The following is a 72,089-nucleotide window of genomic DNA, read 5'->3' as shown; positions in this document are numbered from 1 at the left end:
CCTTCTACAAGTATTCCTACCAAAATATCATATTTTCAGTTTCATATTTCCCCCAGAGAAAGGATTGATTTGAAAGTTCAGGGACTGGGTTGCTTAACTTATGGTATTGTATCCAGATTTCTACTGAATTGTAGAATGGGACCCAAATTATTTTCTGTCGCCACCAAAGCGTAACCTATTCTTTACTATTTGCTAACTCTCATGGAATAATCAAGGCAAAGGTACAAATCTGTTTTTGAAAAAGTTGGAGAAATGAACCTACTCATTTGCTCAATATTAAAAGTAATCCCAGCTCTTCTCAGCACCCTGCACAATTTTTTTTGTTTTTTTTTTGTAAAGACATTTAAAATACTATGTTTACTTTATATTTGCAGTGTTGTACGCGTGTTGGTCCCAGCGCATGTGAGAGACAAGGTAGGTGAGTTAATATCTTTTATTGGACCAGCTTCTGTTGGTGAAAGAGACAAGATTTCGAGCCACACAGAGCTCTTCTTCAGATCTAGGAAAGGCAGAGTATCTCTGCTCTGATTATCTAGTAAATCAAATTTGTTTTTCAGTTCCAAAAAAAAAAAAAAATTCAGCAATATATCTTGTCTCTTTCCCAACAGAGGTTGTTGTAATAAAAGTTTGCTTTATGATGTTTTTGATACCATACAGACAGGTCTATGGCATTCTGGATTTTTTTTTTAAATTTCATTAGTATTGTAATGGAAGTTTACTGAAAATGCAAGTCAGATGCAGTTGGGTTAGTCTGAATACTCTCCCACATTCTTACCAGTACTTAATTCCAATTTGTTATTGCGATACAACTGATTCTGAGTAGAGGATTTGTTATCTTCTGCATCATCAAACAGATCTTCATTTGACAATATACCTAGATATAGCTTATCCTTTTCATAACCAGCTTGAGCTGGCAGTTGGCTAACATGATCCTAGGGTAAAATAATATATTAAAAACTTACATTTATACTTGTGACCTCCAGAAAAAAAATTGTTAAAAATTCTACTAATTTTATCAACTTAAGAACATCTTATGCGATATATCATTTACTGTTATGGTTTGTAACACCCTGAATATCAAGTTTCCCTCTGAGTCCTAGAAGGTAAGTAATTCTATTGCCAGAATGGTGATAACATATCTTTACACATTGCCTCTTTCATGCATTTACAGCTGTTGATTTAAATCCATTATTATAAGACTATTTTTAATGGAGAAATCCTTGTTCGCTGAAACATCAATCCTATCCTATATCCCCGATTCACAACTATTCTCCCGTTAAAGTCAATGGGACTACATGCAATAATAAAGATTTCAGGGTCTGACTCTGTATTTTCTCTGCATCTTAAAGAGATATCCCAATTCTACCCTATTAATACCTTCCCTGCATTTACAGACTTGGAAACTAGGGTTTGGATTATTCATGTTAATAAACTATTATGCTATCAAAAATTATGTGGAAAGGTGACAAGTACAGGGATGTGTCAATTGATGGAGCTCACTGAAAGGAACTGCCCCACCCCAATGAATCATGATATTCTTCAAATTCTATTTTATCTGGTGGTTTATTTCCCTTTTATTGTTTCTGTCTTTGGGAAATTATCCTTCTCCTGTTATGATTATAAGTGCTAAACATCTTATCTCCTTATATTGTCTCACCAGCTCTCCCAGTATGGCCTGAGGTGGCCACCGTGTGCAGATGACCCCCAGCTTTTACATACAGCTTCTTTATGTTAGACATCAACAGCACTATCTATGATAGTCTCATAGATACTGAATAATTGGTAGGAGAGGATCAAGCCTTGTGGATGGTGCAAGTGAGGGCTCTGGAGAATAAAGAGCAGTTATCCATAATGACCCTGTTTGGTTTGGTTTGGTCTGAGAGGAAGAACTTGAGCCAGGACTCCATTCACTCCTGCAGCCTCTAGAAGGTAGAACAGGTGTATTTGGTGATCAACAGTATCAAATGCCAGCAGGATGCCCAAGGCCTATTTAGTCAGGACTAGTTAAGGGTTCAGGATTGGTAAATACTGGCTCAGGAGCTGAACAGCAACATTTACAAACATACTTTAAAGATTAACATAGCATACTTGCCTTGACAAAAGCAACTTTTAAAAATATTCCAGTGGAATGATCTTGGAATCATTTATTTGATTTATTACAGATCTTGTGTCTTATTGTTCATGTAAGTTACTTTCTTATTTATTATAGATGTCATAGCAAATCCCAAAATGCATAGCTGCTTATAAAAATGGATGGAACAAGGTTCCTATATCAGATGCCTGAACAGAGTCCAGTATAGTGTCATTTTAAAAAAAAAAAGTCCTGAATAATTATTATGGATCAGTGAACCTGTCAGTTTTGAAACTCTTAAACAATTTCCAGGCTAAAAATGGGAGTTACTTGAGGGAGAAAATGCTGACAAAACCAAACTACTTTGGGTTTTTTCCCCCCGAAGTTACAAGAATTTGTGTATAATAATGTAATATTTGCTAAAATGGTGATAATCCCTTTTAATTGAATAAATTTGCTGAAGAGCTTCATCGATGTAATGGTTTTATGAGTCATTTAATAGAAAAGATTGAGCTCTTTAAGAGGATCCAGCTGTAACTTGCCCTGAGCATTGTATGAATTCTTCTGCAGAGCTGAAGACTTTTTTTTGTACGTGTGGTTGAAAGTGATACCCAGTAGTTTCTTGTTTATCAGTGGGAGAACTTGTTTAAACACATTCAGGACTTTGCTGCTGTTTTTTATTGAACCGAATCCATCTGTTTCCCTTATTTAGAATGCTTTAAGACAAATACAGTCAACTTTGTGAAATTGTGCATTTAAGATTCATATTTAAATTAAGAAACAATATAATTGTAGTGTGTGATGATGCTTTCCAAGCCACAAAGAATGGCGAGGCTACAGTAGATCTGCACAGTATTTTTGGCAAAGCAGCAGGGTCTTTCATAATAAAGTAAATGACTTTTCTCCTTTACCAAGAAAATTGAAGTAAAATTAGTTTTTGGCAAATTAGTCATCCAATTTTACACAAAAGTCAACCAAATAAACTGCATTTGACCTCATATTGTAGCATTGTGGAAGTCACCATCTCACACTACTGCAGATTGTTTTACTAGTTCCATTTATCTGAAGGTATAGGAGTTAGATCTTGGAAAAATACTTAAAACAGCTGTGATGCTGTTTGTTTTAGACTCCAAGAATTTAATAAGTTAAGTCTCTTATGCCTTAGTCCCTCTCTGACTGATTATTTCTAGATCCAGAGCTGTTGCCTATAGGTTTAACCCAGGCAAACTAAACAAAACACTATGTGGTGCCATGTTGCTGCAAAAGCCACATGGTAAGTCAATTACCTTCACTGAAATTATGCATTTACTATATTGTTTCTTGCACAACAGAATTTTCTGTTTGACAGGATGGGCATACAAACACATTAGCATAAAACTGCTATGTGTGTCAGAATTACTTGTCTGAAGAATTATTCCTGTTTGAAGAAGCTGAAAAATCAAATTGTTCTGTCATTTATACCCATGCAAACATAAAGAAGCTGTATGGATGTAACTGCATATAGGATTTGGTCCACTGTAGGTTTCACACAAAATCTGACTTACCTTCAATTGCTATAATCAGGTGGATTCTAACTGTGGATCCGGATGTGGCTTTGTTTTTGAAAAGCTACTTTGCTAAGACCCTCCCCTTCGTTTCACCAATGATGGGACCAAACTTCTTGTACTCCTGATACCATTTTAAATGGCAGAGATATTTGTAAAAGTGTGTGACTTAAAAGCGCCTTGACATTCTGGAGAGGATATTTTAGGTGATATATTTTTTAAATAGACTGTGCTTAAGATGAATCTGGCACAAACAGTGGTTAAGTAATACTATGCTGAATTTAAGGGAGAAGTTATTAAGATACATGCTTGGGAGTGTGCAAATATATCTGGAAAATGCATCTGGTGTGCAATTAAGGAAAACAATGTGGATGGGCAATATATTATTTTATTTAATTTATTAATATTCTTAAACTATTTTTTCCAGCTTACCAGAGCACATGTTCCACGATAATTTGAATCCAAATCAAAATTTTAGGAGCACCAAAAAGAGCATTTGACAAATTATTTTAGTAAATGGAAAAAAAGGTAATGTTCAGAAATATTAACTAAAACTGCAGATCTTCTTCCAACTTCCACATAAACATATTTTTAGGTTGAGAACAAACCAAGAAATTTCAGCCTTAATTGTCACTTTTCAGTAGGGAAGTTGTAATATTCTACAAAAAGAAAAAGTGTAATTGTAATTGGTGATAGTGATAAGATTAGAAATAAATAGAAAATGACTAAGTAGACAAAATTTACAATTATGCCTTTTCACCTAGGATGGAAGTCACTTTGACATGGATCCCCTGGCTCCTGTCTCTCACAGTTGTGTTCTGAATCTGTTCAGTGGCACCCAAAGGGAAGTTAGCAGGGTGGGTAAATAGCTTGCATCTTTTAAATAAGGATAAGGAGCAGGGTAAGCATTAGAACAGGAGATAACCTGATGCCACTGACACCTTTTCAGAATCCTAGGCTATGGGCAAACATTTTAAAATTGATCAATGGGAGAGATCAACATGTCTACTTCATAGAGACTGTAGAGTCATATTCAATCTTTATTAATTACTGCTTTGTAGACATGTGGGGTCAGCTTCTATGTTGCCATACACCTATACTATATGTAGTCATTTAAATCAGTTCTAAGTGCATATAATGACTATTATTCTGCTTTAGTAGCATTTTACACCCACTTTGAGCTAGTGTAAATTACTATACAAGTTGCAGGGACATGAAGATCTGGCCTAGGTTTGAAAGATCAGAATTATGTGAGGTCCACAACTTTATATTTGGTGAAGGACCAATATCAAATAAACTATAGTATGACTTCCTGAAAATTTAAAGGAGTCTGAGTTTTGCTGCTCATGAAAGGTCATCTAAGAGCAATGGCTAGAAATATACATAATGTTGGCAGGCTTTGGGCAGGTTTTCTCCAAAAAGCAGTAGACAAAACTCCTGGACTATGTGTAAGCATCATGTTGAGAAACACAGACTAGATATGTATGCTTTATGCCTCTGAAAAGCTGGGTGTTTTGTTTTCCCAATTGTTTAATTAAATATCCAACAGTTTGAGAGATATTCACTACTAAAAACATATTGTATTTGCACTAAGTGGAATAGAAAAGCAAGATAATTAGCAGAATGATGTGATTTTAAGATCTGAAATCTCAATATGCATGAGCTAAATAGCAAAGCTTTGTCAAATATTTATGGAACAAGTAAACTTTAAGCACTAGTCCTGCTCCAGCAATCAAAAAGAGTGATGAAACCCTGGGATTCTTTCTGAAAAATTATAATTCTATTCCTTAGTATGTTTTTATTCTCCATATAAGGCTATGTCCTTTTTAAATGATTTAAGGCAAAAAATGTGGTTTGATAACTGGAGTTTTGGATACTTGAACTTGGCAGTGTTAATGTATTAATAGCATCACCTTTACAGCTGTGAACCTGTGAGTGGCAACTATTCTGTTGTGGTATTAACTAAGGGAAGCAAATGTTAGGAGCTAGGATTCACGATGTGATGGAGAGACTGCCGAGACTCATCAAGACCTCGGATTGCTACCCCTTCCTGCTTCTCCACATGGCCACCAATGATACTGCCAAGAATGACCTTGAGCGGATCACTGCAGACTATGTAGCTCTGGGAATCAAGATAAAGGAGTTTGAGGTGCAAGTGGTCTTCTCGTCCATCCTCCCCGTGGAAGGAAAAGGCCTGGGTAGAGACAGTTGAATCATGGAAGTCAATGAATGGCTATGCAGGTGGTGTCGGAGAGAAGGCTTTGGATTCTTTGACCATGGGATGGTGTTCCAAGAAGGAGGAGTGCTAGGCAGAGACGGGCTCCACCTAACGAAGAAAGGGAAGAACATCTTCGCAAGCAGGCTGGCTAACCTAGTGAGGAGGGCTTTAAACTAGGTTCACCGGGGGAAGGAGACCAAAGCCCTGAGGTAAGTGGGGACGTGGGATACTGGGAGGAAGATGAGCAGGAGAGCATGACAGGGGAGGGCTCCTGCCTCATACTAAGAAAGCACGACAAACAGCAAGTTATCTCAAGTGCCTATACACATATGCAAGAAGCCTGGGAAACAAGCAGGGAGAACTCAAAGTCCTGGCACAGTCAAGGAATTATGATGTGATTGGAATAATAGAGACTTGGTGGGATAACTCACATGACTGGAGTACTGTTATGGATGGATATAAACTGTTCAGGAAGGACAGGCAGGGCAGAAAAGGTGGGGGAGTTGCATTGTATGTAAGAGAGCAGTATGACTGCTCAGAGCTCCAGTATGAAACTGCAGAAAAACCTGAGAGTCTCTGGATTAAGTTTAGAAGTGTGAGCAACAAGGGTGATGTCGTGGTGGGAGTCTGCTATAGACCACCGGATCAGGGGAATGAGGTGGACGAGGCTTTCTTCCGGCAACTAACTGAAGTTACTAGATCGCAGGCCCTGGTTCTCATGGGAGACTTCAATTACCCTGATATCTGCTGGGAAATCAATACAGCGGTGCACAGACAATCCAGGAAGTTTTTGGAAAGTGTAGGGGACAATTTCCTGGTGCTGGAGTAACCAATGAAGGGCAGAGCTCTTCTTGATCTGCTGCTCACAAACCGGGAAAAATTAGTAGGGGAACTAAAAGTGGATGGGAACTTGGGAGGCAGTGACCATGAGATGGTCGAGTTCAGGATTCTGACACAAGGAAGAAAGGAGAGCAGGTCCGTACCCTAGACTTCAGAAAAGCAGACTTTGACAACCTCAGGGAACTGATGGGCAGGATCTCCTGGGAGAATAACATGAAGGGGAAAGGAGTCCAGGACTGTTGGCTGTATTTTAAAGAATCCTTATTGAGGTTGCAGGAACAAACCATCCCGATATGTAGAAAGAATAGTAAATATGGCAGGCGACCAGCTTGGCTTAACAGTGAAATCCTTGCTGATCTTAAACACAAAAAAGAAGCTTACACGAAGTGGAAAATTGGAGAAATGACCAGGGAAGAGTAAAAATATTGCTTGGGCATGCAGGAGTGAAATCAGGAAGGCCAAATCACACCTGGAGTTGCAGCTAGCAAGAGATGTTAAGAGTAACAACAAGGGTTTCTTCAGGTATGTTAGCAACAAGAAGAAAGTCAAGGAAAGTGTGGGCCCCTTACTGAATGAAGGAGGCAACCTAGCGATAGAGGATGTGGAAAAAGCTAATGTACTCAATGCTTTTTTTGCCTCTGTCTTCACGAACAAGATCAGCTCCCAGACTACTGCACTGGGCAGCACAGCATGGGAAGGAGGTAACCAGACCTCTGTGGAGAAAGAAGTGGTTCAGGACTATTTAGAAAAGCTGGACGAGCACAAGTCCATGGGGCCAGATGCGCTGCATCCGAGAGTGCTAAAGGAGTTGGTGGATGTGATTGCAGAGCCATTAGCCATTATCTTTGAAAACTCATGGCGATCGGGGGAGGTCCTGGATGACTGGAAAAAGACTAATGTAGTGTCCATCTTTAAAAAAGGGAAGGAGGAGGATCCTGGGAACTACAGGCCAGTCAGCCTCACGACAGTCCCTGGAAAAATCATGGAGCAGGTCCTCAAGGAATCAATTCTGAAGCACTTAGAGGAGAGGAAAGTGATCAGGAACAGTCAGCATGGATTCACCAAGGGCAAGTCATGCCTGACTAATCTAATTGCCTTCTATGACAAGAAAACTGGCTCTGTGGATAAGGGGAAAGCAGTGGACGTGCTGTTCCTTGACTTTAGCAAAGCTTTTGACATGGTCTCCCACAGTCTTCTTGCCAGCAAGTTAAAGAAGTATGGGCTGGATGAATGGACTATAAGGTGGATTGAAAGCTAGCTAGATTGTCGGGCTCAACGGGTAGTGATCAATGGCTCCATGTCTAGTTGGCAGCCGGTATCAAGTCGAGTGCCCCAAGGGTCGGTCCTCGGGCCGGTTTTGTTCAATATCTTCGTTAATGATCTGGAGGATGGTATGGATTGCACCCTCAGCAAGTTTGCAGATGACACTAAACTGGGAGGAGAGGTAGATACGCTGGAGGGTAGCGATAGGATACAGAGGGACCTAGACAAATCAGAGGATTGGGCCAGAAGAAATCTGATGAGGTTCAACAAGTATAAGTGCAGAGTCCTGCACTTAGGAAGGAAGAATCCCATGCGCCGCTACAGAGCAGGGACCGAATGGCTCGGCAACAGTTCTGCAGAAAAGGACCTAGGGGTTACAGTGGATGAGAAGCTGGATATGAATCAACAGTGTGCCATTGTTGCGAAGAAGGCCAATAGCATTTTGGGATGTATAAGTAGGGGCATTGCCAGCAGACCGAGGGATGTGATCGTTCCCCTCTATTCGACATTGGTGAGGCCTCATCTGGAGTACTGTGTCCAGTTTTGGGCCCCACACTACCAGAAGGAGGTGGAAAAATTGGAAAACGTCCAGTGGAGGGCAACAAAAATGATTAGGGGACTGGAACACGACTTATGAGGAGAGGCTGAGGGAACTGGGATTGTTTAGATTGTGGAAGAGAAGAATGAGGGGGGATTTGATAGCTGCTTTCAACTACCTGAAAGGGGGTTCCAAAGAGGATGGATCTAGACTGTTCTCAGTGGTAGAGATGACAGAGCAAGGAGTAATGGTCTCAAGTTGCAGTGGGGGAGGTTTAGGTTGGATATTATGAAAAACTTTTTCACTAGGAGGGTGGTGAAGCAGTGGAATGGATTACCTAGGGAGGTGGTGGAATCTCCTTCCTTAAATGTTTTTAAGGTCAGGCTTGACAAAGCCCTGGCTGGGATGATTTAGTTGGGGATTGGTCCTGCTTTGAGCAGGGGGTTGGACTAGATGACCTCCCGAGGTCCCTTCCAACCCTGATATTCTATGATTCTATGTTATGGTCACAAATTATGTTATGGTTATAAGATCATCGTTATTTTGCGAAACAATTTCCGGCACAGAAAGGGATCTACCATTTTAATATCTCACCTGAAGAACAGCATCATTCCTGATCTGCATTTGTTTTTTGAACTAAATATTAGGTTCCGGTATTTTTCAGATTAAATCTCACAACTTTCTTTGTCCAGAATCAAGGAGGAAATCAGCTAAAACTATGGATGTCCTAATGTATCTTATACTGGTAATTACATGGAATTTGTTCCCTGAAAGATCTCAGGGGCAAGTAATTCATTATTTAATCGAAGTCTGCCAGTAATAAGGTCCTGGAGCTGCACCTGCTCAGTCTCCTGACAGCCTAATGAACACATCTGGGCTTCATCAGCTAACCTGCCTGAAGGAAAATCTTGCCTGATTGGATGAAGAAGCTAACAGGCTTGCTCTTAAGCCCAGCAGCAGCAGCAATAGCAATTCACTGCCTGCTCAAAAGTGTTCCCTCTCGGCTGTAATAGCTCCTGTACCTGCTTGTTCCCAGCTTTGCTTCTGTCCCACTCCTGCCTTGTTCCAGCCCTACCTCTCCCTCGCCTCACTTCGGGTAGCCCCGTTCTGACCCTGAATTCCTATTCCTAACTTGTCTTTGGCTGGCCTCTGACTTCAGCTCCGACCTTCAGCTCCAATCCTGGGCTACCAAATCCTGCTCCAAGCAATATGCATGATTGCCAATGTCCTGGTCTCTAAGTCTTTCATTTTTTTGTTTTAATTAGGATTATTTATTTTTAGGCAATTACAGATCACAACCTTGTGTACTCTCTAAGTGGGAAACTTACTGTACCAAGTCAGAGATGTTGTTTTAGTGACTTGAATGTTTTTTCTACAAATATAGCTGTTCCAAGCTCCAGCTTTGGAAGTATCTAATTTGTGTTATTGGGAAGCTCATCAAGCCATGTTTTTTCCCTTTCCTATTTTATAGGAAACATTGTCAGAACTAATTTTATACGTTGTCTAGTAGCATCTGAACAAAATTTCTTTTGTAAAGTGACTATCCAAAAAGTGTCCCTTCCCTTCCAAAATTAAAATGTCCTTCTCTCTTCTGACCTTCTAACTTCCTCCCTCCAAAGAATAATATTTCCAAGAGGGTTTTCTCCCATTTATGTATGACTTTTTGTACACCTTCAAATGTCTGACTTACATAGTGATGACAGGGAGATACACTATTTGTGAGGGGAGCTGTGGTTGGATTTTTGGGTCTTTTCTATAGAAATGGTCTCACCGTCAGGTAGATTCCAGAGCCGAGTTCAGTTCAACAGTATGCTTCGTTTAAGTACTGTTTCTCTTCATCTCCACAGAATACTTCTCTCTCTCTCTCTCTCTCTCTCCAGTAGAGCTCTGCATCCTCCCCTGTCAACATCAGCTATTTTTGCCTGGCTACACCATTTTTATTAGAAGTATAATGATGAGGTAACAAATAATAGTTTAGGACTGACCAGTTACGCACACCAAGAGGAAAGATGTGGTCCCTACTTTTCCAAGCAAATAGGGTGAAATTATTGAATTTAAACAGACACTGCCTTAGCCCTAAGTTAGATGGAAAAAAGACAAAGTCTACCCTGTCATTGGCTTATTCAAAGCTAGATAGATTTTTTTTTTCAGAAAAACTGATCGTACACTTCATCTTATTGGAAGATGCAATAGTTTGTTTTTAAATGCCATTTAGCTAAGTCACTGTCAATTAGTCAGATGTAGCAAGAACATGGATCCCTTTTTTAAGCTGCAAGACAAAGAGAGCATGGTCACGCTGACTGATACGCACTCAGCAATTCACCTGTTCAATCACTTTCTTTTTCCTGCAACGTACGCTGGAGTATTATTTTAAACTTTCACGACTCAACTCAGCTTCTAGTTGAACTATGTTTCTCATTAGTTCTACTGCTGCGGCTTCATTTGAGTTAGCCTCTCAAATCTCACCTTCTCTATCAAGACCTTCAAACAATTACCTTGTTCCTGTTCCACTTCCAGTTTTACCAGTCAGTGCAGTCACTTTGAGTCACACTTAGGCCCCAATCCAAAAGAGACCAGGAATTGAAAAAAGAATAGCCTTTAAAAATGACTACAACTAAACTTTTTCCTAAGTAGGTTTAGCCCACCAATATGCATGGGAATGGTGTGTGTTGGAATGAGTTTTTAAACATTGTCCAGAAACACTACAGAGACAGGCACTACGGAGTAACTAAAACACAATTTGCAAATACAATTCTAACACAGCTCAACTCCATCAGTGCTATTTAACTCTTTGAAATCAATTAAACTGAAACAATGGTTAAATACATTAGAACTTGATTTGAAGCCCACTTTCTATGGAACCCAACAAATCTTATGCACTAGGACAGTTATGGCTCTGCGTTTCTATACTAAAGTGATTATTCTTTAAGGTTAAAATGAAAATACTCAGTGGTATTTACCATTCAGATCAAACATCATCAGTTTTTTATTTTTATTAGACTTATTTCTCTTCTTCCTCACTCTTGTTGCTGGGTTCCTTCATTTAGCATCCCAATTTAAAGTGCACATTATTTCAGTGGATTTTATGTTGAGTTGTGATGAGATCACTTGAAAATAAGTCCCAAACTGCAACTGTCATGTGACTGGTTTAGCCAATCATAATCCATTCTTTAAAAAAATAAGTTCATGTTTTAAAAGGCTTATATAAATCTAACAAAAGACAGGCAGTAGTCCAACTAATTGTAAATGCACAATCCTGGAAACACATTAGCCCCTCTTATTCACACTCAATATGTCCTAACAAGAAACAAGAAGATTAGACCATGTCTCATAAAATGTGTCACCCACCTTTTTCCTTGATCCTTAAGAGCAACATTTAGCACCTGCTGTAATCAGATTCTTTCTATTTCTCTATATTCAAAAAACAGGACAGGAATTTGAGGCAAGCCTATTTGATGAACTAGTCCTTGAGACTCTACACAGAAATTTAGCTATATTAGTTTAACAAAGATTAACAGAAACATATAGGTGTAAGTTTATTTTTAAAAAGATCATTTTTAATTTATACATGCAAAATAAAAGTTATACCAGAATTTGCCCAGATACCAATTTATTCTTTCTAATGTTATTCTTTCTCTATATAAAGCATATGTATATTGCTGCAAACACTTATTAAAAAAAGCCCAAATAATTCTACAATACTGCCCAACACTACAGTAATTATTGAAATATTGTAAGTTGTGGTGTTTTAGACCATTACTATAGAATATTGTAGCATATTTTTATAAGGAAATGTGAAAGCTATTAAAAAAGATTAAATGAAATTTCTAAATCTAGAATGGAATCATGTATAAAGCTATTTCAGATTGTGATTACTCACAGCCTATACAAATGGAGTCATTGTGTCCATAATTCAGCTCTAAACCAAATATATAAAAAACCCTACTTGGGAAGATCAGGTTCATGTTCATTAACATATTTATTAAGTAAATTAGGATTATAAAAATATCAATATATTTAAGCCATATAACTGTTCATTATTTGCAAGTTAGTTAAATGCACAATCCTTTATAATTACAAACTTTATAATAAAGGGATAATAGAACATACTGATAACTGATCAGTCAACAGCTGTTATTAAAATAGGTTATTATGTGGTTTCTGACTGTGTTCTGGAACTAGTATATTGACATAACTGGTGCAATAAGAAGACATCTTCCTTATGCCATTGTAAGAGTCCTTTACTTAAAATTCATTAATTTTAAAACTAGACACTTTGATGGAGCCTCTAAAGGGGTCCTGAGGAGTCAATTTTCAAGGAATTCTTAATGTAAGCAGCAGATATCTGAGAAGGAAGCCCTCATCACCTAAGCATGAATCATTTACAGAAGGAGGTGGCATGACACATTTCCGCATTATCCTTGTTATAGAGTCATTGACACCTTGTGACAGACACCTATACGGGGCAACAATAGAGGCAATCTGGTCTGCCACGTGATGAATCCAACCCCAGATCTCTTGAGGCACTTTCTAACTTCCCAGTGAAACTGGTTAGTTTAATCACTAAAGATTATAAAAGTGTCCAGGTGGAGGTGACAGCTGGTTGAAGCTCTTCACTTTTGCCTGACATCTGCCTTATAGGTAACACCCTATAACTAATCCATCTGCTAAACTTCCCAGTGTTAGCTACTCCTGCTGCATTATTTTGTTTCTCCCGTTTTCAGTGTGATGCTGATCCTGCTAATAAAGGATGCCACATTCAGTTCACTCGAAGAAAGAATCTGGCACATGTCTAGCAATTGGTTCAATGGGATATTAGTGGTATTTGGATCAGATGCCTCAATGTATAGCCTAAAGACAATTCTTCTCCCTTCATCAATTTGCTTCGTTATATTCAATATTTTATTAGCTCAAAGATAAGATGCATGGTGAAAAGAGAAGACAATCACAGGAAATGGTTCTCTTTCCCTTAATTGGTTCCATTTTAAAATGTCTGGGATATAAGCATGAGTGCTATCAATAACTTTTTAAAATGGTTATTTTAAAACTAAAAGCACATCAGAACTTAGCCACAGATTGTGCTTCTGAGTATAAACCAATCGTTTTATAAAACGCACTCAGAGTATGTCTAAATGCTGTACAAAACCACTATATAAATATTGCAAATTCCAGATGCCAACCAGCCCATGCTGAATCTGTGTCCTGACCTTTATATAGCTATTGCAGACACAATGTCCTGAAGCCCCCCACTTTTCAAGTTGCATTTTATTTTGCATGGTAACACCTTAAGAACCTGCCTTGGAGAAACAGCACCATTTTAAGCTGACAGCACCGTATGGGCATCAGGACTAGGCAGATTTCCTTAATAGTTATTCTTACTCTTACCTCTCATAAAATGATGCTCATTACAGAATAATCCCAACATTTAATGTACTAGTGCAGAGCCAATGATAGCATTATTTATAGTTTTACTGAAGCACCCAAAATTACAAAAATTACAAAAAAGGGCAATAGTATACTGTTTGGTCTGTTATTAAAATACAGAAATGAGATCTTGAGCTTTGTTCTGGTGAGTACTGCAATCAACCAATTTTGGTTTACATAGTTGGAGAGGTACTGCCCCCTTCCTGTCCCTTGTAGATTATATCTAGGGATTTTAGTAGCCCTCTTAATTTATGTTGTTTTTTTTAAAAAAAATCTGTAATTCAACATTGAGGGTTTTTGGGGAGACGGGGGGGGGGGGGAAGAGAATAAAAAGATTACAACCAAATCTAATACAGAGAATCTGAAAGCTATGGAATCTATCCAGAACTATATCTAAGAATTTATATTGCCCCTATAACCACAGTTTTTGAGCACATAACAAACACTGATTTTATCTTCACAACAGTCCTGGGATGTGGGGAAATATTTTCATTTTACAGGTTGAGAGAGATTAAGGTCTAGAACATCTGTGGCATAGCTTGGGATTGAACCCATATCTGCAGTGCAGTGCTTTAAAAGACCATTTTTATTTTCTTCAGCTGCAAAGCTCCTGAGGAAGGCAAGTAGCTAGGGCAAAGGGAAAGCTAGAACCAAGGAAAAGTAGCAGAAAAGTGGGGGGAAATCTACAGTAAATTGACTAAAATTTTCCATTACCAACACTTGGCATGGATGCCTCAAAACACACAGCAGCACTTGTGAACCTCATTCTGAAGGCCATATTGAGAACTAAAAATCAGTAACTTTCTGGTGGCATAAGCTCCAGAAGGCAACATGTAGGGACTGACCTATTCAAGGGACAGGTCCACCCATTGAAAGTCAAAATCCAAACAGCTGGGCATGTATAGGAATAAATTCTCCACCTTGAGGAGTGTTGCTCTCAACTCCTCCCCAACATCAGGCAAAATTACTATTGTCCTGGGTTAGGCTCCACCCTCAGGTTGTCCCAAGGAAGAAGAGGGGCAGAACAAGAATTAGACTGGGGTGGCTTTAGTGTGGATTCATGGGTTCAATTGCACCCCCAGAAATCATGAATCCCAGGCCCTGTGTCACGGTGGCTCTGCTCCCACCCACATCACTGTGCGACGTTATCAGAGTTGTATGCTGCTTTAGATACTAGAAGGGTAAAATCTGCCAGAGGGAATTTGGGAGGTGGGGATCAGGAAATGCCCCCATATGTCCAGGAAGCAGGTACATGGGGCCAGGATGCTGGCTAAGGGCAGGGCCTTCCCTCACTCTGAGCAGCCGGATCTCGATGCTGAGCAGAACTGCCTTCCCCAGAACATTTCGGGTGGGGTCCCTCTCACTTGCTTGTGTAACTGGGACCGTCCCCGGGTGGCTGTGCAGAGTAAAGCAGGCCCTGTGCTGAGGCCTGGTGTACCCATTGAATCAGAAGGTTACATCTGCCACTGAATGAGGTCCTTTATATTGATAAAAACAGGTGAAAACATCCTCCTTATTGATGGGATTGTGGAAAATATGACTTCTTTGGAGCGCCCTAGTTGTAATCTCTCTCTGGTTGGATTCTGTTTTGAAATTGTCAGACAGGGAAAGTGATGTGGATTATATGTCTCCTATCATTATCTTCCATGGATGATTGTCAGCAGGGTAAGTGCGACCCCAGACATTAGTATCATTACTATATGTGATGTTTTTGCTGTATGATGACTGTTTCCTCTATATTAAAAGACACACACACACACACACACACACACACACACACCCCACAATGGAATAAGTCGGGTCTCTTTCAACAATTATATTCTCAAGAGGTATCTAAGAGGAAGTTTCTAAAAAGCTATGAAATACGTTTACAACTATCATTGAGAAAATATACTCCTTGTAATTCTCAAAAGCATGGTCATTATGTCCTGAAACTACACACTTGATTAGAATGCTGAAATCTTGCATATTTTGCAGACATATTAGACTACAAGACATTTACTGTAGTGCACTGTGTTTTATTAGTGTTACACATGCAATACTGAATGAAAATAAATTCAAATATTAAGATTACGTATTTTAATCAACTAAAGAGAGTTCAACACCTAGTGCATATAATATAACAAAAATGTTTCATGCAATATCTTATGTATACAGTTGTCACAGGTGCATATAGTTGTGAATCTGTAACTTTAAAAATGTACACAAGCTACCATTCATTGCATGAGACAAATCAACCCTTTTGTTTTAAGTAATGCTCCCATCTTTTACAGACCTCCTATATAACTTGGATCTTCAGCATTTTATTGTACCTAACATAATACAGGCCATCTGGAAGCTTCAAATAATAAGAGTGACTGTATCATTTGTAATACACTTAACAGCAAATATAGTGGATTTTTCAACGTACAAATTATGAAAAATAAAATAAATGCTGTCTTTGCCTTTCTCAACAGAAATAAATCTCCCAACCCTTCATAAACAGATTAAAGTGGCACCTATTGCATATTAAACACTTCCAGCAACTATATCTAGATTTGGAAGTTATAAATCCCTGAAAACAGGGATTTAGAATGAAAATACTGATAAACCTTTAAATCTAATATCAGGAACACAGAAGTGCTATAAGCCTTCACCATTTACCTCAAAAGAGAGCAAGTGGATCAAGAGGCTATAACCATTTTAAAATGCACAACTGACACCTCTAACATAACTACGGTAGTTATGGAGACACAAACAGCAACAAAGCATGAGTTTAGTTTAAAAACTTAGTGTAGGACAACTTTTTTTTGAAGCTATAGGTGTAAATAAAACTCCACTGCAGTAGTAAAAATATTAAAACAGCAGTTGTGTTTCTTTTAAGATGCACCTAGTTAAAGAAGAGACATCCTTACAGCAAAATAATGCAAGCTGGTTACTAATGAGCTCAGTTCTGTTTGGGTCCCCATTTGTAGAACCCTTTCAAATACAAGGCATCATTTTCATAGTTGGAAAATTACAACTAATTCTTGATTTACAGACAACAGCACTAGATGGAGTTATGTATAATCTATGGATAATGCTACACTCATTGGTAGGTTGCAAAACCAAGCTCAACATAAAATACAACAGCAAAAAGTAATATATAAATATTAAACAGTCTTATTGAATGGCAAGAAGTTCATTGGTTATTTACAACTCTAAAATATTGCCTTGATATTCATTCAATAAAGTAGTTAAATACATTGCTAGTACCAGAGCTGTTTCAAAGGAATATTTCAAAGTACAGTACATATACTAATGAAGCTTCATGTTAATTTTTCAGAGAAAACATCAGTAAAAGTGTGTGGATTTCTACCATTTTCATCTTTAGATTTTAGAGTACTGAAAGATGGATTATGTGTGGTAAGGTATTATAGATTCAGAAGCTGTTAGAAAATGCTTTTATAGTGTTATGCTTAAGAGTAAAATCAACAGAAATTTCCTTGCGTCTTATACATGTACGGAATGTTCTGTATGATGTGTTTTGATTTGAAAATTTTGCATGGTCCATAAAATACATTTACAGTGAAGATGTTCTTGAAAAATAGCCTGTAAAAATCCCCACAAAATGTGAATCATTTTAAAAAACCTACTTGAAGAAAAGCATGTGCATTTAATATCTTTCCAAAACTAAACCAAAAATAACTTGTACCTTAAATTACACAAACACTGTACTAATATTTTTATAGTTGTACATGCTTCATTCTGCATATTTTAGTAATTGTACCTTTTTCTAAGCTACATTTGTCTTTTTCACCCTTTTTGTGATAAACTAGGAGAAACAAAAGGTGCTTTTATTCAGTTACAGATAGATAAAGAACTAGATAGAACATTAAAAATTTCACTAAATTTCTTCACTAATGCAGTAAAATTGATCTTTTTATTACCTTTAATCTACTAATCATTTCTGCTATGCAAATATGTCAAATGATCTACTTTTAATCAATTATGCATTTTGATATTCCACATTAACATTCCAATAGAAGTGATTTCAGAGGTTCTAAATACAGTAATGTTTCATTTTAATAACTACAGATTGGCTTGCAGAAGTTTAAACTCATTGGGGAATCTTTTCCTACTGGTTTGCTTGTGAAATTCCTATTGATATGTATAAGACAGTGATGAGAGAAACCACCTTACAACGTAGGATCACATAGCGCCAGCGATTTTTTAAATTAATGTGGAGTTCAGCTTCAAATTCAATGGCACATTTCCCCAGTATTTATAGAAGTCATTAGCTTTAGACAAACTATTTGATTTTATTAGACAAAATGTTTGAGAATCTTTGTGGGAATACTGAATAATTGACATACAACCTTGTATAATTTCTAAATTAAAATCTCCTTCAAGTGCAAAAACTAACTGAACAATAAATGAATAAATGAACTGTAACTTAATATGCTATCTTTGGCACTTTGAATATATTACAATAAACTTAGTCATTTAAAGTTAAGTAGACAAAAGAACATTCATATTGGTTATGAGGTACATTACCTGATGAATCCTTGGGTGGTCTTAATAGCAACTACTTAGTAAGTCAGGCCTTAATCTGAAACATGATCTGCTAACGCAGAACACTACAACCAGGAGGAGTCTCACTGTAGTCATTGTGGCTCCGCCCAAGCATAATGGTTCATGCTAATATAGCCCAACACAGGGTCAGGACTTTCATACTTAACACTTTTTATGAACCTGGCACAATCAATCAATCAATCTTTTTTCCCATCCCAGGTACTGCCCCATGTCATTTTGGAGAATGAAAAGAAAAACAAGAAATAAAGTCAAGAAGTGAAAGAAGTTATTTACACTGTACAAAGAAATAATTTTCTTCCGAGTACAATGCAATGATGTTGTAATACAGTTACATTGTCAAGAGCTCTCTGATACCAATGGTTTATCTCATAGTGTCCAGAATCAAAACAATTCAAGATGGATTTATTCATTTGTGAAGTCTTAAACATGAAAAAAAAAGTCTTATTCTTTAAAACAACAACAAAAATCAGAAGTTATTTTTAGGCTTTTTCCCTCCTCAGAAAAGCCCACCACATGCCAGTGTCAGAAAAATAAGCAGTTTACAAGAACAAATGGAGAAAACAAAAAACAAACAATCCTGCCACCATGGACATAAAATTTTCTTTCAAAACCAAGAATTTTAACTTCTTAAATCCAATGTTATTCTCCTGCATAGGTTCTGATGCACTTCAGAATTTCACAGTAACAGACAACCCATTTAAGACTTACAAGGCAATTAAAATAAAATAATTTAGTGGATATTAGTATAGTAAAGTTTTTTTTTCCTTACACCATTGTTTCCCATTAGAAGTTGATTACTGTATTTGGTTGATGTGTGAAACAGCACACACTTTTGTACACCATGTTATATGCAAATATAAATGATTAGATGCATGCTTATTCAAATACCTTTTCCATCATCCTTAGTAAAAGCAGACCTTTAAAATGGTTGAAAAGGAATACAGACCTCCTCTTTTTAGTTTCAAGTCTTTATGAGAAATACTTCAGGCATGCCTAAGCATACACCCTTTTCCTAGCAGCCTTGGAAATCAAAGGAAAGATGCATCACATGAAAAACCCAACCTGAGATTGAGTCACTTTAGTTCTTCAGAATCATATCTCTAAGTCAGTCTTCTTATTTCTCCTTCTAAACTTTTTTTTTCTGCTGTAGGATTTGAGTGAAAAAAGTATTAACCTCTTTATCCACCACTTTCTTCAGTCCTACTTCTGACTCGATTAGCATTTTGTTTACACTATTTTAATGTATAAAAAGGCATGCAATAACTTTACAACAAAAACCCATATCGTAATTAGCTTTTAACTTACTGATTTCAAAGTTCAATGTTCATTGTACACAAAATCTAGAATTTAAGTGTGAAAATAACTGATTGAAATACATGCTATTGTTGAACTGACATGACATTTTAAAACATTCTTAAAGTGTACTGTACAGGATATGGCATTTCCTCTTTGTTTCCACTGTTTCTCTCTAATAAATGCTGAGAATTAACTATATTGAAATATCACATTGCAACAATCCATATTCACATCCGGCAAAACGTACCATACAGACTTTAGCATGACACTCGTGATGGAATGCTGTAATACCAAAAAGAGTGACTTTGCATAATAGTGCATCAATAAGTAGTAAAAGTAGACATATGGTATCAAACCGCAATAGGGCTAGGAGTAAGTTATCCTGTAAAACAACTGAACAGACATTTTCAAGGTGTATTATTTACAGTACTGCAAGTAAAATATAGCTAAATGTAATTTCCAAAAAAGAACGTGAGAAATTCATCTACTATATCTCCTATTTGTTTTTTCAAAGTTCTTTAATAAACATAGCACACTACTAGTTTCAATGGTCCCTGCTAGCATTTGGAGGACAAAACCCTGAATCTCTCAGAATGGGAAAGGAGTGGACAATAGAACAAAATTAAGAAATCAAAATGTGTAGTGCAATGTCCTTCCATTAACACATTCAATAAAAAGAACCATGAAGTGTTATTGCTTTAACTTTTGGAAAATTTGCCAGCTCTTCGAGAAGGTTCATATGGCACTCTGAGAATACTAGGTGTTTCCTCCATTACTCGTACAAGAAGATTGTCAATGTAGTCCTCAAGTTCACGGATATGGGTGTCTTTCTTCCTAAGTTGCTCTTTATGTTTCACCAGCTCCTGCAAGACCTCTTCATATGTAAGATTACGGTACCCTGCAATGGCATCAAAAGGATTTCCATCCTATAAATAAAAAAATGAAAAAACATCACAACATTTTAGGAGACATATGGGAGACAATCCAATATTGTGAATTAGTTGAGAAGTTATGAAACAGAAAGTCACTTATGTTATTGTTCTCAAGCAGGGTACACATCACATCCAGAAATAAGCTTCTCTCCATGGTAATATAATGCCCCTAAAATGATTGACCTACCAAGGAGTGGAAGAAGCAAGACAGCCTGGACTATTCAAACCTTACCACCACTATTTTGAGTCCTCTTTCTTTTATTGTTCATCTTTTGAGAGGACTACAACAAAGACTCTATCTAGCTTTTTAATGATATCAGGACTCATCTGTCTCTAATTTGCCATTCTTAGCCTTCAGTGGCTCTCCACGTCCTGGCCTCAATATCTGCTTATTGTATATTAGAACTTCTTATTTTATATTTTGGATGAAGTTAAAAAGCTGCACAAGAGCGCTAATTGCACAAGAGCACTTATCTAGAAAGGAGAACTACCAGAAGTTGAAAAAAGCATGGGCTGCACTGAATTCTAAATTAAGGAGCAAGAGAAACAGCAACATTTTCACCAATGTGTTCTAATGATTCACTATGTGTAGAAGTATTAAAAGAGATGGGTAAGTTTAATTCCCGTACTAAAAGCAATGTACGATCCAGGAAACTATAACCCTAAATGCCTTATTTTCTACTGGGGAGAGATAACATATAATTAAGAAAAGGATAATTAGCAAGAGTGAGTTTATGAAAATAATAGCACTGTTAGACGTGTATAATAATTAGCTTTATCTTGTTCAGAGACTGGGACATTTAAAGATATGAAACATTCGACTAAGTAAAATCATCTAACCTCTCAAATCCTGAACCACTGATTTGAATATAAGGTGAAGTAATTCTTGCTTAGGAGGTATTTTTTGTTTACATTTGAATCTTCTCATTAAAAATGATAAATCAGGCACAATCAGCAACCACTCTGAGCAGTAGACACATACAGAAGTAGCCTGCTTCATTCCTTTTCATTTCAGCACAGCTCAATATTTACACTTTGGCACCCATCTCATCATTAAAATATGCAGGTGGCCAAAGTTTTCAAGTAGGGCTAATTAAAAGTGATGGTGTATTGCAAATCAGTTGGAATGCTACAAGTTAACCAACCTCTCTCCATCAATTGTTTTCTATTAGTAACTCTTGGCACTATTTAACATTTTAGGATTTCTGACTGATTCTGTGAGATTTAATTTCAGCTAAACATCAGTATTTACTGACTAACAGTTAATTTGCTATTGTCAATTTACTAAAAAATCATCATAGCAGATAATTTCTTTCCCCTCATAAAAATACCTAAGTTGGTGAAACTTACAAATCATTTAGTACCACATTTCCAATAATATGTACAGAATAGAAAGCATTTCCAATTCGTAGTCATTCACGTATTTTGCACATTTTCTTCCACCCTGAGGAAGGAAGTTTTTCTGTTTACAGTACTAATACTTCATACTTATCAGAAAAAAATATCAACACTTCCATGTCTAAAAATAAAGGGCTTGCTCAATTTTATAAATTGGAAAACATCTAGATCCAGTATGCAATGATGTTTTTAACTATTAAATATTGTTTCCCAGAATGTTCTGTGTAACATGTATGTTTAAGAGGTTTTCTTACATTCCTTTTTCACCGGAACATCAAGCAGATATACAAGAAAATTTCAGCTAAAGAAAAATAAAGATTCAACTATATATCTGTTTGTTTTTAATACTTAAGGAAAGGACAATGAAACAGTATGGGGATAACTCACATTTTGGTTGTAATTTTCCATTTGAACATTTAGGCAACACAGCATGTTAAAAGATTAAGGAATAATCTAATGTTTACTTTTCAAAAAAAATTGCTAGGACATAAGTATCTTATAAAATTTAAATTTTAGCAAAAGATTTTAAATAGCAAAATATTTAAAGAAGGGTTGTCCTAGTAACCAACTTTATTGGGGTACAAACTGACATCCACAGCAACTGAAGGAGAGCTACAGAGATAAGAAAGTCTTGGCATTCTCTGATCCTATTGTTCTAATGAGGAATTTTGCTCTGGGAATATCATCTCAGCTGCTTTCACATCTTTTGTCCTACATGCTTCATCTCCCTTTCAGTTCTTAATTAGGCCTTAAAGAGCTCATGCTGCCCTTTCAATTGGCTACTGCTCCTGTTTAAACATTGCTTTCAGAGACAGGTGTTGGCACCAGAGTAGAAGATATACAAACTTAATTGCTAAACACTACATCCAAGGGAAGAAAAAAAAGTTACTTGGTAGAGGGCTATTATTGCAGAATCTAATATAAATGACTTCAAATATCTTAACAATAATCATGAACATTCAAATTTTTCAAATAGTTTCATTCAAAAACTAAGGGATATAAAGATAGTGTCTTCTCCTCTTGATTATATCTTGCATTAAATAAACACCACCTCAGAACCCTGCAACTGACATTTAGCATAGTTGGTATTCCAAAGAAACATCACAACATCAAGGATTTCTTCTATCACCTTTAAATAAAATAATTCACATCGTATTTCTTAAAAGAATTCTAACGATGCTTTTACCAACAATAAATTACATGATTTGAGGTAGTACATTTACAAGCACATAGAAACTGTAATTAAGGTTACTTTACAGACAATAGCTGCTAAGTTAAATCAATTTTTTGATGTTGCTTTTTGTCAGAGATTAAGTAACTGCTTGGTAGAATTCAGTTTACTATCTGATCAAAGGCAGTCTTCATATATTCTGACATCTGCCACCAGTTTCTTACATTATGAAAACTTGGGCATTTATTATGAAACATCAAAAGTTATCGCAAGTCATTTACATAATATAGTGAAATACAAACAGTATAAAGTCCTATTTATTTGTCTATGCAACTTATTTTTTTAAGAGGAAAAAGGAAACCCACTTTTAAAGACCTGATCTGCTCACAAAACAAATTGTAGCAAGATTATATTTTCTTTTATACAAAGAAATTACATAGTAAATGTGTAGAATTTTTTTCTTTTTTATTTCTTAGTACACACTATATTTTTTTGCTATTTCTAGGGCCAAAACAACTATTCCAAAGAATAACTTCAAGTCTCTTTATTACAAGGCCTTATTGCTGTTCTTCATTAGGTTGTTCATTTGTTATTTGTATTTCTAACCATAACATATTTACTCATTTTCCTAAACCTGCAGATGACTTGCATTTTGATTAGCCTACTAAAAACTGTCCTTCATAAAGAATAATAGACTTCACAGATGGGAAAGACCTGTTAAGATCATCTAGTCCAGGGGTTCTCAAACTTCATTGCATCATGATGCCCTTCTCACAACAAAAATTACTGGGGGACTGAAACCTGAGCCCACCCAAGCGGCAACGGGGATGGGGGGGTAAGCAAATCTAAAGCCCAAGGGCTTCAGCCCCAGGAAGGGGGCCTGTAACGTTACCCCTGCCATTCAGGGCTGAAGCTCTCGGGCTTTGGCTTTGACCCCAGGCGGTGGGGCTCAGGCTGCAGCTTCTGCAAGTCTAAGCCAGCACTGGAGACCCCATTAAAACAGGGTTGCGATCCACTTTGGGGTTCCAAACCACAGTTTGAGAACCGCTGATCTAGTTCATCCCCTGCCAATGCAGGATTGTTTGCCAGGCAACATATTCTAGTGCTTTGTCCAAACTTATTTTAAAATGGTTGAAGCAAAAGGTGTCTCACTACTTCCCTTGGGAAGATCTATTCTACACTATAACTTCAGCGGTTATTCCAAATACTCTGCAAAGTCTCTTTTCAGTTCCTTTAAATTAACCCAGTCTCCGACCAGGAAAGAGAGACTTTTGTTAAGAATTGCTGGATAAAACAAGCAGGAAAGTTTTTAAAATGTTCATATTAGAAGTTAATAAAAAACATGTTTGGTAATTTATTCTATTTCAGGCACCAAGTAGGTAGAGAACTGATAGTTCTCCATTACATTGTCACTCACCCTTGTTTTCCTGAGGTCTTCAATGCTTGCAGGATTCATAGTAAAACTACGGGAATAACAAAAAACAAAATATTACAGGTATGTACTCATCAATAAAAACACCATTTTGAAGATAACTTTGTACCGAATGTCAACATTACTAAAATAGCTTATATGAAATGTAAAAACAGTCACATAATTTCTTGACTTCAAACATTTAAGACACAAAATCAAAGATAATTTTCATAAAACAATATGTAAGCAACATTTCTAAAACTTATAAATATATTAGAGTTAAAATCATGATATTATAATTATACTGACCATTAAACACAGAAATTAAGACTTTGGGGAGATGGTTGCAAATGATAATTCAACAATTTGCTCTGCAGTAGTATGCAAAATGCATTTTTCAGAACTTTATAATTTTAGATCAAGTTAAAACTCACATTTTCATTTTTTGAAATCATGTTTTCTACTCTAAACATACATGAAATTGCTATAATTTTTCATTGAAAAATAGAATAATAGCCTTTTAAAGATTTTTGTTTTATTTTGTTTTTTTTTTGGTAAGTGAATCAACTGTTCAACCAATAGCCCTGGAAATTCAGGTTCTCTACGGATGAGACCAGGTAAACTTCAGATAATGAAAGTCACAGTCTGCACATATCACACTGTCATTATGCTTCAACTTGACCTGAAAAAGATCATCTCCAGAGGTGAGATGTTAATACAGTTTCGATGTCCACTTGGTCATACATCTCTAGACTGAAATTGTCATTACAAAGGTACCAATTAATGCCAATTTTTCTGGTGTCTTTTTACTGGAGATCGCTTTTCAGAAACTCAGTTGAAATCACTAGTTCATTTTATAGATCAAAAAACCATCTCACATTAACAATGCTTACCCTCTACCAGATCTAACATGAAACAATTTTTTTTCCTCCTTCCAGTTTTATGCTACTTGTCTAGCTTTTCTTCCCGGCTCAACACTACTGCTGCTAGTTTTATTCTGATCCAATTCTTTTTACCCATTTAGCTCCTCACCCCTCTTACTCAATTTTCCAAAATCCCCATTAGTAAACTTCCCACAGAACTTCTTGTAGCCCATTGCTTTCATTTAGCACATACCCCGAACTCCACTACTCCCTGCAGCAGTCATAAACAAGTATTTTTGGTGATCCAATAGTGCACACACACACACACACACACACACACATTTAGAATACTTTGGTTACAGTGTATTAATCAAAAATTAAATAAGTATTTTACACTGGACAGTATATACTTCATTTATCTGTTTTTAAATGGATCAGACTAAAGGAGAAGATACAAATATAAATAGCAACATGCTTTAAAAGAAGCATAAGATCAATAAATAACCACTCAAACCTATTAAATTATTCACATATAAAAACACAGCTATTTTAAAATTTTCCCAAATTAACTGAGAAAATAGACTGCTGATATGGATAATACTAAAGTTGCCATTGTCAAAGTGGCAGGCATGTATGTATATACTGTAATTTTCTGAATATATTTTCATTTTCAAAACCAATGCTTTGTGTCCTTTTATAGTTGTTACAAATGATTACTGAAATAACATTTACTCTCTGGAAAATGGGTTCAGATTCTAGATTATAATAATAAATTATCTGACAGCATTATTTTTAGTCCCTGTATTATATATCACAAAATCTACTATTTGGTAAGACTGTAAAGGTTATATATAGCCCAGGAGCACACATGTACTGAAAGTGCTGAGGCTGAAGCTTGCTGGCAGAGCTTTTGCCAAAGGGCCCTTCTCAATGCTTGCTTGCATGTAACCTGTATCAAACCATTCTGATCAATCCAAAGCCTCCTTGGCTCATGAGTAATGAATTCACCTTTAATTTTTAAAAGGAATAAGAAAAAAAAATCTCAATAGCCTAGTACTCATGAATACATTAAACAAACTGGTGCATGAAAAAGGAAAATTAAATTTGGTAATGAAACATTTCAATTTCAGGCTACTGAAAGGTTATTACAAGCATCTGAAAGAACAATTTTAAAGCTATGAAAAACACTGTACAGCATTTGTAGTTTTAATATAAAAAAATTAACCTAAAATAAGTAATGGCTATTTTGTTGCTGTCCATTCCTTCCTTTGCTAAGCCTATAAACCTTTGATCATATATGTAGTTGATATGGAAGAGTAGAATAGGCATATTTTATATACAGGCTTGGAAGGATTAGATTTTTGTTGTAAATGTCAATTTCACTACACACACACACACACACAGTGGAAGAAGTATTTTCATCTATAATGACAGAAATTCAGACAAAGTAAGAAAAAATGCTGCTTGAAAATTTAGAGTTTGATTTAAGATCTACTTTGTATATTTTAACATTTGATGTTGATGACTTGTGTTTTAATGTTATAAAGCTTTAACTTTTTGAATCTCAACATCTACTGTCATTAAATAATTGTTGTCTATTGCCCTCCCTGCATAATTTCCTGCAATGGTGAAAAATTAAATTGATAATAAAAAATGAAAAAAAAAGTTTAAAAAGTAATATACTTCCAAATTATAAAAAAAAAAATAAACATTGAATTCTCCCAAGCCTATTTATATAGCAAGTATTTTGCAGTTATACAGCAATTAAAGGCCAAATGAGCTCTAGGAATGTTTGGTCTTCGGTTTATACTGAAGCCAGTGAACCAACTGCAATATTTAGAATATTACATAAACACTGGATTACATGAACAGTCACAATTGTGAGGGAAAAGGTGTCTGAGGAATCAAGTTCTGGTTAATTTCTATTATACTGGTTTGTACAGTGATCTGAGGTGTTCTGTCCTGTTCACTAGAGAACAGTTTTGAATGAGGGGCTTCTTTCATCAGGTATTGTCTACACATCTAAAGGCAGGAACCCTCCCACAAGGTCTGCCTTTTAGTCTCACTCTGATGTGTCAAACACATGATGAACTACTCATTCATGGCTATCTTTTGTGATCTGTTCTGAGGACAAAAAAAAAAATGAGTTAAGTGAACTGGATCGAATTAGCTTGGTGAAAACCAAGAATGTCTTTATTTAATGAAGTGTGGCGTTAATCTGGGATACCTTTCTTTTGAAACTGTTTCCTCATGTCAGACAAGATATAGAATAATACAATGACTGCTCAACTGAGTTTCTGAAAGGTTAAGGAAGAAAGATCTTTTATAGCACTGAACTACTTAAATAAAAACGCTCCTGTGAAATAAGTTCTGAGATACCTACTCTTCTTTATCTGCTATTATGGAAGAGTAACAGTCACTACACAATAAATCTGTATTTTGAAATTAGAAATATAAACCACTGGGAGTACTGACTTTTTTAAAACTGAAAAACATGCACACTTATTATGACACTGCAGGCATCTTAATTCCATCTACAAAATTAGCAAGTGTTATGTTTGGTACGTAGTTAACTGCAATTGCACACAAATATGACAGCAAGATTACAAATGAAGCACACACTATTCAAGTTTTAAGACATAAGTGGGAAATATTCTCCTTCCCAATGAAGCAGGAAGAAACAGGTGCTCTGAAACCTTGTAATTTTTTTATTTTTATTTTTAAATGAGAAGGTCTAACTAACTAACTTGGGAGCTCCATGGTCTCATTGAGCCTAGCATGGTTTCCTGCCAGCTCTTCCAACCAGAGGTGAGCCTGAGCAGTTCCAGACTCTCTCAGCTGTACTCATAACTCACTAACTGAGAACCCTAGAATACCTTTAAAATTGCAAATATAGGTTTTTCTGCATGTGTCGTGTATTTGAAGTTACTGGGCTCTTTTTGTTTCTTTTGTTTCATAATGCCACACCCTTAACTTTAATTTATTATTTTATTTGATTATAATTATGTAAAAAGAAACAAAATGACACACTTTTACACTATATATAAATACAGTATTGATCATAAGTCTTTCCATCTCTTCAGCAACATTTTCTTAACTACACAAGGCCATTCTGATTTTTTAACTGCAGTCATTGATGTAACCAATGCAACATGTTTCTATACAATATGTATATCTGACTGATAAAACAAAGTATATCAGTTTTGCTATTCTTCTAATGGTAGCAGTACACAACATAGCCAAAATAGTTAAGGTCCTATCCTTATTTTTCCCAGGGTTTGATATACTGGCAGTGAAGTTTTTCTGTGGAAACATGACAAAAATATGTTCACAGCTTGGAAGCATTTTTTTCATGTTTGTTTTTAAAGTGTGGTTCCACTGTCAAAAGTGACTGTAAAAATTGGCATTGTGGTATTTTATATTTATCGTTTCTCATTTACTTCAAAACTAAATTTGCTCAATTTACTAAACAACTCTGTCAACTCCTCCTGGAAACCAAAAGTCAAATTGGTTCTTTCGGGCTCACAGGTCACCACCATCAAAACTGTGTTGTGTATATGCCCGGCTGCTATTTCACAAAATGGATTTTGTATACATTAGCTATTAGAAAGGCATGCTCACATGCAAAGTAAATATCAATTTTAACAGGATTTTGCAGCTCCACAAACAACTGTTCCAGAAGACAGGGTACCATTGTTCAGTCACCGCATGGATGATCCTAATATAAATGATTTATTAATTTTAGTAGGAATAGTATGTAAAGTGTAGTTTAAAATTGCCAATACATTCCAAAATGACTAAAACAGATATCAAAATAAGCTTCATTAAGATGACAATGGGCCCAAAGATACTTAAGAAAATGAAAGGTTTCAGAGTAGCAGCCGTGTTAGTCTGTATTCGCAAAAAGAAAAGCAGTACTTGTGGCACCTTAGAGACTAACAAAATTTATTAGAGCATAAGCTTTCGTGAGCTACAGCTCACTTCATCGGATGCATTTGGTGGAAAAACTTGCATCCGATGAAGTGAGCTGTAGCTCACGAAAGCTTATGCTCTAATAAATTTTGTTAGTCTCTAAGGTGCCACAAGTACTGCTTTTCTTTTTAAGAAAATGAAAGAGATAATTGGTAGGTCAGCTGACTTCCGCTGCTACTAAACACTGCTTATTTACTCCTTCTGCTCTTTTTTAGCACCTTGATCCATGTAGCTCCTTTAACTCCCATCCTGTGTTGTAAAATAACCTCCATGTCTTCTTTCAAATCCCTCCCGGGTAATACACTACTCCTCTGAAGTGTTTTCACTGATAATCCACCCACCAATCTGCCACAAACATTATACCCCCAATTTAAGACCTAGTCTACACTTAACAAGTTTTCTGGCAGAACTAAGTTAGTAAGGGATGATTTTTTTTAATTAGCTTAGTTATCCCAGTAAAAGTTCTACTGTAGACACAGTTATACTAGAATAAGGCACTTTATACCAGTAATGCTTATTGTGCTTCATTAACCACAATAAACTATATCACCATAAATATTTTTATACTGCTATAATGGCATCTACACTAGGATTTGTTGGTTTTTTTTAACCACTTTAAGTATGTCAGCATAGTTAAAAGTGGAAAAGCTTTTAACTGTATACAAGGCTTTAGTATTTGTCTGTCAGAATGGTGTTATTCCAATTAATTTTAATGGGATTATTTATGAGAGTAAAGTTAGGCTATGTCTACACTGCACTGTTGGTAAAACTTTTGTCGGTCGGGGTGTAAAAAAAACAAAAACAACAAAAAAAAACCCATCCCCCCCGACAAAAGTTTTATTGACAAAAAGCACTGGGGTAGACAGTGCTTTGTTGGCAAGAGACGCTCTCCTGCCGACAAAGCTACTGCCCCTCGTTGGGGGTGATTTTATTTTGTTGACAGGAGAGCTCTCTCCTACTGACAAAGAGCGGCTACACTGTGTACCCTACAGCAGCATGGTTGTAATGGCACAGCTGTGCCGCTCTAAGGTGTGCAGGGTAAACATAACCTTAGACACATACATAAGTGTCAGCAGGATTAGGATCTTAAAACGTAAGAACTTTGAGGCAGGGACCAGATTTTTCTCTATGAATGTATAATGCAAAGCATTCTGATGACACTCAAATGAGAAAAAAAATGATGAAGTGTTTTTTCCTAGCGGGGAGAGATCACAATTAATAAAAAGGGAAAAGTACAAAAGATTGTTAAAACACAGTAAGGGCTTTGCTTTTATCATCAAAGCAACAAAATATTGTGATGTTTGAAATGATGGTTGTCACTGCCCTGAGCTGTGCAAACTTTTGATGTAGAAGGAGTTTCAGACAAGTCCTACATGCCACATGTACAGTATTTAAGCACAATTGTGAGAAATAGACACTTAATCCATAGAACATTAAGGAAGCTCATCTACCTGCTAGTTCCTATTTCATCCATCACCCTAAAGGAATCAAGGCATTTCACACCCTTTCCATGACTCCAGATTGCCAGAACCACCCCCAACAACCGCACACACTGCCCACAGCATGCTCTCTTCCCAATTTTCCACTGCTAGCCATATCGTTAGACTCTACATCTACATCCCATGCTGGCTTCCATGAATGTTCCATACCTGGTCTCTCAATGCAAACATCCCTTTATCAGTTCTACTCTCCAGAAGAGGGGTCATGACTTAGCACCAGGGAAGTAAATCACATCAGCAGAACAGGCCAATGAGAAGAGTATAGACACAAAATCAGCTGCTGTGAAATGGTGTAGGAAGAAACATATTCCAATCAAGAGACCTGTCCAACATCCAAATGCCAGAAACCTATGCTCCCTCCTAAGCACAGAAAATTCTACCTCGCATAGTCCTTAGCCAATTCCCCCATGTCACTCACATGGGAATCAGCTAGCTTCCTAAGGGTTATATTATTTATATCTTATTTTATCAGGTTAAATCAGATCCTTTATTTTCCTGGAATTAATTTTTTAGAATCTAAATTTTATTAAATAGTAAAACCTGTTTGAAATTTCCTGGCTTTTATTACTTTGACTTCAACTTTAACTTATTTGAAGTCACAGCTGAAACTCCCCTTAACTCCTGTCACAATGAAAAAAAGTGACTAGAAAAAAAATGACATAAGCTAAGACAGACAGACTTACCATAGTTATGATTTTATGGGTTGTCTTGGTTTGCATCATGACCATAAAAATATATTATTTTATACTTAATTTATCATGTGTGTATGATTTTTCCACCAGTTAAATACATTTATTTAATCACAGTGATATAAAATACCTAATTTTCCTTCCAATACAGCCACCTGGAAAGAGTTAGGTAGTTTGGTGATTGTACATTACTTGAATAGTCCTTTCTAAGTTGCTCTGATCAGTTTTATGATTGAGACTTATGTTCTTGAAGATTTATGATGGTAAACAAATAAAACAGACATATTGGCTGTTTAAATACTTGGTTTCTGAATATCTAGAGATTAAAGCAATGTTTATAAAAAAACTGCTATACAACAAATTTAAAAATATTACAGCTGGAGCAGTTTACTTTGACACTGTGATGAGTATGCGGCAAACATTTCTAACATACTGTATGTAAATCATATTTCCCCTAAGGAGCAAGAGCTTTTAGATACTCATCTTTCACTATTCAGATTAGTTATACAATCACTACTGTGTATAACTTTTCAGTATAAAGTATGTATTTACATTAGTCTTTACTATTCAAAGTATTAAAATCTTCTTGGTTAATGTAATATCAACAGAGTTCAGTGAGTGCTTTCATCATGTGTTACACAGTGCCCATTTTACAGGTAATTTGTAAGTTACACCAATTCATTTTTTTACTTTACTTAACATGCGTATTTCAGTTGAAATAGATCACTCCTATCCAAAATCTTTGGACTGTGGAATGTTTCTTTACTCAGAAGTGATGCACCTTTCAGGTTTCTTTCTCTTTCTTTCTTTCTTTCAAGTAAGTTTCATGAACTTGAAATTAATTGTAAATTTATTTTCATAAAAATATATATGAATATAATCCTACCACAACATACTCTAGGGGGAAAAAAGGAATAAATGCAGATGATATAGTTAATGAAATTCAAACACTAACTTTCCTTCAAATATTACCAGCCATAGTAGGCTAGTAATGAAGACACCACTTCCTAGGGGAAATTACAGTGCAAGATGGCAGCTATGGAAGGATGGATTGGACACATTATTGCCATCTACTTCCCAATGAGATTCTGGTGAACAATGTTTTGGGATTCACTACTATATAAATTGTTCTGCCACAAAGCAATCATTCAGGGCTTTCTGGAATTTATTGCGACTCACAAGGCTGCAAAAATAATACCAGGAATTGTTGTTGTTGCCATCCTTCTATTTTGTTAACATTTCTATGAATTTGCAAGTTAAGAGTGTTAAGGAGTTAACAACAAATCTTGGATGGAAGACACTTTGTTGCATCTCATCCTCCATCTACATGTTGCGTATACAGACCCCGATTCTACAATAAGTTATTCACGAGCAGAATCCTGCATTCTTCAATCTGAGAATTCAAGGAGCCTTGTACACAGAGCTCACTGCAGAATTGGGGCCTTAGACTGTAAACCCTTCAAGGCAGGAACCTTTTCCTCATACTTGAAGAGCACTTACTATATAACTAATTTAGGGTATGTCTACAGAGGCGACGTTAAGCACTATGGCAGCAGTGCTTTAACATGGCTGTGTAGTCGCGGCTCTAGCACTAGGAGAGAGGTGGTTGTAAAACCACCTCCGCGAGAGGAATAGCTACCAGCACTGGGAGCGCGGCTCCCTGCACTGTAGGACTGTCTACACTGCCACTTTACAGCGCTGAAACTTGCATCACTCAGGGGATGGTTTTTTACACTCCCGAGCAAAGGACGTTTCAGCACTGTAAGTGTCAGGGTAGACGACGCCTTAGTACTATACCAATAAGGTTAATAATGAAACTTTACATTTACATAGAAATTTTTATGCAGAGAACCGAAAGAACTTTGCAAAACTTAGACCACATCACCCTCTCAGCAAGACTAATTAGACTAATTTTAAAGATTGGTGAACTGTGGAAAAGTGGTTGTGACTTGTCCTGAGTCACATAATAATATTCTCCACAGATCAGATAACAGAACCTAGACCCTTAGGTGCTCTAACCAATAAACCACAATTGTTCTCAGATATTGGACTTAATCTGATCCATTGTACTAAGAAACTGTCAGCTGTTACACTGAGTGTCTATCACAACTAACAGCCTGCCTATTCGTGTATAAAAGAAAAGAGTGGCTGCTCAATAGAGGCAGAGAGAAAAACAGACTGAGGTGGAAGTGAAATATAGGTCAAAAACTTTTCTTAGTAATTCAGAAAACTCCAACCAAATACTTTTTAATTTGGGATTAATATAATGTAAACTGCAACAATACTTCTTTTAAAAGTACAATTTATGTGATTTGAAATTACATTTTTTCTTTTGAAAAAGTGCAATCATGAAATATAATAATTTTAGAACACCTTACTGGAGGTCACTTTGTTATATTTATGAACAAAAGATAAAGGACATAATTCTCCACTGCTGTGTACCTTCTGTAGCCATTTACATGTATGCAAAGAAAATAAAAAGTAGGTGTAAAATGCCAAATGAGAATAGTAGTTTTACCCCCACTTTGCACATGTGTAAATTGCAAGAGAAGTTACATGGCAGTAGAGAATCAGTTCTACAGTGGGTTGAAGACAGATTCCAAGATGCATAATGGGGCTTTCTGAAAGTGCTGAGAGAAGAACAAGTGTGGTAGGCCATGCACAGGGGCCCTGCTGGGATAATGGTTTAAACTCTCTCAGGCCTGGTCTACACTAAAAAGTTAGGTCAAGCCAGCTATGTCACAGCCCTGAGCGATGTAGTTAAGCCAACCTAAAAACTTTGCAGTATACAATGCTAGGTTGAAGAAAAAATTCTTCTGCTGACCTAACTATCACCTGTTGGGAAGGTGGTTTTTCTACACCAATGGGAGAACCCCTCTCCCTTGGCATAGGTAGCATCTATACTGAAGCATTACAGTGGTGCAGCTGCACCGTTGTAGTTTTTAAGGGTAGACAAGCCCAGAGAGGCAGTTTCAAATACAAGTACCTTGAAATAAGTGAACTAGCACTTTGAATACAACCACTAGATGTAAGCACCACTATTTCCAGGTTACTATTAAACATACAAGTGCAATAACTGAATAATTGGATTCAAATGGATTAAAAGACTATTTGAACTTCAAATATAAAGATGCAGTGATTTTGTACTATATGCCAGACTGAATTTTATTACAGTTTCTATAAACAAAATTGGCTAATGTCAATAACCTTAAATAAAAAGGGAATATTTCTAACCATTTAAATATTTTTATTTTTATTAGGCATTTTTATACCAAGCTAAGAAATCTAGTTTTGAACAGATGGTACTCTAGCTGAATGATTAATGATGTTTCATCCTCAAGAGATGTACTATGCATCATTCAGGTCACTCTAGTTTAGATTGTGTAAGCACTTGAACTATAAGGCACAAATTCAGGGATCTATAACTCAGCTTCAAAAATTCACTCCAGATTGAAAATAGGTATTTAAAGTCTCAGGGTCAAGAACTATTTCTAAAGACTTCAGAACTAGTTCTATTATTAATTTATTTTACATCAGTGAGGAAAAAAAAGGGAAGTTTGTCAGTTTTAGATTCTTTGAACATTGGTTTAAATTAAAAAAAACAACTTCACTTGAATAAATGAAATTTGAGAAAATAATCTAAAGCAATTACAATTTTTAAAGACTTGAATAGCCAATGAAGACTGCTTTGACTGGAGTCTACTATATATGCGCAGGAACTGAATTTCAAAGGATTTTATATGCCTTAATATGCATTTACAAGACTGTAAAAGCTTGTAAAAATCTTGTAATTATTTAGTAACATGAACTTTAAGCACCATCTGTATTTATAAAATAGGTAGTCTAATCAGAGATATCTGATTCGTTTACTCAAGCCAAGACCAATTCAAACTGTTAATAGAATGGCCCCGTAAGAGTCCATCACTGTTCCAGTCCAGCGTAGGTAGTGACCGAATCATTGAAAAGTTGCTTTGTGGTGGCCTGGGGGTTGGTGATTTCAGCCCTGTTCAGAGTTCATTTGTGTGCAGGTTACAAAACCACAATCACAGCTGGCAGGTTTAGCTCAAATGTCAAGACAGAGACATGATGAAGATGTAACTACTCTCTCACTACAAGGGATGATCCTTCCACATCAGAGATTAAGCACATTGGCAGGGTGGGAATTCTGTACTGCTCCTGCAAGCATTGTACTTGTTCTGTGCTTCAGAAAAAAGGTTAGACTGGTGCCTTACATACTGAATTCACAGTTCATATTAAAATTCTATAATATAATATACTCATTCTATCATTTTCATAATATTTTCAATAGGTTAGGAGATCAAACTAGTTCTAATTTAACTAGAAATGTGGCAATTTAGCTATAATCTCATGAATACCAGCAGAGGAAAGTGAAGAAAATAAATAAAATGCCATCCAATTTAAAGTTAATACAGTAACAATGTATGCAACTGCTTACAGAGAAGAAATTTTACGAAGTCAGGAAAAAAATAAAAATTCAAAACAGTGTAGCTACACACCTATGTTTTATGAATGATTGACAAAAGACAAATACATTGAGAGACTTCATTACTGAAGCAGGCACAATAATGGGTTTTCTGGAAGCAGGATCTCCTAAACAAAGTATAGGAAGGAAAGCAGCTAAGAAGAGAGATGCATTGTAACTTTTAAAAGGAATAAGCAACATTGCACTCCTTTGCACCATTCCTGTAATAGGCTCTGTGCAAGAGCAGGGGTCTACTCACATGGAGCTTATTGCAGAAAGAGAGCCCCAGTGCATCATGCTCCAGGGCGAAATTGAGAAGTAACAGTGACACATACTAAACTTTAATGAAATTTTAAAGCCTGAAAATATACTGTGTGCTGCTCTTTGTCCTCAGTTGGTATGTTCTGGTCACTCTGATGCTCTCAAAATTCCTGTAATTTTTGTGCCATCTGACTCTCAATCTTTATGTTCTGTGAAATAGCATCTGAAAATGAAGAGACGGCAAGAGCTGTTTGGTGAGAATACAGTGACGAGAGGTCAGGAAGACAGGAGCAATGCAAAAATCTGTGTTATTTCAGACTTTCACAATTAGTTGAAGTATTTGTAAAGAGAAAGTTATCATCATCATTACTAACAGCAGACACCGAGGGCTGACTGTTAAGCATGATGAGATGCACAACCACTGAGATTCACTGAAGAGACAAACTGTCAAATCTAGGAACGGTTCTCAAAACAAGAAAGAGAAGCAAAACAGAAAAGGAGTACTTGTGGCACCTTAGAGACTAACAAATTTATTTGCGCATAAGCTTTCGTGAGCTCACTTCATCGGATGCAATGGAGAGTGATCACTTAACGTGAACTATTACCAGCAGGAAGGAGTGGGGGGGGGGAAAAAAGGAGGAAAACCTTTTGTGGTGATAATCAAGGTGGGCCATTTCCAGCAGTTAACAAGAATGTCTGAGGAACAGTAGGAGGTGGGGTGGGGGGGAGAAATAACATGGGGAAATAGTTTTACTTTATGTAATGACCCATCCACTCCCAGTTTCTGTTCAAGCCTAAGTTAATTGTATCCAGTTTGCAAATTAATTCCAATTCAGCAGTCTCTCCTTGGAGTCTGTTTTTGAAGTTTTTTTTGTTGAAGGATAGCCACTCCTAGGTCTGTAACCCAGGAACCTATCCTTGCAACAAAGCCCGTTGCCAGCTCTGTCCACATATCTATTCGGGGGACACCATCATAGGGCCTAATCACATCAGCCACACTATCAGAGGCTCGTTCACCTGCGCATCTACCAATGAAATATATGTTATCATGTGCCAGCAATGCCCCTCTGCCATGTACATTGGTCAAACTGGACAGTCTCTACGTAAAAGAATAAACTGACACAAATCAGACGTCAAGAATGATAACATTCAAAAACCAGTCAGAAAACACTTCAATCTCTCCGGTCACACGATTACAGACCTGAGAGTGGCTATCCTTCAACAAAAAAACTTCAAAAACAGACTCCAACGAGAGACTGCTTAATTGGAATTACTTTGCAAACTGGATACAATTAACTTAGGCTTGAATAGAAACTGGGAGTGGATGGGTCATTACATAAAGTAAAACTATTTCCCCACGTTATTTCTCCCCCCACCCTACCCCCTACTGTTCCTCAGACGTTCTTGTTAACTGCTGGAAATGGCCCACCTTGATTATCACCACAAAAGGTTTTCTTCCTCCACCCCCCCTCCTTCCTGCTGGTAATAGCTCACCTTAAGTGATCACTCTCCGTGGCATCCGATGAAGTCAGCTGTAGCTCACGAAAGCTTATGCTCAAATAAATTTGTTAGTCTCTAAGGTGCCACAAGTACTCCTTTTCTTTTTTGCGAATACAGACTAACACAGCTGCTACTCTGAAGCAAAACAGAGTAAATAAAAACCTTATTTTTTTAAATGCAACTTTTAGGTGTGTTTGAAGTAGCAAAAGAACATTTAAAAACACAGTAAGTGGTCACTATAGATTACAGGATAGAAGGAATGCAGGTTTTATTTGTATTTGTTGTTATGCTATATATTCAAATAATTTCAATTTCTATAAGAATTTTGTAAGTATTTCTTACAAACGCAATTGTATGTAAAGATGCTAATATTACAGTATTAATGTAATACACATAAGAGGTGACAAAGTTAGTATGGGAATAACACCTATATTTTAAGCACTATAAATTCTCTTTTGGAATCAACACAAAAGGTGGGTAAATGTCCACGCCCTGTATGCTATTGTGACCTTTCCACATTAACAGTCTTTGACCAAATTGATAGTATTTTTCTTCCAAAACTGTGTGGATGGCCAACAGGTTGGTACACCTATGCCCCGATATAACGCTGTCCTCGGGAGCCAAAAAATCTTACCGTGTTATAGGTGAAACCGCGTTATATCGAACTTCCTTTGATCCACCGGAGCGCACAGCCCGACCCCCCCCCCCAAGCGCTGCTTTACTGCATTACATCCAAATTCGTGTTATATCGGGTCACATTATATCGGGGTATAGGTGTATATCTAAATGCATATATGAAGAATCCCTCCTCCACTTCTATATTTACCATCCTCTTTCCTTAAAATACACAACATAAGAAGTATTTTATAAGAAACCAGAAATCAAGAAAGTAACCAAAATTTCTCTTAGTTTTTCTGAGTGGTTTGATCAGAACTCAGATATGTGAGGAGAGAAAGCTCTTCTTATTTACTATAGCGGCATTTAACTCAATCTAAGTCTGCTCAGCTTCTGGAACATCTAGTTCACAAAGTTTATTCAGTTGTTCAGCTGACTTTTTTCTAAAACAGACAATGATTATAGATAAATGGCACTTTGTAATAATTCCTCTCATGCTTCCTTAGTATGTCATTTCCCTTTTGGGGTGCTACATCCATTTGATATTCTATAATGAAATTTCAATCTTAACTAGCTCCTACACTGTTTAAGTGTAGAATTACCATTATGATGACTACCCTGTCATGGAAATATAATCTAAAGAGTTATTTTTAAATGATTCTTAGAAAGTTCATATACATCTATCACATACATCACTTTCCTAAATCTGCCATTTGATCATACTAGTAACAACCTGTCAGCTTTAACTATTGGACTATTTGTTACCCTGTGTCCAGTACCCAGCTCGTTAATTACCTAAACTCCTTCTGTAGGTCTTGTTAATTACCCATCTTCTGTCTCAGAGGACCTTGTTAATAACTTGTACAATCTCTCTAAAGAGGTCCTAACAACACATTAGAATTAAAGATGCTTTTCTTTTAGCACCTGTCAAGTGGTGTAAATTGAGAAATTTTCACATCAGTTTATTAGCTTACTGTTGTGTATTTTTAAACAAACAATTTTAGAGAAAAGATGCACAAAGGTTTGGTCATTTTATGAAGGGTTTTTATTTTTCGAAGACAAATATTTATTTATTTAGGTGTGTTCGGTATAAAGACAACATGGCGGGTGTCCACAGATTAACCTCCTGAGAGCTCTATCAATTAATGGGAGTAATTACAATAATGAATGCAATATAATATATAGGGCAAAAGTTTCAAAGCAGTGGATTAGGAGTTATGAAGACAAATCCTATTACTGTTAAAGGATGACTAGGAATACTAGCATATATTGTATGCTTAGTGACTGTTCATTGGCTGCATGGTGTAAATGCCTTGGAACTAATGGATTTTTATACATTTACAAAAAGTGCATTTTCTTTTACTGTAAGCCCATAACTTATTTCAAATATCAAGAAGTTAGCATTGAAGTCTCTAATGCTCATTTACACCAGACAATAAAAAAGAAAATAATCCTTGCCATTTACACAATACATTACATCTTCAAAGCCTTAAATCAACTCTAATATCATCCTCACAAAATTTTTAAGGGGTACAGAAGCATCATCCCCATTTTACAAATAAGGAAACTGAAGCAGAAAGTTTAAATGACTTGCCCAAGGGTAGAGAACGAGCTCTTGCCAGAGTGGAGATTATCAGAAATTACAAATTCCTATATCTCCATATTTCCAACATCTCTTACTCTTGCTGATTTTATTGTAATTCTCTAACAGAGGGTTAACCCTTATTAAGCTAACCAGACCAATGAAAATGAAATCCTGCTTTCCAAGCGCTACTGCATCCATCTAACTGTTAGGAACAAATAGATGCTGTAAGCAAACTACTCACATCTCTCTCCACTTCTGAAGTGGCAAACACAATTACTTTTTATTTTCATAATGTATTGTTTTATACTAGCAAGGATAATCAATAAGGTGGGCAACTAGTGGATTGGCTAGGTGATGAACAAAAGCCTCCTTCCAGGAACTCATTTAGCCAACAATTGTTGGCTATATCTATACTACCAGGAAATGCTATTCCTCAAATTATTATTGTTTAATCAAAAAATGTCAAACTAAATTCATTAGGATTAACTTGTGGTCTGATCTAAAGCTCACTGAAGTCAATAGAAAGACTTGCATTAACTTCAAGAGGCATGGTAGGCCCACCAAGAGTTCACATATGTGTGTGTGTGTGTGTGTGGAAGTTAGCCACCAATTACCTTTGAGTATGTGTGCTCCAGGTAACTTAGATAATAAGTCAGATCAAAAAAAAAAATGCCAGTCTTTCAGATTCACTTGACCCAGACAAAAAACTTGCATCATCCCAATCTCCAGTCAACTATAGTCAATACCAAAACCAAAGCCACCACCTCAAATCCTAAATCCCAGATTAAAAAAGGAAATACACTTCCTTCAACATTAAAAGCTTAATGGTCAGCCATCCTGACGCCTGAAAAATAGACCCTGTCCTACCAACCTACATTCACAATAGTTTTATGTTCTTCATATAGTCTCCATTTAAACTCTGTAAATGACAAAGAATTTATATTTCACCCTTGAGGTTCTACCAGATAATCTTCAGATACATGCTGCATGAGGCCAGGTATGTGGTTTCTTTGTAATTTAAGCAAGACAAGAGCATTTGTCTGTCATTTACATTACCTTGTCTTTTAAACCTCTAGTTGGGAAATTTACCCTGATATTTCTGAGTGTACTAAGATGGGGAGAACTGGAGGAAGACTTCAGACTAAAAACTGTTATTACCTAGTATCAAAAATACGCTAGGTACTTTTCTGAGGAGTAAGGAAACAAGGTCCCTTCCATAAAGAGGTTCAAATATGGAGAATGAGGAAAATAGAAATTAAGCAAAAAGCAGCTCAAAATCCAAATTCTCATTATGTTCATTTTATCCGAATATTGAACATGCATATATTAAAGCAGACTTTTTCAGCCTAATTTATGCTGTATCTATAAATGTATACATTTAGACATTTTGTACCATATCACTAATACCACATGTACACTAAACATTCTATTTTACTTACATTCCAATTAAAATTTGTAAAAAGTAAAGTTAAATTGTGAAGTTATTACATATATATGTTTCATAAGTAAAAGTTTCTAATTCAAAGGAAAATATTATTTGCACAAAATATATGTCAACACAGGGAGAACACACAAAGATTTTGATATGACTATAATATTGGAATGTGTAAAAAGTAAAATTTTTCATTTAAATCCATTACATGATGGATATTTTCTTATAATATTCATCATATAGTAAAGACGACTAACTTTTATACTTCTAGCTCTGTGGAAGTAATAGAATGAAATTTGCATTATAAATGCAGAAACCCAAGAGGCTTTGCAGTGTCTTACTAAAAGTTTATATACACATATAATCAAGATTATTTTCCTCAAAATGACTCCATTTTTAAAAAGATGCAGAATGAATGGCTAAGAATCCCTATCAAATGGGCACTGTGATGTGTAATGTGACCATAAACTAGGGGAAATTAGGAGTTATTATAGATCCGGGTTGCAAATGTCATTATAAGATTAAAATTTATCAATACTTGCACTGTGTATCTGAAATGTCGCAATACTTCTACTTAGCAAAGGAAATAACTATCTTATCTTAGATACAGAGGTGTTGTAATAATTAGTGACTTCTAAAAAGTGATCACTATTTAGATTCAGTAGTAAACAAGCCTCCATCTAAAGCCAAGACTTTAAAGACAAATCCATGCTTAAGATGTATAATGTCTTCAGAAACTCAAAACCAAACAGCACTCACAGCTCATGTTTGCAATACACAATGTAACTTCAAAAACCTTAGAAGTATACCACTGGAAAGAAAATGATCAAACTATATGAGAAATTCATCCTTTTTACTTACAAACGGATGAGCCATTATATAAACATATATAATCTTTGTGCTTTATTATATACTTAAACGCATTTTCATTTATATAACATGCTCAAGATATCAGGTCCAAATAAAGTAAAACTTACCTAGATGTAGGCAACATGCTTGTGGGCTTGAAGTTGGTTGTAAACGGATTACGTGAATCATAATCAAAACTCTCATGACTTGCACCAAATGCACTAGGGGATTTCAAGTCAGTGGAACTGTCTGATCCCCCATTGCTAAGTTTATCCAACTTCTTGCTATCTTTTTTTCCAGTCACTCTTTCAAAAAGGCTAACTTTCTCTTTTTTCTCTTTTTTAATTTCTTTTTTGATTTCAACAGGCTTGGAAAACAGACTTATGTTTTGGTCCCATGATGCAGGGCTTTCTTCAAATGGATTTTTCTGTCTTGGCAGCGTAGCGAACTTTTGGGGCAATGAAGCACTCACATTTGTAAAGGGGTCATTTTGTGCTTTAGATGCTGATTCACTTTCATCAGCTGTGTTGTCAAGCTGGTTCATTTTAGAAGTATCAGCACTTAATGTCCTCCTATGTGGAGATTTTTGACTTCCTGCAAACAATTTTGTTGTTAGTATATATAAGCAGTGAGACATTACCTCACACTTTATGACCGGTGGAGAGCTCATGTTATTAAATTCAGGTTTAGAAGTTTTGCAATTGGTTCTAATTTCAAAAGACAACTTTTACTGAATTTTTTAAAAAAGCAAAGCGGTTGTGGTCCCCAGTATGTGGTTAAGGAATTTTTAAGGAATCCATATGCTCTGCAATAAGCACTTGCTTTCTATCTCAGTGGTTCTCAAACTGCGGTCCGCGAGGGTACTCCAGGACAGTCTGTGACTCATGTCTGGGGCCACTTGCCCTGCTGATCAGCAGCATCCAGGAGGCACTGGGAGGGAGGAGGAGGAGTGGGGGCGGGGCATGCTCGAGGGAGGGAAGAGGTGGAGAAGAGGAAGGACAAAAGCAGAGAAGAGGTGGGGCAGGGCCTTGGAGGAGGAGTGGGGGCAGGGTCTGGGGCTAAGCGGGGCTTGAGCACCCCTGGGGAAAATTAGAAGCTGGCCTGGGGTCTGCAAAAATTTTTAAATCACAATAGGGGTCCTCGGGTTGCTAAAGTTTGAGAACTGTTGATATGAAAATTATGTTGTACACATGAGGTGGCTGTGACTAGTTTGAAGTTTTAGAAAATGACAAACATTGTTCTACAAGAAATTTTGCACAACTGAAAGCATTTTCAATTCTTCATCTACATTAGAGTTACTCTGGTGATAGTTACTAGACATTCTAAAAAACATGATCAGATTCATTTTTTTCTTAAATATTTCTGACCAGTTAAACCATTTTTTGTACTGGATTGCTACATAAAATGTAATGTTATTACTGAATGCTTTAAACTTAGGAAAAAATGGGCAATGAAACAAGTCACAGAAGCTAGTTATTCCCCGTTTCTTGGCAACAACATTTAAACAGGAAATACGCATCATCTACTGATCTAAACAAAAAGGCAAGACTTCTATGAATTAACCTACCATACTGAGAAATAATTTTAAACTTCGTCTAGAATTTACAGCACACACTAAACACAACAGTTACTTAAATGTTTTCACACTGATAGCAATGAGACTACAATCATAGTGGCTAAGATGAAGAAAAACACTTTTTACTTACCACTTTCATCAACAGAACTGAAAGATTCTAACTGACTTCTGAAAAAGTGCGTATGGCCAATTGTGCTGGATTTCATTTTTTCTGAAGACACATGTGATCCAGTTAAATCAGACATTGAATGAGCTGAAGATAATCGCTGAGGTCCCAAAAGGAAAGGTTTTTTTGGTTTTGATTTTATTTGTATTTCATTACTGGAGATGTCAATGTTCGTATCAGGTATGTGAGTATTCAGAATGATTGCAGAGGATGTATCCGAAAGCGTCCCATCATTCTTTCGACCCTTCATTTTGTCTTTCAGTTTAGCAAAGGGGGATTTTGTTTTGTCCTTCATTGACAGATCAAACATGCTTGCTGTCATATTATTCCTCATAAACTGAATATTGACCTTTATTTCTCCTCTGTCTTTAGTTCTTTTCCCTTGTTTGGACTCTAGGCTAAACCATCTTAAAAGAGAAAGGGAGCAAAAGAGAGAGAAAGTTGAGATATGTTTCATTATGAAGACTGGTCATAAAGCTGCATGCTATTTACAAGTTAAAATAATCTTGATATTGTAAACCGAACACCAGTACTATGGAAATTTTTACTCAAGGAATTCTTGGTTAAGATTTTCTATGTAATAAATTGACCAAATTTACATTTTTTCCAATATAAATTCTTGAAAAGGAAGCTTTAAAAATTATAGACTTGGAACGGGAGACAAGTGAAAAGTCAGACTTGGTGCAAGTGTACTAAACCCCACTGAAGTCAGTAGAGTTTCATATGCTTAACAAGGCTGAACTTGGCATCTAGCATTAAACACCCAAATAATTTTTATTTTGCCATTTAAAAGAACATTGCAAACTTTTCAAAAATAGCCTTTATTTGTAAATAATGTACTACATAAATGTATATTGTGTGCCAAGTGTTTTACCCAAAATTCATTTTTGTTTTGGTTTTGCTTAAGTTTATATGAAAGTAAATATTTTTTTTCCTCCCCTGCTGAGGTTTACATGGGTGGCACTAGCAGAGAAGTGGTCACACACTGCTTTTGGGACCTCTGGTAATTCAGGGCCAAACACCCCATCAGTTATGCAAGTTCATCTCCAACTGCCTTGAATGATAGTTGCAAGAACACAAATAGAGTAAGCAGGCCCCACTTAGGTATGAAGGGCTTGCTCCTCATCTTTGCTGGTCACCGTAGCTCTAACATCAGCATACTCTATCCCGTCCTGTCTGGTTTTGGAACCATATGGACTCCCCACCTCTTCATGGAGGAGACATAGTGAAGTCCCCATCATTTCCTGTTTCCCCTAAAACCAGCCAAGTGATGCTCCCTGGTCAAAAGGACTAAGGGCCCACCTGACCCCAAACATGCTCTACTCCTATTCTGTTTTGCTCCGTAGTCCCCAGGAGGCATCTGTTGAGTGAAGAATCCCTCTACTTTCTATATCTACTCCACCTGTACCAAGGACTCAGTGAAGGTCATTATCTCCTCCCACGTTTCTTCCATAACTACTTCCCATGTCCTGAGCAGAATTCGGGGGGCCTCCAAGACACACACAGAGTCCCCAATCCTGAAAGAGGAGGAATAGGCACAGACTGAAAACATTCCTTCATCTCTTCTTCCATTTCTCCTTGCCCTAAGAGGGTTTGAGGTTTTCTCCAGCTCCCGCTGCTCATACAGCTATATGAAAGATATCAAGGGAGTGTGGGAAATCTTCGTTCTCTAGCACCAAAGAAGAGAGAGAGGAATGAATGAGGGAAATGGACTGTCTCCATGGATCAATGAAAGGGTACAAGAAAGCAGACACCCAGATACCCACCCAGCTGCTCATTTACTTGGCTCTGGCAGGTGTCTAGGAGGTGATGTTACACCTTGGTTCCTGAAAGACCAAAACAATTTCCCTAACAAACCAATTTTACATATATATATATATGTAATTTTTTATATATAAATTGGTTTTATATATAAAAAAATAAAATGAGGGCTCATCTACACAGGCAATGTGAAAGCATGACCACGGCAGTGCTTTAATGTGGCTTGTGTAATCGCGGCTCTAAAAAAAAAACAAAACACCTCCATGAGGGGCGTGGCTCCCAGCGCTGCTGCACTGGGGAGATATTTTTTCCACACCCCATAGCGAGAAAGTTGCAGCACTGTAAAGTGCCACTGTAGACAAGCCCTGAGTTAGTCCGCAGCAACATCCAGTTAAACTGTGAAGTGTCAGCAGCTCCACAGCTCCTGCACTGTCTGGAAAAAACACATGCATATGTATTCCCACAACAGTAGATTAGCATAATGTAACAAAGTTAAAACAGGAGAGTAGGAAGTGACACTATCAACACAGATAAGAAAATGATTATGCACATAGTACTATGAAATACTCAAAGTAAATAGGCTGAAAAAGAAAAGAAAAATAGTTCAATACCCTTTCAGGTTTTTTGTTTATTTACTTAAGCCATCACTTGTTTTAAGAAAACAAAAAGGTTTCAGATCCAGAAATATGAATTCTGAGTTGAGAATGTCCTTCAAAAGGTGACCTGCCAACGAAAAAATAAAAAAGGAGAAGGGACATTGTCTTTTTTTGGCTTCTTCATGATGTATAAAGAAGGTCCAAAAGTATCAAGTCTTGTCTCCCCCCCCCCCTTTTTTTTTTTTTTTTTTTTTTTTTTACTATGTATACATTTGAAGGCCCAAATAAGAGGATTGAGAATTTTTTCATCCCTTCACAAAAGGGGTAGGAGAATTACAATTCCAATAAGGATACTGTTCCTTCTAATTGTTAGACATTTAATTTGCATATACGTTAAACAAAAAGCAAACAAAGAAGTGTAAACAGTGAAGAAAAATATTTCTTTTCAGTTAAGCCAACTTCACCCTCTTTGGTATCAGTAATGCCACAAACCTAACTAGTTCATCTGACTCTTTAACGGAAAAACAAGGTAGACAAAACCTAAAGTTCTAATGTAAACAACAGAAAACACATACACACACATATAGTTGTCCTTTGTACATCATAAAGTAGCAAAAGAAGAAGTGAAAAAAAAACTCCCTGAAGCCCTTTGAAAGGTCACCTTTAAAAGAAAGCTTGCTCAGACTCCGTATGTTCTACTGTCTGGACTTAAACAAAAACACAAACAAAGAAACAAAAAAAATCCACACACATACACCATATACAACCATTAGGTTCTATCACTGGACTTAAATTGTACATTATTAATGAAAGCAGATCCAGCTTCTCAGACAAGCAAAAGCTTAGGCAGTGAAAGCTCCCCCTTCTACACCATTTACTGGACAGGCCAAAACTTCACATGGGATTGTGGGTCTGGTTGTTGTTGGAGCACTCTGGAAGGGGAGAAGTAAAATCTGGCAAGAAAGACCAGGAAACAAAAAATTATACAAACTTTAAGTCAGTTCTTCCAAATTTAAGAAGTCTAACCTCAGCAGTGATTAAGCATTTTTCCCCCCAATAAATCTCAGACAGGAATATTGTACCTTTGACAATATTCTTGCGAGGATATTCCTGAATTTGCATATGTTTTTATTTAGGGATCAGAACATTATTGTAATTTTAAACTGACATCTGATGTTTATTAACTTGTTTTGTAAATGTCAAAACACACATTTAAGGTTTAAAAACAGAAATGTTAGTATATCTGTGTGTGGATCTTTTACTGTTTAATGTAAGCCAACTACTGAAATCATTATCACAAGTTAACTAATGCATGCATCCGAAGAAGTGTGTTTTAGCCCATAAAAGCTTATGCCCAAATAGATTTGTTAGTCTCTAAGATGCCACAAGTACTCCTCGGGGTTTTTTTTTGCTGATACAGACTAACTCTGTAAAGTTAACTAATGTGTGTCACACTCGGTATCACCTGTTATTGGCACACATACAGCAAACTATTTTGACATTCATAGAAGCCTGAAGGAGTTTCATTATAGAATATTTACAACTTGCATGTTGCCTTCAGAGTATGCGCAACTTGCATTCAAAGACTTTAAAGATCTTCACATCAAAAAACTAGTTCAGTTGCAAAAATGAAACAAAACAAAAAGTCCCTTGGAAAATAATAAAAGGACATATGGCACTTGATCCTGAACCTACTGAAGTCAACAGCAAGGGTCGCATTGATCCACTGGTACCAAGACTAGGCCAATGGAGCCTGATCCTGAACTATTTACTCACGCAAAATTCTCAATGACTTCAGTAGAGTTTTACTAGCGTGAGGACGATAGGACCTTTCTTGTTCTTGGTATAAAAACACACATTTGATTTTTATGGCGAATACAAGGTTATTTTGGTGACTTTGGAGACTGTATCTTACATTTTAGTTATAATGAAATTTCCATATGCTTCAGCTCATAAGAGAATGAGAGAAGTAGACTCAATTTCTGATTTTTTATTGAGTCAAATATGTAATTTTTTTTAATACTGATAGGAATACACCTTAGTAATAACAAATCTTGTGAAGAGTTCATTGTGAACAATCAATTCTGAAACTAAGTGAATATTTCTTATTAGAATCTGTTTTTAAAATACAAGGTTGTGTGCAGCAAACAGAGAAACAATGTACATAATAGGAAAAGGATTTGGAAAATAAAACTGTGTTTTCAGATAGCAGCATATTGGGCCTGAATTATTAAATTCCATTATACTGTTGCCAACTTTTATATTGTAGTGTATTATAAAAGGTTATAAAACTTGCTATTTTGGTTTTGCTTACAGTACTTTTAACCACAATAAATGTTGCAGTTGACAGGATGCCATGAGCTTAGAAAGCCTGCATAAACTAGGAAAATGGCCAGTAACATGCATTTACAGGGACTTTTATTTAATAACCAAGTATTACATCTATTCTTACAGAGTCTTACATAAACAGACTTCATATCAAGGCTCAACTTCAAGGAAAGTCCTACTGCCTTCTGCTTCAGATTCAAAATTTCTGCCCTCACCTTCAAAGGTTCTGAAGACGATGCCTTTGCTTATATCCTCTTATTTTTTCCTTATTCCTCTTTCCTCTCTGACTATGCCTCCCATCAAAACAATTTTTGTTTCCTTTTCTCATACATTTCTGAGAATCCCTATCATGGGCTTTTGCTCCTCCCCCACAAGCTTTTGGTTATCTTGATTTTGTAGGTGGTATTTATTATTTGTATTACTCTAATACACTCCAGCAGCCTTCTCAAAACATGAAGACTAGGAGACAGAAAGGTTGAAGACAAACTAGGAAAAATCTTATTACCTAGCAACCTAAGACAACCAACAATCCTGTCTGAACAAGCATGGTTATTTAATAACCACTAAAGAAATTATTTAAGAATCTTAAGTATCTTAAGATTCTTGGACTTAATGCAGATACGAGTGAATACCCCAAGTGTTTCCAGTCCCATCAGTCCCTTGCTTATAAGGGAACCGTTTACAAATCAAAGTGTTTCCAAATCTTGTGCATGAGGATAAAGCTACATAGGCATTATCCATGCGGTATTAAAATTTTTGCTTATATTTGAAATAAATGTTTACTGTCTCAATTCTAACTTTATCTTAGACAGGCACTGGAAAGGACATTTTAATTTATATTAAAGTGAAGGTGAAACTAAAACGTAACACCCAGTGAATCAGACATGCAAAAATCAAGGGAGTAAAAACAACACTCCCTACGACAATACTCCAAGAGAGAACAAGCAGAACACAAAGAATGTCTTAGAAAATCACAGCTGCAACAGTATTTCATTTTACTGTACTTGAGAGAATTAGACCATAGCCTGAAAACAGGGATAACCACATTTTCTTGCAAGAAAACCAAATTTGAAATCTTTGGTGCTCATGGGGAAATGATCAGCCAGGATTTAAAGTTTTCCAAGGACTGACTCGGCATTGGGAATAACTAATTTTTCCATTTAGATTAGTCCCTTCAAGATTAGGGTTTAAGTACCCGGAACATTTCTTCATACAACTTGACTAGTGTGATAATCCATAACTATCTGATCTGTGGGTAGAAAGAGGACTTTAGTGTCCTCAGGTATAAATTCAACATTTTTCACTATCACTAAATTTAATTAAAAAAAATGTAGAAGGCTGTTTTCCTGGTAAGATGATCAGACACTGTATCAACAATATAGGTTGCATCAAAAGTTGATAAATGGTAAAATTAAGGAAGGAAACAGAACACAGATTGTACTGGATAGGGAGGGAAATGATGGGGGAAATTGATTCATTATTTATTAAAGTAAGATCTAATATATCATTGAGAAAGATGTAAACCAGGACTGGAAAGCAAACATTATTTTCTGGAAACTAACTTAAGATGTGATACAGAGTATAAAAAAAAAAGAAGTATACAACAGCAATATCATGTCACCACAAAATGAATGGAAGTAGGTGTACTAGGATATCTTACTATGGGCTTGTCTATACACGAACTGGAATCAAAATAACTAAACTGGCTTTAATTCACACCATTACTTATTTCAGCAAAGACTATGCATGGACACTCTTATTTTGGAACCAAAGTAATTAAAGGTGTGAATTTAAATAGTTAGTTATTTCAGATTCAATTTGTGTGTAGACAAACCTCTAATGTGTGACTGAAATTGAAGCCTGAATGAAGTTCAATCTAGATGAGTGTGTGACAAGTAACGAGTTAAAGGTTAGACAACCTATAGATATGGCCGGAATTACATCTGCCTCCCTCATTCAGGGTGCATGCTCCCATTTGTTATTGAAGTTTTCATTCAGGGAGTATTATTGGATCTTCAGTTACTGTGAAATGATCACACAGCAATCTGGGAAAGGAGCTTTTCTCTTTATCTGACCAGAATATTATGATTGTTTCTTTCAGAGGTGGACCTTGCTACTATCAACTATGCCTTTGTAACCAAATATTGATATACTACAATGTGTTACAACTAAAATCAACCTGAACACCATGTCTAGCACAGAACGCTTTACTTATTACTAGTCATTGAGTCATTTTATAAAAGTATAGAAAAAGCACCAATCCACAAAAAGCTCTGGGCTCCTTGCCATCATAGCATATTAAGTTGGTGACACCAGTGCACTATGATCTGCACTCGTAGTCCATTTCTGGGTGGAGTGTACGATGTTGTTTTGGAAGACACCTAATTCAAGAGATTCCTCCCTCCTATGGCATACTTCCACAGCAACAGTCAGAGATGCTCAAGGTGCAGCCCCCTCAATGAAAAAGAGAGGACAATGCCAGCAAGACAGTAACCATAACTAGCCATAACTTTTGGAGAATCATTAGTTTAAAATAGTCTGAATCTGTCAATAAGACATTCAGCAAAATCATTTAAACAGGCTTTTGAGGGTACATGAGCACAATAAAGAACAGGTGTTTGTGATGAGGGGATGTATTGATTGGAATTATTTAAGTTTTGGTTGTTTTTTGGAGGGAAAGGAGGTTGGGATGAGCAGAACATGCTGGCGACTATCTTACATTACTATTTTAATTGATGGCAAAGGTCTCTGGAGCCTAGGGTGGCTCCTTTTTGTGTATTAAATAAGCAGCCAAGAGAAAAACCACATACTTTTCACTTTTGTCAACAGTACCTACAAATAATTTTTCAAGGTTAGATCACAAAATGGAGATTAAAAAAATCCTCTGCAACAAATTTCAACATGCAAGAAAAAGTATAACGAAGAAAAGCTCAAGTTGTAATACTTCAGACAAGTGTTGCATCTCAAAGCAGATCACTTCACTAGGAAAAGTAATAAAGGAATTGATAATAAATGGTTAGAAGACAACAAAATGAAGAGGCTGCAAATGAGATGAGTAACACCAGAAGTAAAAGTTAATGGAAAACCACTGTTGTATAGCACTATGAATTTAAGGTACAGCACATAGCAATAAGAGTTAAACACAGAAATGTAAACAATTACAATTAAATAATTTGCTACAACATTTTTAAAGAGTCAGTTACTGGAGATTATTGCTTTCATGCTGGTTCAGGAATTTATATCGTCTTTTATTTTATCATGTTATGCTTGTCAAGAGGCCAGAAGACTGTGGGCAGAAATGACCAATAGATAAGTACATGTATGTACAAATATGTACACATGCTTTAACACACACACAGAAATATAAACACCCAGATATTAAATACAGTCTGCAGTGGCAACAGGGATGTATTTACTTTGCAGTAACAGACAAAAAAGCTGCAATGAAAAACTTGGTTTATTTAATGGAAATATAGGCATAATTGGAGCCCTGCGCGGATACAAAAATATGGATCTGCATCCAATCCTCATCTGCCAGGATCAACCTGTGCTCCACTAGCCGTCTTCTACCTGTATCTGTACTCACATCCACAAGCCATCTCACAAGGGCTAGCGACAAGGGGTGGGGGAAAGGGAGAGAGGTCTTGCAGACAAGAGCGAGGATTGGGGGTAAGGGGCAGTGTCTTGAGGATAAGGGGCAGTGTGTAGTGGGGGCTGGGAGAAAGGGGCATCACATTGTGTGCTGCTCCCACGGGCAACAGCGCACGGCAGCAGCAAAGCATGTTGCATTCCAGTGGGGCAGAGGGTGGGGTCCCAGGGTCCTGCCAGCTCCAATCCCCAAAGCTGGGGGCAGGCCCTTCTGCCCAAGAGAAGGTGGGCCAGGCCTGGGAGCGTAGTCAGTGCTGCTGGGCCAGATCATAGTGGGGAGGCTGGTAGTGCCCAAGGGACCTGAGCTGCTGGACAGGAAGCGGCATGGCGAGTGGGTGCTAGACACCCCTGACTCCAACCTGCTGCCCAGCCCCAGCCACTGGCTGCTGGTCCTGAGCGCGCTGCGTCACCCCCTGGACTGCCTGAGCTGGAAGCTGCAGGCCAGGCGCCGCCGGTGACTAGAGCCCTGTGCGGTTGTGTGCCACTGGTGACTAGAGCCCTGTGCGGTTGTACCTGCATCCGATCCACCATCCGCAACAATGGTCCATGGATATGAAGCAGATATCCACTGATTTGCAGGGCTCTAGGCATAATTACCATACTTGCTAAAACAGCTTCTTTTATGAGGGTATAACACAGAAATCTTAAAGAGACCTTTAAAGGCCTATTCTAGAGATATCCTTTAAACAAATCTGACTATTTCCCAAGATTTTGGAACACTAAAAACACAGCATATTCAGCCTGGCTACCAGAGTGGATCAATACTCTAGTTTTTCATCTCTAGAAATTTGCATTCAAATTTATCACATGAAATGAGTCTGATGATCCAGTGTAGTTCCAAATGGACAGAAAAGCAAATTACAAGACCACCACAGCATAACTGGCACTTTCTTACCAAGACAAAGAAAGAATTGGAACTGGGGTGTTACATGTTCATTGGCTGAGGTATCAAAGAGAAGTTTGGAAAGTGACTGCCTGAGTCACAATTGGATTTAGCCATTCCAACAACTTTCATTTTTCTGAATGTGAAAAATCATCAATTGGTAAAAGAAAGAGTAAAGGTATTGCATAATGGCATGTAAAGATTTTTTTTATCATCAAGTTATAATAAACATTGTGTTTTATTTTCTTAAGTCTTGTGCCAGAAAAAACAAACATTAGAATACAAGATGTGTAAGTGCTCTCACCATGCCTCTGCTTGAAAACTTTATTGCTCAAAATATATATTTTTTTTTTAAAATCACATTTTTTCTAAGGTATAAGTAGCAGCAAATAAAAATTCTAAATGAAAAAGGCTATTTTTTCCTGTCATCTGTTCTTGAAGCTGCAATGAACTTGTAAATATACTAACCAACAAAACTGCATGTCATACACCCTGCAATGTTCTTAGGAATTCAAAATCAGCTGGTAGCCTTCACTTCTCATACCTATTTCTATAAAGCACTGAGGAATTGCTGACAAGGTTCAGCATTGTGCAGAATATTAAATATCTTTTTTGTAATACTCTAATGACTCTTGAGTCTGTCTCTTACAATGCCATATGCACAGTTGCATTGGAAATAGGAAGCTATTAAATATATTAAAAGGTAGAAATATTACCAGTAAAGACCACAATCAAACAACTGGATCTCATTTATCCCCAAACAAAGCAAAAAATGTTAACACTACATTAACATAAGAAAATCACTTTCGATGTAATAATACCACAAGCCTGTTCAACATACCTGAAAGCAGAATCAGAGTTTAATAAACTAAATTAGTGCTTTTGAAACAATCAAAATAGCATTGAGGCATCAGACTTATTTGTGATCAAGAACAACAGGCCTGATCCTGAGATGTGTTAAGCATCCTCAACTTTCACTGACTCAACCAGTTAATGCTCATGCCTGAGAACACTGTATTTATTCTAACTGCCAATGTGAGGTTAATAGGATGTTACACCCCCCCAAAAAGTCTTCAATAATAATAAAAAAAAGCCAGAATTTAAAAGGATGCTTAAGATTATTTCACTTTGTTACAGAGCCTGCCTTGGTGTACATATACCTGAAGGTTTGTTCTCCTCTCAACACACATGCCTAGATCTCCAGTTAACAGTAATGGGAAATAATGCTGACATGTATGCATGCAGATACTTATGTAGACACAGTAAAATTTGCAAAACCACCTGAGTGCATTAGTAACTTAAACCCAAATTTTCAAAAGAGTCTTAGGGCCAGATGGTTCAAGCTAAGTAGACACCTAAAAATGAAGAAACGTGCCTAGTACGCACTTTTGACAATCTCAGCAGGTGCGTGTCTGCATCTTTAGCCACATAAATATCTTTAAAAATCTGACCCTAAGTCACTTTTGAAAATAGTTCGTGGTTACTTTTGAAAATTTACCGTTTGGCCCCAATCTTGAAAAGTATAGTTTGTAGGGCACAGCTGCAGCTTTGTGGAGCCCCACTGGCTTCAAAAGGCCTCTGCATCAGAGCACCAATCTCTCGCATTTTACATTATGCAGGATAGGGGCTTCTTCTCAAACTTGAAAATAAAAGCTATAAAGATACAGAATACATGTAAACTTGTGCTACCCAAAAATACACAAAAAAAGAAGCATCTTGCATGTTCATTCAGTTATCACAAGGATCTTATTATTTCAGCGCATACAATCCTGGAAATCAAGTCAATTGCATTTTCCAGGAATAACTTTGCAATACTATAGTTCAACCATTACTTTCAGTTAGATTATAAAAGAGATGTGAAAGTACTGTGCAAAAATGTTGCATTGCCCTAAATGGAAGGAGTGATTTTTCACAATAATTCCTGATTGCTTTATATGCGTCTCATTTTACTTTTTCCACTTTATGAACATGTATATCCACTTTGATTTACTTAAATCAAGTTTTTATATTTACTGTTGTCTTGTTTTACTTTGTCTTTCATTTCGTCTTTTTGTTTTCAATGAGGCTAATCATATCCTTAAAGGTACGCATGTGATTAAGTGTTTGCAGCACAGGGTTTAATCATCACTTCCTATTATAGCACATTTAATAACACGTAAGAACTAATTTTGAAGAAACAGTGAAACGTGTTTGAATCAAACTGAAATAGAAATTAGCACACCATTAAGGTTATAAGCGTTAGAATCTATTTCAGTGGAACAGATGCATCCGATGAAGTGAGCTGTAGCTCACGAAAGCTTATGCTCAAATAAATTTGTTAGTCTCTAAGGTGCCACAAGTACTCCTTTTCTTTTTGTGAATACAGACTAACACGGCTACTCCTCTGAAACCAGTGGAACAGTTCCAATTCTTTTGGCCTGCCTTTAAAAAGAGAATAAATTTAAAATATTAACCTATGCTATGATCCTGCAACTGACAGTCTGAACAGATATCTATATACATGTAGAGTTAATTGCAGAACTGGGACTTTAGATGGTTAAAACAGAAACAGCAAGTTCAATTTACACACCTAACTTATGGCGTGTCAGTTTTTGTACTGATTTAACTATATTGGTTTGGGACTGGTACAGTTAAAGTTATATGACCTCTAGCATGGATATAGTCATACCAGTACAAAGGTACTTACACCAGTACAACTTATTCCCATATATTCAGAAAAATAAGCCACACTGTACCAATATAATTGGGTCCACACTAGGCGTTGTACCAATTTAACTACTTTGGTTAAAAAAAAAAAATCTATACCCTAATAAAAAAAAGTTAAATTGGTACAAAAAGGAGGGTGTTTACCAGGCCTTAGGATACTCAGTCTTTAAATATATAGTACATTTACTGTGCAAAATGGTATTTATAAACCTAACTTTTACATTATTTCCTTTGATTTCTAGTTGCAGAATTTGTTGGTTAATTAGAGTTTTATTTGGGTGCTGCTGAAGGCTACTGCAATAGAAGAAACTTCTAGGAACTGGAATATGAAGATTGAACACTTCATTAGACAGGTTGATGCTAGACATATACTTGAATTTAAGGACTTCCTCAGTCAGAAAAATAGTCAAAACTGCGTGCCACAAGTTGAAAATGGTTGTACAACTGAGTAGTATGAAAAAATAATTAAAAATAAAAAGATGTTAAAAATTAATATATTTAAAAATTGTAGACGATTTTATTATCTATGGTCTGTCTCACTCTGTCAAGGTGGGCCCATGTGGTCACAAGAAGTCCTACTGACTTCAATGAGGATACGCCCTTGAAGAGCTCATTGCAAGACAGAGGCTTATGATACATCAGGGAACAAAATATAATTTAATATACCTGTTAATTTTACTTTAGCTATAAGACTTCTGATCTGCAAGTACATACCTCAAAAAACACAACTACTATAATACAAAACATGACTTACTCTGTTTTTCTTCGTTGCTTGTCCTCAAATATATCATTTAGATTTATTGCCACCTGTCCCAAAAACTTATCCAGCCCCACCAGCGACCTGTGCATGACAATCAGGTAGAGGATGTATTTCTCTGGATTCCCCTTCATCAATAATCCAGGGAGCTCAAATGAGGCCTCTTCTTTCCAGACTGGCTCTAGGGTCTTCTCAGCTACCGAGGTGGAGTATTTTTCCTTGCCTAGTTGTATAATAGCGTAGGTATCGTTGGTGCCATTTTTGCCTTTTGGCTTCAGATCTTTGGCTTGAAGAACTGTAACCTGCACGTGGGTTGGGAACCACTTCTGGGCTTGCTCTGCCAACATCATCCTTGAAGGGTTGAGTAGTAGTAGCAACAAAATAAAGCCTGTAAATCTCCTAATTACTGCGTAAGTGCACTTAAAATGGGGATAGCTGTGAAAGTCTCAGTGTTTTTTTTCTCTAAATACTTCTTTGGTCATTTTGTTGTTGTTTTTTTTTTGAAGGCGAGAGAGAGAGAGAGAGAGAGAGAGAGACTAACCATTGCTTAGTTTTTTCCCTCCAAAGAAGTAACACCTTTAGCTCTATTACTAATTTTTGAAACAAAATTCTCTAATATTATGCTTTTCTTCCACAGCAATTAATCATTCCACTCTGCTTTGCTCAGTTTCTCCCCTCACACCATAAAAAAACCAACCACAAAACCAACTCCCATACCCTTTCATGATAATCCTGAACTTTTAACAACCATTTCCCATTCCCTGCAGGGCGGGCGGCCTAAAGGGGGATGGCAGGTCCCTCCTTTGCACAGGGAAGGGGGCAGAGGGTGAAGGACTGGGGATTTCAAGGGCTGTAACCGACTCTAGCCTGCAGCTCTTCTCACCCACAAACTCCCCCTAGTGATAAATACACCCCGGTCCCCCCTGAAACCATATCCTCGCAGGAGCCCCACCGTACCCTCCCGCATAGATCATCCCTGCGCCTGGGGTTCGGGCTCCCCTTCAGCAGCGCTCCAGCACCAGGCCCCACTTGGTACTGGGAAGCCCTGGGGGGGTCCCCCCGCAGATGTGGGAAGCCCTGGGGTCCTCCCCTCAGTTCCCCCCACCCCTCGATGTGGGAAGCCCTGGGGCCCTCTCCCTCCCCGGGTCTGGGGAGCCCCGGGAGGGGGGGGGGGCGCCGCTCACTCCACCCCTCCCGCCCCCGGCCTGTGAAGCTCTGCCCCGGCTCTCGCCGGCCTCCCCTTGCAGCCTCGGCGCCTCAGTCCCCAGCCCTCCCGCTGCGGAGGGGGGGACGGGGGCGGCTCACGGGAGCGCGGCGATCCCAGGCTGGGCTCCCCGGCGGCTGACGCGCGTGCCCGGCGGCGCGCTCCCGCCCCGCGCTGACGCCGCCCCGCCGCCCGCCCAGTCTGCGCCGCGCTCGGCCTGCTGCCGCCGCCGCCGCTTCCGCCTTTCCGCTGCGGCGGCTGCCTGCCCGGCGGTCAGAGGACGGGGGGCAGGGTTCAGTCCCCTCCCTGCCGGCCCCCCGGGGCCCTGGCAGGCCTCTGCCAACCCCACCCCTGCCTCTGGAGCCTCCTGGGCTAGCTTCAGGGAGCCGGTCCCGCTCACGCCCGACAGTGGGGAAAGAGGGGACCCCCTAATCCTGGGGGACTCCCGAACAGCAGTAGAGAGGCAGGGTCCCTCATTTCTGGGCAGGGGGGAGTCACCCTACCAGCGGCGGCAGAGGGAGAATAAGGGGGACCCTCTACTGTGGGAGGGGGGAACCTTTGCATTAGGAGGAGAGAAGAAAGCCCCCTAATTTGGGGGCGGGGGAAGGAAAGAAGGAATTCCTCATGTTTTTACAAAAAGAAAAGGAGGACTTGTGGCACCTTAGCGACTAACAAATTTATTAGAGCATAAGCTTTCTTGAGCTACAGCTCACTGCATCGGATGCATCAGAGACTAACAAATTTATTAGAGCATAAGCTTTCGTGAGCTACAGCTCACTTCATCTAATGCATCCGATGAAGTGAGCTGTAGCTCGCGAAAGCTTATGCTCTAATAAATTCGTTAGTCTCTAAGGTGCCACAAGTCCTCCTTTTCTTTTTGCGAATACAGACTAACACGGCTGCTACTCTGAAACCTAATGTTTTTAGAGGCAGAAGGGCCTATGGCTGGGTTGGAGAAAGGAAGAGGGGACCTCTAAGCATCTAGATAGGGCGAGGGGAAGCCTTGAATTCCTCCTTGTTTAAAGCAGGGCAGGAAGAGATCCCTGCTAATATCTTGGGTGGGAATGCACAGTTTTGTGGAGGAGAGACTCCCCCAGGCTGTGATTAATTTTAAAGCAGTGTTTGAGAAAAGAAAGTGGGGGGACCTGATAAAAGTCTTCTGATACATGAAGGGCTTTTATGAAAGAGAAGAACGATCAATTGTTCTCCAGGCCTGCTGAAGCCAGGACAAGAGATAATGGGCTTAATCCTCAACTAGGGAAATTTAGGTTAGATATTAGGAAAAAAACATTCTGTCCACAAGTGTAGGTAAGCTCTAGAAGAGGCGTCCAAGGGAGGTTGTAGAATTCTCGTCATTGGAGGTTTTTAAGAACAGATTGGACAAACACCTTCCAGGGATAGTGTAGGTTTAGTTGGTCGTGTCTTGGTGCAGAGAGCTAGACTTGATGGCTTCTCAAGGTCCCTTCCAGTCCTACCTGGTCTTTCTATGATTCTATGAAAAAACTCTTGCAACTGAAAGGCGATATTGCTGCACATTTAAATAAGACATTTAAAATATCACTTTCTTGACATATAGATCATTCAGATTGTCCCAGCTTTTTGAAACTACCAAATATTTCACCACTTCTGCATTAAAGATTAGTGTCCACACATGGGGAACAAATCTAGATGTACAACTACTCCAAGCCTGTCACTCATATCTGCTACTCTAAAGGAAGTTTTAAAAATTCCCAGTCCTGAGATTCAAGATTTTGTGAAGTCTGTTTCAAGAAACTCATTTTTTCCAAGTCACCCCACTTTGACAACACCTAAAGAGCAAAAGTAATTGTAAAGTGTTTGGGGATACAGTTGAACACCAGAGTTACGAACTAACCAGTCAACCATACATCTCATTTGGAACCAGAAGTACGCAATCAGGCGGCGGCAGCAGAAACAGAAAAAAGAAAAAACAAATACAGTACAGTACCGGGTTAAATGTAATCTTAAAAATAAAGGGAATGTTTATAAAATAAAGATTTGACAAGGTAAGGAAAGTGTTTCTGTGTTTGTTTAAATTAAGATGGTTAAAACCAATAATTTTCTTCCACGTAGTAAAGTTTCAAAGCTGTATTAAGTCAATGTTCAGTTATAAACTTTTGAAAGAATAACCATAACGTTTTGTTCAGAGTTACAAACATTTCAGAATTATGAACAACCTCCATTCCTGAGGTATTCTTAACTCTGAGGTTCTACTATATATAGTTTGAAGGGTGTTACCCCCTGGGAAACTTTTATGTGTGTTTGCCTGTGCTTAGTCATAGCTACAGATATTAGCTATATTTCTACATACACAGGTAGACACTTTATGGTTGCTAGACTATATATCCCACCAACACAAACCATAAAAAGTAAAGAAATAAACAATTATGTCATTCTATACCTCATGTATACTAGTCATCAGTTCCCCTTTGCAACCACAGCTGCTTCTGGTACATCACCCACAGCCCACATGTCTCCACGCTCATACTATACAACTACTGGTACTCTTGAACTCTGATTGTGGACTGGCTATTTGTTTGTGTCTGTGTATTGATGATTAAATAGGGTTGGTGTGTCCTTCATAAATTACGTGTACATAGTTTTCTTTTGGTGTAAGACTGTGAGATAATTTTTTTTGTAATGGTGAGAAAAAGGAAAATGGATAATCCATGTTAATGTGATAAATTTGGTATTTTTGTGTGGAAATTACAAATATTAAATCTGCATATCTATTTGCTAAAGTGTATTATATCTGTGGTCAGAATTAAGGCTGCACATTGGCTGTTCAAGATGAACAGCTCTTCCACACATGCTCCTTCTTTTGTCTCTCCTATATCCCCTTCAGCATCCCCAATGATCATCCCTTAGATTTATATGGCAAACACCGGAGTGGGGATGGGAGGATATAAGGAACATGAAGGGATGAATGGTCAAGGGGAGTCAGTAGGGATGTTGATGATGGTAGATAATGTGTAGGGGAGAAGATAGGTTAAGGTGGGAGGACTATGGCAATGCTGTTTTGCAAAAAGTTGGCTGATTTGGGGCGTGGGGGGAAGGGAGATTCTTTGGGATCTTGTGGAACACCTTCATTATATCTTCCACAAGTATTCACAATGGAAACAGAATTTGCAATTTGAGTATTTGCAGCAGATACTAAGAGAGCTGGTCATCCAATCAGGAACAAAATAATTCCCCAAAGTTATCTAACAAATATTTCAAATAATGCAGAAATAGCAAACTCTTTTCAATTTGCAAACCGAAAGCATAGAGAAATTCATTCATCAAATAAATTATTTGCTGCAATTTATTCATTTACCTCTGCAAGTACAGACAAATGTGTTGATCCTTTTCGGTAAGTACTGTTCTGTATGCAATCGGAAATGAAACAGAAGAATGGAATGGTCTCAAAGCAGCCAAGTGTAAAAGGAGAGTGTTTTCTTTTACAGGGGCAACCAAAGTATCAACTCTGATATGGAATTAGATGTATTGTTGGCTCACTGGGTGAGAGCAGAGAGAGTATTTAAAATTACAGAAAATGACAGAATTCTGCCACAACTCTTGGAATTCCACAGGTTTATTTAAATACTGATCTCTTGGGCCAAGCACATGTAGAAGAGTGAATTAATAGAGAAAGGTGGTACACATGAGAATTAAGACTCTGTATACAAAGTATAACTGTCATAGTTACAGGGCAAGACTCCCTTGTCTAGGTCATTATTTTGTTTCCTGGTAATTTCCTCCTTACAGCCTCCTTTTAGTTAACTCTATACAGCCAGGGAGGATCTTACCACACAGGTAAACCGAGGACCATACGATATTTATAAACAATAATAGACATTCTCATTCTCCACAGCACAGCTATCCATTATTATTCTGTGATAATTATTCATTTTTAAAGTCACACTGATTGATATGTTATTCTTTATCCAAATTCATTTACTCTAAAGACATAAACTAAAACGTTCATTTCACCCTTTCTGATTTTATTGGTTATGATATGTTAGATTTATATTAAATATAGGAGTGCAAATTCAGTAAACATAGGGTCATACTCAACCCAACTTGAAGACTAGTACCAGGGATAAATTTGGGTTACAGTACATAAATGTCATTTATTTTCAGTTTTTTATAAATATCTGCATTTCCTTTTATGTTAAAAAAGTTTTGAATGTTTATGACCTTCAAACAGATTTACTGGGTTGGAGTGGGTGGTACAGAGATTTTGTAAGGATGACCAAAATATTGTCCATCTCTACATATGACATGCTTTTGTGTTTGGTCAAACCTGAAAATTGTTTTTAAAAAGGAATAAAACTATTGGAAAAATATGGTCCTCTATCTGGTTACCCAGTGAACTATGGAAAAATCAGAGACTTTTATCATTATCTGATTCTGAGGTTTCTCTGGAGACATTTTTCCTGGGGTTTACGTCTCATTCTTTTATAAGCTGGTAATAAGTTTCCAGAGATCTCAAAGACCATTATGTCACAAATTATCCTGAAATTATCAACTCCATTAAGGACAATCTCAGAAAATACTACTGTTTCTCTCCAGTGAAATCATTTTTTTAAATGAAATGAGTCTCCAGAACAAAATTATTCTCCTTCTTAGAAATAATCCCAAATACTTTATTATGACCTGCAAAGTTCTTGGTAATACTACTTTGAACTTGTGTAGCACCTTTCTTTCAGTGTTCTCAAAGTGCTTCACAACCGTTAAATATTCAGCTTCACAACACTGAGTGCCCTAGGTGTTGTTATACCCATTTTACAGATGGGTAAACTGAGGAAGAGAGAGAATTGTTGCATGTTCAGGGTCGCAGAGTTGATGTTAGTCAGGAATAGATCCTAGGAATCCTGAATCTCAGCTCCCCACTCTATTAGAGGACATTCTTTTATAAGTTTTGTATTGCACACTGCGAGATATGATGTGCAAATAAAGATCAGAGGGCATTAGTATTTGCAAATATCTGAAACTACTATACCTCCATTGTCTTGGTATATGTTAAACTGGTAGCTCACCGTAAACTACTCACCTTTAAATAAAAGAGTCAAAAAGTCACTATTATTGGGTTTCTTAACCAAGAGAGCAATTACAAAAATAATATACATAAATTCTGGTTTCTTCTTAGGCCAGTTTCCCAGACTTTAGCAGTTTCTAATATTCTTCCCATTAGGCCTTCTCTGACTCTGTCTCCCACTTCCCTTCTCTTCAGAGAGCAGCTTAATGAGGCACATCTGTTGTGACGTTTTGCAGACCAGTGAGAGATTGTGTCACCACCTGCCTTGAAACCTGGGGTCTTTAATCCTCTGCTGCTGGATCTCGCAGCCTGAATACCAACAAGTGGCAGACAAACATGTAGCTCCGTGAGGGTCTGTGTGCTAAGCAGCTCTGGTTCAACACTCTGACCCCCGCAGCCTGCCTACAACACAACAGCCGCACCTTTGACTCCACCAGCCTTGGTTACTACTTGCAGAGTGACCCCAACACACTCCCAGTCCCGAACTTCCCCAAAACTGTTGGCCCTGACGTGTCCAGCCCTCTTCTGGAACACTCAAAGAAGTGATAAGGACCTTTGACAGAAGTACAATATGTGGTTTCTTTCGTTTTCCCTAAGCAGGTTTTTCAGTTCCCAGAGAATTCAACCCTCTTTGTTTAAGGACCTATCTTTCTCAGCTTGCAAAAGCTCTGGCCCCTTGTGATTGCCCAGTGATGGATGCCACAATAGCTTTTTCTTTATATCGTCTCAAACTCACTGTTTTCTCACCAGACACAGGGTGACCTCATGCTGGTCTTCCCTGCCTGTGGACTTCCCATCCCCCTAATGATTTGTATGTAACTAGGGCTTCCATTGTTTTGGTCACACCTTGCTTAACTGCATTGGAGACAGGTTGATAGCTGCCTTCCATCCTGTCTGGAAGAAAACCTGTTTCTCTGTTTGGCCAGACTTTAAAGCATATCAGTGAGTATTCATAATTCGTCATAGTATTCATACATATATTTTACAATTATATTAATCACCAGTATGTCATTAGCTTTCATAAAAGACCTTAGCTGATACACTTTTATAATACAATAATATTGCTTCTTCTTTGGGGTTCAGATCCCCTGTCTTTATAGACCAGTAAACCTTTGAAATGTATTCTTAGATAAAGTTCCTTTTCTTCTGTTACAAAGAGATTCCATGCAGTCTGGTGAAGACTTCATGCTGGTTCCTCCCTCGCTGGTGATAGTTGAGATGTTGCCTTGGTTAGCTTGATAGCTTTGTTTACCTTTTATGTAAATATATTTGTTGTCGCTGCCTGACAACCAAGCTAGTCAGACAAGCAAACTGTGCTTGTGCATTGCTTGCTAAACACATTTTAAGTATATAATTGTAGCATATATCCATAACTTTTTGTACATATCCCATACATACAACATGGAAAAATATTTATGATCAGTGAGTGATTTATTTTCCAATTATATATTACATGGCACCTTTTGGGTTTATATTATGACTACAGTGTGTTAGGTGTAGTGAGTGAGCATCAGTGAGTTGCTGTTACAGAGTAGTGAATCACCAGTGGGTCACTGTGTTACATATCCTATAATTACTCAGCAGTACTTCACCTGAATCGACTGCAGGGTCCCAACACCTAGTAACAGGGTAGGACAAAAGAGAATCCTATCCCTCCAGTTATACCAACAAAAATATCGTGGTATATGGAAGATGACATTATGTCGCTGTTAGACTCAATATCCCTCCTCTTTCTACCAGCTCTAGATGGTAAGGAATATTCCAACTATTCATCATATGTTGCAGATCTGCTATAAAGCCCAGGTGGGGGGAAATAAAATTAAATTGGTATTCTGAAAGAAGATTTCATTAATTGAGTGAAAGGATCAGTGTAGATTTTAAATCAGCCCTGTCCTCAGATAGGGGTTCTCAACCTTTTCCTTTCTGAGTTCCCCCCTCATAAAAACTCCATAGTTCAGCTGTATCACAATGGTTTTTCTGCATATAAAAGCCAGGGTCGGCATTAGGAGGTAGATAAGGAGGGCAATTGCCTGGGACCCCATGGGCTGCAAAGCTAAGTTGCTCAGGCTTTACCTTCAGCCACGGGTGGTAGGCTCAAGGCTCCAGGCTGCAGTCCTGCACAGTGGGGCTTCAGCTTTCTGCCCTGGGCCCCAGCGAGTCTAACACCAGCCATTCTTGGCAGACTCCCTGAAACCTACTTGCAGCCCCACAGGCAGCCCTGGACCCCTAGTTGAGAAGTACTGCTCTAAGCAATTTTACATTTGGCTACAGCAAATTATATTCTTAATATAAATATGTGATAATAGAAGGACGTGTAACCCAAAACGTTGTGGCTAATATTTATGCAGGTTAAGCTTGTGCACTCCAATCTACCATTCTCCAACATTACTAGAACCCTCTTCACTTTGGAGCACTGCTTATTCTTAAAAACCTCAAGCTGCTCCTAAAATTCTTCTCTCAGTAAAGACAATTTGGTTAAGAACAAGTTATTGAAAGAAGAACGGCTACAGAACTTGTGCCTGCAAATAGGGAATGCCAGCTGACTGTAAATTCTATTCCTTTATGAGCACAGATAAAAATTATCTAACACCAAATCATACAACAGATACATGTCACTCATTCCAAACAATCTGCTGTGTATCTTCTTTCCTGCACTAAATGTTGGAAGAATTGTGAGAGCCGTGGGAATTCTGTACATTTGTTTTGGCACTGGCTAGAGTTACAGGCATCCTGTAAGTCAGTACTGGATATAGTCTCATAGTCTGGATATAAATTAGCTTTAAGTGTATTACTGGAATTATCTGGGGATTATATTATGAAATTATATTTAGGGCCTTAGATAAATCAGTTACTATACTGGGGCCAAATTCTGCTGTCATTTACATCATCATAACTCTATGATACCTCCACTGAAGTCAGATTTACCCCTCTTGTAACTGAGAGCAGAATTAGGTCTTTGATTATTATTTACAGCTTTAAAGACCATTCTTCTATACTGGAAATTCACTAATTGTATTCTATCAAATTGGCACAGTGTAGCATTAGAACTGTGTTTGGCAGAATTACCTGCTTATGGAAACAAAACGATGTGGTCTGTTTAAGCAACTTATTCTTTGGGGAACTCTTATAATAAATAAAAATCAAAAACAGTTAGTTGTTGTAGATTATTTTTATTGATCTCTCATTTGGGATAACATTTTTATCTGTATTAATTTGTCCCTAATGCTGCTCCCTCCTCTCCTTGCTCCTGTCAATGTTAGGAAATTTTCCCATCATTCCTAATACTGGCTCAGCTCCACTTATGAAGGGCTGGTGCACACAGGCCACCTTCTGAACTGCTGTTTTAACCACACATTATTAAACCTGGGATATATGACAAGGTGGTTAAAATACTAGTGGCAGGTGTCAGCTCATCTACACTAAGACTCGTGGAGCTACATTAGTGTTGCAACCGTAGTAAATGTTCCTACTGTAGTCAGGATCTTTGAATTTCCAATGTATATTTGTATTATTTACTGTTTATTTGATGCACTACTGTTCCTGTGATTACCATTTACATATACAAAGATATATGGCTATCTAATTGTGAAAATGCAATGAACAAATATAAATAAAAGTTGTCTACATCAGGATATGTTTTGAAACCCAAGCCTGCCAGAAAAAGTTCAAAACAAATGTGCTGAAGAGTACCGGTGATGCAAGATAAATGGAGGAAACTCTAATCCTTAAGAAAATTTTCCTCTAGAAATAGCCTCACTAAAAAGGAGCAAAAATAATTGCCCATGTAAAAACATAGATGGCTCATCATGCAGCAACATTCCTGACTTTATGGAATGCCAATGAATGGATATAACTTCCTAGCTGTAATTCAAAACTGGTATGCAAAGCACACTGGGATACTAGCCATATCTTTTTCAATGCAGTTTATTGTTCTAATGTGAAGAAGTTGTCTAAATGTATCTTTTGTGAGTCATAATGAATTAAAAAAAATTACCCAGATCTCAGAAGTGATTTTAAGTTACCATCAATATTTTGTCTTCTTTCAGTTCTCCTTCATTTCCTTGATGCAGCTCGATCTCTTTTTCTCTGTCTTTTCCACATGCTGCTGTAGCATCATGAGCAGCTCAACTGTCAATGGCAGAAGGGGTAATTCAGCATTAGGTATTACATGTTGGCCTGCTGCTAGTACTAATGAGTAGCTGTCTTCAGGATCTTCTATTGTGATTTCTTCCAAAGATCCAGCTCACTAGATCCCCATTTTCTAGGAGAATGAGAGGGCCAAAATGTCCCAGAGATGTATATTCAGGGAGATAGAAATGGCACAAGAGACTGGTTCCATTAATGGGTTGAGTGGGATGGTAATGAGATGCTGAATAAAAGAAATTCCAAAATATTAATATTACTGTTAAAATAATCTTTGGCGGTGTCATTCATAAACAATTCTCAATACTGACTTTAGATGGTCTCCACCCAGAAAATCAGTCCTCAAACACATCACTGAAACAGCCTGCAGATGACTTATATCTCACAAGGCAGGACCCAGTTCAATACTTCATTAAATATCCAGTATATTTTCTGTTGGCAAGCCACTTTACCGACAAGTCCTATTCAACATCAAGCCTGAGATTTAAAAATATGGGAAGAGACTGAGGAATGCTGAAGACAGGTAAAAGTAGAAATTACAACAATTAGGGTTGTACATTGCACCAATGGATCTGAATCAGGAGCAAGATTTGCTCTCATTTTTACACTCTACATAAAGATATGTCTGTTGAGATGTACAGTGATGACAGGCTTGATTTACAAAGGTAATTAGGCACTTAAAGATCAAGATCGCTCCTGTGGGGGGAAGAGGCTCCCTCAAGTCCCCTCTAACCCCCACTTCCAGTCCCTTACAGTGTCCTCCCCCCAGCCCAGTTCATGGCATATAAGGGGTTCTATGAATAAAACAAACAGACCAGGAAAGGTCCTCTCCCCTCTCTTTCCCTTATGAGAGAGGGGACACTGTATGGCCTGGCTATCAGGCAGTCTTCCTGGATTCTGCCCTTTGGGCTTAGTCTACAGCTTTTTTTTGTCTTTTAATGGGGTCTACCTCCAGCCCCCCTCTTGAGGCATACTGTGATGCAGCTAGGCCATGCAACTTCTGGAGCAGTGAGGCCTGCTACTGTCTCCCTCTAGGCTGGCCTGTCTCTGCTGTAAGGAGTCTCTGCAGTGGAGCAGCTCTCTTTCTGTCCCAGGTTTCCCCTTTTTAAGCTCCCTCCCACCCCTCTAGGCAGGAACAAGCCCTGCAAGTGTGCCTTGTTAGAGCTGAACAGGCCCAGAAGAGCTGACTAGTCTCTTCTCCACAAGAGTGAGGGCAAGTCCCTTCACAGGTGTCTAATGGGATTTTCAAAAGTGACTAAGAAGGTTTGCTGCCTAACCTCACTCCAATTGAAAGTCAACAGGAGTTAGATTCCTAACTCACTTAGGTGCTTTTATAAATCCCACTAGGTGTTTATCTGCATCTTTAGGCACCTAAACACCTGTGCAAATCTGGGCTGACATCATTAGTGGATAACCAAGATTGGTGAGATTCTAGAATCATAGAATCATAGAATATCAGGGTTGGAAGGGACCCCAGAAGGTCATCTAGTCCAACCCCCTGCTCAAAGCAGGACCAAGTCCCAGTTAAATCATCCCAGCCAGGGCTTTGTCAAGCCTGACCTTAAAAACCTCTAAGGAAGGAGATTCTACCACCTCCCTAGGTAACGCATTCCAGTGTTTCACCACCCTCTTAGTGAAAAAGTTTTTCCTAATATCCAATCTAAACCTCCCCCATTGCAACTTGAGACCATTACTCCTCGTTCTGTCATCTGCTACCATTGAGAACAGTCTAGAGCCATCCTCTTTGAAACCCCCTTTCAGGTAGTTGAAAGCAGCTATCAAATCCCCCCTCATTCTTCTCTTCTGCAGACTAAACAATCCCAGCTCCCTCAGCCTCTCCTCATAAGTCATGTGCTCTAGACCCCTAATCATTTTCGTTGCCCTTCGTTGTACTCTTTCCAATTTATCCACATCCTTCCTGTAGTGTGGGGCCCAAAACTGGACACAGTACTCCAGATGAGGCCTCACCAGTGTCGAATAGAGGGGAACGATCACGTCCCTCGATCTGCTCGCTATGCCCCTACTTATACATCCCAAAATGCCATTGGCCTTCTTGGCAACAAGGGCACACTGCTGACTCATATCCAGCTTCTCGTCCACTGTCACCCCTAGGTCCTTTTCCGCAGAACTGCTGCCGAGCCATTCGGTCCCTAGTCTGTAGCGGTGCATTGGATTCTTCCATCCTAAGTGCAGGACCCTGCACTTATCTTTATTGAACCTCATTAGATTTCTTTTGGCCCAATCCTCCAATTTGTCTAGGTCCTTCTGTATCCTATCCCTCCCCTCCAGCGTATCTACCACTCCTCCCAGTTTAGTATCATCCGCAAATTTGCTGAGAGTGCAATCCACACCATCCTCCAGATCATTTATGAAGATATTGAACAAAACGGGCCCCAGGACCGACCCCTGGGGCACTCCACTTGACACCGGCTGCCAACTAGACATGGAGCCATTGATCACTACCCGTTGAGCCCGACAATCTAGCCAGCTTTCTACTCTCTACTATTCTCTGAAATAATTTCTACACAAGATTGTTAGGACTGCTCTAGTTAATCTGAAGGATGATAATGCAGTGGATAATCAAAGATAGCATGGACTTTCTGAAAGAATGAGTTACTCAGGAGAAGTTAACTTGTAAAACTATGACTGACACTGTCTTGTCAAAGAACGAGAGATAGAAATGAATATTTGGTTACGGGTTATTATTAGTTCTTTCCACTTAATTACACTGAGGTCTGATCATTACTGAAGTTTATGATATAGTTATGAAGTCTGATCATTATTATTTCATGGTAAATCTTAAAATTAGGTTGGCAGTGTTGCTTTTATATATATGAGAAGAAACTAAATGGCCCAGTTGCATGTCATAATTAAAGTGATACTAAATTACTGGAAAAACTCTCCACTCCAAGAAATATGCACATATCACTGTTGAGTCAGAAACTGGCAGTAATGATACCAGCACTTTTCTTAAAAAAAGTATACTTTTACCTTTTGTATGACTATTTCATGACCTAAAAATATTGCCAGAAAAGTGTCCCAGGTTTTGACTTTGAAAATATGATTCCTTTAGGCATAGTGAGAGCATAGACCAATTTACTACAAATTGCTTATTCTGAGTATAATATATTTCTTCAGGATCTTTAAAGATTGATCCTTGTAAAAGTTAAAAATAAAGTGGCAGTTCATATATTTTAAGGCCAGAAGGGCATATTACATCATCTAGTCTGACCTCCTGAATAAAACAGGCTGAAGAATTTCACCCAGTAATTCCTGTATCAAGCCTATAACTTCTTGGTTAAACTAGAGCATATCTTTTAGAAAGACTTTAAAGACTTCTAGTGATGGAGAATCCACCACATCCCTTGGTAAACTTTCCAACGATAAACCTCACTGTTTAAAATTTGCACTTTTTCTGCAATCTGAATTTGTTGAGCTTCAGCTTTCTGTCATTGGATGTTTTTATGCCTTTGTATCCTAGCTTAAAGAGCCCCCTACTATCAGAAATCTCTTCATGTAGATCTAATAGATCATGATCAAGTCACTTATTAACTTTTATTTGATATACTAAATAGAATTATAGACCTGAGGGGGACCTCAAGAGGTCATCTAGTCCAGTCTCCTGCACTCATGGCATGACTAAGTATTATCTAGACCATCCCTGACAGGTGTTTGTCTAACCTGCTCTTAAAAATCTCCAGTGATGGAGATTCCACAACCTCCCTACTCAATTTATTCCAGTGCTTAACCACCCTGACAGTTAGGAAGTTTTTCCTAATGTCCAGCCTAAACCAAATTCGCTGCAGTTTAAGTCCATTGCTTTTCCTATCCTCTGAGATTAAGGAGAATAATTTTTCTCCGTCCTCCTCGTAACAACCTTTTGGGCTCCCTCCTCTTTGTAACAACCAATATATTGAGCACTTAAATCTCTCACTGTCAGACAAGATTTCTAGAGCAGAAATCAGTTTTGTAGCTCTTTTTTTATCCCTTTCCAGTTTTTTTCTACATCCCTTCTTGAGTGTGGACACCAGAACTGGTCACAGTATCCCAGTAATGGACTCACCAACCTGTATACAGCTGTGGCTGGTATGCCAGAATTTGAAGTCCGGTAATTATATCTTTGCTTTATATTTAAGAAATTTAATATTGGGTATTGGAAACCTGTTCTTTCTTTTTCAGTATAATTAAAATGTATTGAAAGATGTCATTAGTTAAAAATAAATGCAAAAATTCTACATTAAAGCATCATTATGGTTGCATAGATAAAAATCCCCAAAACTCATAAAATACATACATTCAGTTTCCAATAGCAATGCTCATGAAGCCACACTGAAAAGTTTTGAGAGGTTTTCAAAAGCTATGCTCCAGTTATATCCTGAATCTAAGTCTGCTTATGGTCAAGTCACATCTGTATGGCAGCAGCATAAAGAGAATGGCATGCCATTTAATATCTGTCAGGCCTCTTTTTCAACCACTTAATAAGCATGTATGTAAATTCTGTGCAATAAAACATTCTAACAAGCAGACCAAGAACAACTTTTTATGTGGTGGCTCCCACCCCAAACTCCAGCCTCCGCATGTGAGTTCTCCCTTATCATATCTACCCCCTTCTCTCCATTTCTTGATGAGCGCAAAGAGGTTTGAAAAATTACCTGTGGTTTCATTCCGGGAACTACCATTTCCCTCACACAAATTCAGCCCTCGACAGAACGCCATTGACTTCAGTGGAGCTACACCAGGGGTGAATTTGGCTCTTTGAGCCCTCTGACCTGCAGAATGCTAAGGCAACACTTTTATTCTGGCCAGAATAGGCAAGTGCCTGGCCTTCCTCTAGGTGGATTGTGGTTTGGCTCTTTGGACTAGCCAGCAAGAGCT

The 72,089-nt window shown here is 37.7% G+C and overlaps 1 protein-coding gene across 2 annotated transcripts; it reads right to left on the bottom strand.

Moving 5' to 3' along the window:
• Positions 1-18,869: 18,869 nt before the first annotated feature.
• On the bottom strand, positions 18,870-58,235 carry RAB11FIP2 (RAB11 family interacting protein 2). Of its 2 annotated transcripts, XM_038410838.2 has the most exons (5): positions 56,827-58,233; positions 44,115-44,557; positions 42,537-43,002; positions 24,667-24,712; positions 18,870-20,674 (listed from the first exon to the last, which is right to left on the bottom strand). In XM_038410838.2, the coding sequence occupies exons 1-5, from the start codon at positions 57,177-57,179 to the stop codon at positions 20,447-20,449; spliced, it is 1,536 nt and encodes a 511-aa protein (XP_038266766.1). In that variant the 5' UTR covers positions 57,180-58,233; the 3' UTR covers positions 18,870-20,446. The 2 variants fall into 2 exon arrangements, with proteins under 2 accessions (XP_038266766.1, XP_038266768.1); XM_038410840.2 differs by lacking the exons at positions 18,870-20,674; positions 24,667-24,712 and adding an exon at positions 36,508-36,650 and having other exon boundaries at positions 56,827-58,235.
• Positions 58,236-72,089: the final 13,854 nt, after the last annotated feature.

The sequence above is a fragment of the Dermochelys coriacea genome, chromosome 7 (assembly GCF_009764565.3).
Source record: "Dermochelys coriacea isolate rDerCor1 chromosome 7, rDerCor1.pri.v4, whole genome shotgun sequence".
Taxonomy (NCBI): domain Eukaryota; kingdom Metazoa; phylum Chordata; order Testudines; family Dermochelyidae; genus Dermochelys; species Dermochelys coriacea.
The sequence above is the reverse complement of the archived record's forward strand: the minus strand, read 5'-3'. Positions and strand labels throughout refer to the sequence as shown.

Coding starts and splice junctions, on each gene's coding strand:
- RAB11FIP2 (XM_038410838.2), bottom strand. CDS start 57,179: ATGATGTTGGCAGAGCAAGCCCAGAAGTGGTTCCCAACCCACGTGCAG. Junction 44,558..56,826: donor AAGCAACGAAGAAAAACAGA/GTAAGTCATGTT, acceptor TTCTCTTTTAAG/ATGGTTTAGCCTAGAGTCCA. Junction 43,003..44,114: donor CAGTTCTGTTGATGAAAGTG/GTAAGTAAAAAG, acceptor AATTGTTTGCAG/GAAGTCAAAAATCTCCACAT.